The 70,705-nt window shown below is 45.4% G+C and overlaps 2 protein-coding genes and 1 long non-coding RNA gene across 7 annotated transcripts; 1 reads left to right on the forward strand and 2 right to left on the reverse strand.

Moving 5' to 3' along the window:
- Positions 1–2,282: 2,282 nt before the first annotated feature.
- Positions 2,283–23,125, reverse strand: TOM1 (target of myb1 membrane trafficking protein). Of its 5 annotated transcripts, XM_053977346.1 has the most exons (17): positions 21,975–22,483; positions 16,727–16,907; positions 15,680–15,764; positions 13,848–13,926; positions 13,533–13,682; positions 13,286–13,420; positions 12,899–13,045; positions 11,830–11,946; positions 11,219–11,352; positions 10,552–10,585; positions 9,907–10,015; positions 8,805–8,925; positions 6,356–6,431; positions 5,893–5,946; positions 4,154–4,213; positions 3,790–3,826; positions 2,283–3,685 (listed from the first exon to the last, which is right to left on the reverse strand). In XM_053977346.1, the coding sequence occupies exons 3-17, from the start codon at positions 15,715–15,717 to the stop codon at positions 3,537–3,539; spliced, it is 1,440 nt and encodes a 479-aa protein (XP_053833321.1). In that variant the 5' UTR covers positions 15,718–15,764; positions 16,727–16,907; positions 21,975–22,483; the 3' UTR covers positions 2,283–3,536. The 5 variants fall into 5 exon arrangements, with proteins under 5 accessions (XP_053833321.1, XP_053833318.1, XP_053833323.1 ...); XM_053977343.1 differs by lacking the exons at positions 16,727–16,907; positions 21,975–22,483 and adding an exon at positions 22,995–23,125; XM_053977348.1 differs by lacking the exons at positions 16,727–16,907; positions 21,975–22,483 and adding an exon at positions 22,727–22,743.
- A 1,011-nt stretch (positions 23,126–24,136) lies between these two features.
- On the reverse strand, positions 24,137–38,718 carry HMGXB4 (HMG-box containing 4). Its single transcript, XM_053977342.1, has 11 exons — positions 38,589–38,718; positions 36,439–36,544; positions 35,722–35,837; positions 34,332–34,407; positions 32,233–33,386; positions 30,975–31,056; positions 30,420–30,484; positions 30,009–30,114; positions 29,305–29,474; positions 28,000–28,122; positions 24,137–26,433 (listed from the first exon to the last, which is right to left on the reverse strand). The coding sequence occupies exons 2-11, from the start codon at positions 36,467–36,469 to the stop codon at positions 26,389–26,391; spliced, it is 1,968 nt and encodes a 655-aa protein (XP_053833317.1). The 5' UTR covers positions 36,470–36,544; positions 38,589–38,718; the 3' UTR covers positions 24,137–26,388.
- Positions 38,719–44,217: 5,499 nt separating this feature from the next.
- Positions 44,218–45,271, forward strand: LOC128808084 (uncharacterized). The gene is made up of 2 exons (XR_008437364.1): positions 44,218–44,433; positions 45,018–45,271. It is a non-coding gene; the product is annotated as an uncharacterized LOC128808084 (long non-coding RNA).
- The last annotated feature ends 25,434 nt before the right edge of the window (positions 45,272–70,705 follow it).

Consider the following 70,705-nt stretch of genomic DNA (forward strand, 5'->3'; position numbering starts at 1 on the left):
ATTCTCATTTTGTGAAGGGAGAGAGAATTTTGTTATTCAAAATAAACTTTGAGGAAGTTTTGATACAGCAAAGCAACATGAAAGTCCTGTGGAATGGAGAACAGCCCTCCCAGTGTACTGGCTTGGGACCGTTCTGTGCTGACTTTGTGAGACAATGCTGTGGGAAATCAGGACATATTTTTGTTACCACCCTTTAAAAAAAAAATCATGTACTATTTGGAAGTTAGTAGTTGGTAAAAGATAAACATGTAATTTTTTGCCTGTATGAATGTGGTGCTGGCATGCTCAGTATCACGCTACCCAAACATCATGGAAATTCTCATTAACTTTTAGTGTATATTTAGTTTTTAGAGATGTCAAGCAGCTCCGACCCAGTACAAGGAAGTTATGTCTTTCTTCATCTGGCATAGCAACAGCTGTTCTGGGTCATGCAAAATATCTGTCCAGGTCAGGATCCTGTTCCCAGTGTGGTTATTAATGGATGCCTAGGCAGAGCACAAGCAACCCTTCCCATCCTCTGTACAGTCACAACGTGTGGATGAATGCATGTTTTGGAGTGGTCGCTGTGCGGAGCTGCACAAGGCTGATGGTTGCAGCATAATACTAGACTACGGAAAGAAAACTCTGTTTTGTTTCTGTCCCCGGAGGTGGCAGAGCCTTCTAAGCAGGTCACTGCCAAGGCAGGGGCTGTCCTCTGCAATCGGGAAGCCCGGGCTGGGTGTGCGAGGGACCACAGCCATCTGGTGGTCAGAGCGAGCAGCGCTGTTCTTTCTAAAGCATCAGAAAACTTAAAAAGGGAAAGGCATCTAAAAGAATCCCTTATAGTGCTGTCTTTTTTTTCTTTCTTTTTTCCAATCATGAAGCAGTTTTTGCCAATGCGAAGAGCCCAGCCTGTAATTAAAATGATCCCTTGCAGAACTAGCAGGTTTTTTTTTCCCCCCAAGTTCCTTCTCAAAAGAAGCCTTGCAAAATTATTCAAGCTATTACTTAACAAGTATGACAGTACTAATTTGGAATCTTTCCATGCCTTCATCCCCATTCTTCATATTTTCAGTTACTTGAAAAAGAGATACCTTGTCACCGTTGGATAAATCTCAGTGAAAAGCACTGAGCACCATGGCTGGCTGCACAGTCGAGAGGGGACAGGCTGGGAGCCACAAGCAGCACTCTGAATTTTCACCTGTTGGCCATCGATTCAAACTGACCTCACTTGGCAGACACCAAAAATGCTTTCCATCTGTTTGTCCCTTGATGAAAATAGCAGCAACCCATTTCTGCTGTACTCAAGTCTTCCTTGGGGACAGCTCCCTCTTGTCTTTGCCAGGTCCTGTGCTGGCTGCTTGGGGAATTAAAAACAGTGTGAGGGTGAAGATGGGGTCTTTATCCTGAGGTGGGCTCAGGGCATCCCAGAGGCGGTAAGGAGGAGTTTGAACTCCCCATACTCAGGATATTCATTCACTCAGGATGTCTTTGTTTCTCCTTTCAGGGAATTTGCAGGCAGTGCTCTGAGGGGGCTGGAGGCACTGAGAACTTTAAGTGCCAGCTGAGGCATGAACCAGTGTTAAAGCATCACCAGTGTGAACAGGCTGGTGCCGTCCATAAATGCTGATGGGGCACCAGAAGCCTTTCCTTCCCAGCTGAGGCAGGCAGCCCAAGGCCAGGAACTGGCCAGAGGGCTTGGCCTTGCTTGTTCTGGAGGCCCTTCTGGCCCCACAGTTACAAAACCAGCCTGTGTTCCATCATGACCCTGCTCTTGCTTCCTCTCCTGCACGTGCTCCAGCAGGGGAAGCTCAGCCACTTGGCCCTTTTGCCTTTCTTTAGATGACATTTTCAAATCCACTCAGTCTCATTCTAAGAATGCCTCCCACAGCTCCCACTCGGCTGGACTCTGGAGAGATGGTATAGGGACAACTGAGGATGTCCTGTGGATACCAGAGAGCCCTTTAGTAGCAACTGTATTTCTTGCATGTCTTTGTAAGTGGCTTATGGGCTGCAAGGTGGGTATTCAGATCTGGTCACAAAGACAGAGAGGGAAAGGAGAGGAGGTAGCTCACCCTCTTGCTATTTTAAGATGGCCTGTAATCACCTCCCCAACAAGACTGTAGTAAAAAGCAGGGAGCACCTGCCTTGGCTCCCAGCATCCTCAGCCCCCATGCTCTCCTCCTCTCAGCACCAGTGCCTTTGCCTTTTTATGGAGAGCAAATGTGGTTGCATGTTTCATCCCTCTTCTCCCCACAGCATCCTCCCCTCCCCACACCAGCACTGACAGTACACACCATATCTTCAAGGGAGGCTCAAGTCTTTGCTCCTTTAATGTGCAGTAAAAAAGGACAACTCTCCCACACTCAAGAAATCCCACAAACAGGAGCTCTGAGCTTGGCACCCTCCTCCCTGGCTTTCATTTACAAGTGGGCAGCGTGTGCAGTTTGCTCTGAAGCGTTTTTCTCCCCATGTGCAGAGGAGCTTCTGGCTGCTGCAAGGCTGTTCTACTGGCATGAGATGACTGATGTCTTGCTTCCCCTCTGTGCTCACCAGCTGAACAAGCTTCTGCAGCAAAAGCATGTTCCCACTGGTGTAAGAGTGCTGATGGAAGGGCCTCCTATTTAGGGGGATGCACTCTGTGACCCCGGCGCACACAGCCAGCCTGAGGGAGTCTGTAGCATTGGCCTGGCTCTGAGAGACTCCCCACACCACGGCACGATGCGGTGGAAGGCATCAGTGGGAGAGGGAGGTAGGATCACACTGGGAGAAAAGTAGGATAATGGAAAATTAAATTAACTGCAAATAGTTTGCTGAAGGCACATCCTACCCTGTGGGAGACAGCCCCTTCAGCCTGGGGTACCGCTTGCAGTCCTGTGTGCTGCCAAGGGTTTGGATGACTGGCTGTCATGCAATGGAAACATCTGGGCTGTGGGTAGGATTCTGGATAAACTGATGGGGAAAGGGAGGTGAGGAAGAGAAGGGGTTGTGAGTGGGAAGGTGTTACATACCACAAACACTTGTGCAAGAGAGGTTAGAGCAACAGGGTCTCTCTACCATTAGTGTTCCTCCTTGGCCACCAGTAATGCTTCACATCCCCATGCTTTCCAGTCTAACACTGGCAGGCAGAGGGCTGGAGATACATTCTAGGGGAGGGGTGAGGAAAGAGGCAGGCAGGAATGATTTCAGCAGCAGACTGCAGCCTCTCCTGTTTCTTGGGCAAGATCTCTAACACCCCACTGGAAAGTAGGATGGGGGAGCTTCTTCCGGAGCTTCTTCTGCTTTGCCCACACTGTACCATAAAAAGAAAAGCCCACTGAACTCCAACATTCTCTAGCAGCTTTGAAACCCCCTTTACAAGTCTATTGTATGATATTGCTAAACACAACAAAGATTATCTGAAGTCTGAAAGCAGCTTAAAAATAAAAACAACTCAAAGGTAAAACAGGAAGAGAATGGAGGAAGGGGACAGAGTCCTTCCTCTGCTGGCCCCTGGTTGGAGGCAAGCAAAACAGCACACACAGCCTCTTGCTCCACAGCACACCAGTCCATAGCATTCACAAGGCAAACATAGCATCATCTTCCTTTGCTTGCTTCCGATGATGGCTGGCAGCAGGAGGGGACAGAGATGTCCCTGCTGAGGAGCTGGACAAAGTGGGGAGGCGGTCCGCAACTTTTGCTCGCTCTTCCAGAAATTTGTCAAACTCTGAGGGCAAGAGAAGACAGAGCATTAGCAAAGAGGGAGGTTTGTGGAAGAGCCAAGGTGCTGCCAGGAACAGTTAAAGACAAGAGCTGGCTGGCACATCTCACCTTCACTGGTGACACCTTTTGGATCCTCTGATTCTCCCTAGCAAAGAAAGAGAAGGGCATGGTTAGAAGGAAGGTAGGTAAAGGCATCTCACAGATGGGATTCTTTGCACACAAAAACAGGACAGTGTTCCCCGCACTTCCACAGTACAGACATGTTGGAGGGGCCCTGAACCTCAGTTCATTAGTTATGGCTCCCAGAAGGCTGATGATACTGTTGTGGTATCCCAAAGCCTGTGTCCCTGGCTTTTCCTTCCCTGGTCCCTCCCAGCAGTCTGTGCCAGCGCTGTTATACACTGCCTGAAGTCCAGCCCCACAGACAACTCCAGCAGGACTGCTGGCTCCAAGAAGGCAGCCCCTCACTTACCACGTCAGTGGAGAGCCACTTTTCTATGTCTTCCATGAAATTGGCTTGAGGAACTGGTACCTGGGACAGAAAAAAATGGGCAGTGAGGCCAAGAAAATAGAGGATGTTCCAGTAAATCCACTATGCAAAAAGAAAGTCCAACTCAGAAGCTCAGCCTCTCGCTCCACTGTTCAGTCAGCTCAGGCCCGTCCAAATCCAGCCAGTGCCACTGCAAAGCTCTCCCAGCTACCAGTACCATTGCTTACCTGCTTCCTCTGTCCCATCCATGCCCAGACACACAATTTTCAGGATACATGCCATTAAAAGCATCTGTGGTTTGGTGGCTGGCTTTGGGATATTAGGACTGGACCAGACTTTGCTTTTTGGTGAGGACCCACTAGGTGGAAGTTGGCTGCTTGTGTAGGCAGCCAGAGAGCAAGAGATGTGCATTTCTCTACACTTTCTCCCTCTACAAACCAGTGACAGCCTGCAGTGCTGAAGATATTGGAGGTGCCAGGTCTGACAGCACATTAAGGGGGAAAGACACCTGCCAAGAACTGATTCCTCGGTATAATCATGGAGCACAGCAGGATTTGATATCACACCAAACTACTGAAACAGACCCATCAAAGAGGAAGTCATCTACAATTAAACTTTACTTAGGGATGAGGCTAGCTCAGAAGAATTCATGGTCCTGATCAATTTAAACAGCAAAGAGACATATTCCTAGTGGACAGAGGTAACCTTGAAAGAAACAAAAGTCTGATTCAAAACCCCAGATCCTTTTCTCCAGTCATGAGCTCCTGAACAAAGCTGAGCAAGAAGCAGCCCTTGCTAGAGGCTCCCCAAGCAGAAGAATGAGAGAGTATTTGTGGGAACTTATTTATTAGTTTTCTAATATATATAGCTCCCTTGCCCTCAGGAAAACACCAAGACCAAGAAAAAGAGCAACACCTTCGTACCAAAGACAGGCAGATTTCCTCAAACGAGGGAGCAAGCACAGATAGTTATCACAGCTGTCAGATGGATGAATGGGAATGGAAGAGGATGTGTGAGATTAGGGAAGTCTCAAAGCAAACTGGCTTTGCCTGCCCAGAGATGATCTTTCTGGGGTAGAAGTGCATTCAAGCCAACTGTACAGCATGTGGGGAAACTTCCTAGAGCAGACATCAGCCTGGGCTGTGCCCATTACAGGAAGACAGGCTAACAAGCTTCAGACCCAGGAGCTTGTCAAAGCCTCTGTGTGCCTGAGGGAATGTAATTGCAGAAATTCCTGCTACCAAAAGACCAAATTCAAATGCCTGAAAGCTCAATCACTAGCTACAGGAGGAGGCCCTCAATAGGGTTAAATTCAGAATGTGTTTTCCTTCAAACATGCACCTCATGTTAAGGTGGAGAGACTGCAAGGAGAATAAATGGCAGCACCTGCCCTCATGATGCCACCAGCTATTGCCTCTTGTCTCAGACACCCACCCCAAAACAGGCCATCCTCTAGCTCAGAGTGGCACATGCTCTCTTGGCCTCAGAGGTCCTAGGATTTTTTCCTACTCATATGTTTACTTGAGGAAAGACTGGCACACTGCCTGCTTCCTTCCCAAGCCTGGTCTCCACTACTGGCCCAGCCCAGGGTTGCTCCATTTCAGTTAGCAGTATCTGCTGATGTCTGCTGTGCATCCTCATGTGCTGTGCCAGTGACACTTCTGTTTCAGCAGCCCCAGCCTCCTCCCTCCCTGCTGGCCCTCCATGACCTCAGATCTCACCATTCCTTGACGCATCATCCACTTTGTCAGCTGGGCTCCATCACCAGACTCCCCCTGGATGACAGAGAGTCTGCATTGCAGTGTGAGGGAGAGGGGAGGCAGCGGGGTTAAGGTGAGGGAAAGAATATACTAATACTGGTGGCCTACTTCTCTGATTGCAGAGAGAAGGTGACTGGACTTGCAAATTTGCTGAAGAAGAACAAAACATACATTTCCAGATGGAAATTTCCCTGGAGAGGGACATCCTTCCACTGTCTGAGGCAACCCCAGACTTTTCACAGCTCCTCAGCTCAGGGCTTTAAAGAATGAGGTATGCAGGCCAGCTAGGAAATGCAGGTTGGTGGAGACTAGGAGTTATCATCACTTGACTTTTTCCCAACAGACAGCACCCTTACTGCCTTGGTGAGCCAGGAGGTTATTCCCATTCCATACTGGTGATGCAGTAAAAGCTGTGGCCACTTACTGCTCCTGTGTTCTGCTGCCGGGCATCCAGGGCACCAGCAAGGCCTTTGGTGGCTTGGGGGTCTTCATATTTTACCCTGGAAGGAGAAAGAGAGACAACAGGCTGATGAGATGCCTGAGAGTGAAGAGCAGGAACTCCTAAACACATGTTCAGTTCTTCTGACTGCACAATTTTTCATACCTTGTCATTCTGCTACCAAGAGCTTCTAGAAAGGTGTGCATAGCCCTTATTAAAGGTGTAGCCCACCACCAAACAGACTAATCTACTCACTGGAACATTGTGGGATGCAACAGGACAGCCCTGGCACAGTGATGGAAGGATGACAAGGACTTGTATGAAAACTAAGACACAGACTTACAGAGCTAGGTGCATTAACCACAACACTCACCTTATTTGGGGTGGACTATAAAGAGAGAAAACTAACACAGACTGACCAGAATATTACAGATATTTTAGAAAGGATTTGAGCAACAAGCCCTCACCTACATACTCACCTATCTTCACAGACACAAACAGCTCAAAAACATCTCTTTAACTAATACCACACAAGAAGTGATGGCGGCAGAGGCTCACTGGCCTATGCTGGCCATAGGTGAGACTGGATGATCAGAAGAGCCTAGTGTCACTTCCAGGTTTCCAAATGCAACCTCTTTCCACACACAGACATGTCTCACCCATAATTTCCCTCATCCCAATCCTGTGTCCCCTCTAGGCTGCTACCACAGATGATAATGCCACACGTCACCATTTGATCCATGCTGAGTGGGGAAAACTCTCCATGCTAGGAAAATGAAGCCTTTCATAGAAACTCTCCACAAGTTTTCTCTCCAGCTGCTCCCAGGCCCAATCCCACAGATCCAGCAGACCATCAAGTGGAGCTGTTTTTGTTGGGGGCCAGGGGCTTGGGCCACCGCTGCTCAAACTTCTCAAAGAAGTGCTCATCGGTGAAGGGGCCGCTGTGGACAATGGCATCCAGGATGAAGTACAGCGCTGCTATCATGCCACTGATGAGGAAGAATGGCAGGAAAGGCTTGAAGTGCCTTAAGCACTGCCTCACCGAGACACACATGAAGCATGGGGGTCAGGAACAAACCCCAGAGGCTCTACCAGCACGTCCTGTTTGGGAGCTGTAGAGCAATGAGTCTGTTCAAGTGGAGGGAGACAACGAGAGTAGAGGCTCTCAGTGAAATATGAAGCCTGAGCCACTAGAGGTTACCTGGCAGGAGTGCAAGTGCAGGCAGACGAAGGGCAGTGAGGAATAAATAGAAGATGTCTTGTTACTGTGCAGTGATCATAAGCCTCAGCCTGTTAAGGACTGTGCTACAGCAGAGAGGATACAAATCCACCTCTGTCCAGAACTCCAGGACTGAGCACATACCAGTGGCTCTGGTTTCAGCCCCAGATTGGGTGCTGTTGATACAACTGTTTTTGTGCTGGACTGCCTCTGTCCTCAGGCAGCACAACCCATACTAAAAGCAGTGGGGAAACCCAGGGACAAAATACATGAAGTCATGTGTAGGCCATGGGTTTCCCCACCACATTTACCAGAAACAGTCTGAGGCAGAGGAACAGAAGGAAACATTGTTAGGAGACCTTAACTTGACATGTATACCTTAACTTGCTACTGGCCACCTGCAGAACAAGGCACTCCAGTGGCTGCAGGAGTGCAGGAACACAGGCCTTAAAGGGCTCGAGGCAGTGATGGGCCTGTGGGCTCTACTGCTTGGGACTCTATGGAGAGCAGCGAATGGCTCTGTCAGGCAAAACAGCATGAGATCAGCAACAGTCTCTAAACCCAGGGGATCTGGTCAGCACAGCTCTTGCCAGCTCCTCCAGAAAAAGGATTCAGGAATCCACTCTGCAGTGGAGAAGGCCTCTTCAGTTCAGCCAGTACAATGGAGACCCAGCTCTTAGTGCTTTACACCAGGAGGTCTCAACTGCACCATGGAGGAAGAAACATCGGTCCCACTTGGCAACAGGGAAGCTGAGGCACAGAGCAGTGCCCTCTTGCAAGCCACAACTGACTGCACTCTTCTGCACTCTTCCTGCACTCCAGCTCAATACTCTCTCTGTTAGGCTGAATGAGGACTCAGCAATACCCAAATTCAACATCACCCCAGTCAGGACACATGAGTTCACAGGCAGACAAGAAAACTGAGCCAGTCCCACTTCACACCTTCATCCCCAGACACTGAATCTCCCAGAACATAAGAGAGACCAATTCCTTCTCCCCATACCCAGAGGATGCCATGAAGGGGAGATGATGGCAGCAGGAAGAAGGACTGGGAGCACAGAGCTCAGCCTACAAACACTGTGTGTGAAGAGTGCAGTTCTGTTTCATCCTGCTGTCTCCCAGGAACTGCTACTGGTTGGGGGGTGGCTCCATTTTCCCTAAGCCCTCGTCCTTTGAAAGAAGGCAGAACAGGACAGAGTGAGCTGCTTCACTCACCCTTTGCGCTGCTCAGCCAACGAGCTGCCACGGGTCAGGGCAAACATGTCAAAGTCTTCTTCCAGCTTGCCAGAAGTGTCGAGGGAGTGCAGCCCCGCACTTACACTGCTTGAGTCCAGGTCTGTGGGAGAGAGAACAGGGTGAGCAGGCAGCACAGAACAGTAAATGGAGGACTGTGGGCTTGGAGAGTGCTGGATGGAAAACAGTCATGAGAACAGGCTAAACTACTCTAGGCCCACCCCTCCATCCTGCTTCTCAGCTGCAGCACAGTCTATGCATGTGTGCAGTCGTGGGTGAAGTAACAGAAGCTGTTTCTTTGCCCACTCAGTAGATATTTTTGGCTCAGTTTCAACAGAAGCAGCATCATCAATTTACTGATGCTGAAGGCTAGATGTTCCTGACCATTTTAGACAACTCTGGAGGGAATTGCTCCATAACTCTTGAAGAAAATAACCTGTGCTTCTGGGAAAGTACCTCTGAAACAGATGAGTGGATTTTCATGACTCAGGCATCATCTGAAAAACACCTGACTTGAAAAATATCTCAGCTGGCTTGTCTGTAAAAACAGTCTGGTGCCAATTTTCTGCAACTGCATCCAGGCAGTGCTGCGTAGGCTGTTGGTATGTCTTGAAGAACTCCCAGGACCCCTCAGGTGTAAAATCCTGGGTCCTGGGCCCAAGATGCTCATGGCTGCCTTTGCAGCATAGCTTCAGCTGCTCTGCTTCTCCCAGACCTCACTGGTGAGCCTGACATCACACAGCAAGAAAGGCAAGTAGGCATGCTACCAGGCATTGCAGAGGGAGCAACTTTATCCCCAGTCCTGCTGGAAGGCCAGGTCCTTAGCCACAGACTAATGCTGAGGTCCTTCTTAAGTCATGGCCACCTCCTGCACTATGTAAGGTGAGGATTCCAAGACATATGCTTGAGTGCCTTGGGGCATATACAAGTTTCTTCATGAGTTTATTAGTTGAAAACACATGGTATTTCTCTAGGTTACTCTAGGAACCCGACTAAATAATTCTGGGAGGTGATTCAAGGGCAGGAAAGGATTTTCAAAGCAGCACAGGAAAAAGACTGAGGGGAAAACCGCATAGCAACACACTCATTCCAGCCAGCTGAGAGGAAAGGTTGCTGGTGACTTCAGGCTGTTTCAGTGCTGAAGGAGTATTGGGTTCCAGGTCAATCAAGCTGTTCTCTGCCTCATTTGGTGCCTTTGGAAAAAGAAAAAAGAAGATGGTGGAGAGTTTCTGAAGCTTGGATACCCTGACCCTACAATTCTAGCTCATTGATACTGGAGAGGAAAGCCCTTCTGTACCCATTGAAAGGTATCAGCTGTGAAGAGGGAGAAGAGGGGCAGTGTTCAGAGAACTGGCTGGCAATAGTGTCCCAGGGCAGCATATGCCTGGGTAGCCAGCCTCCCAGCTCTGCTGGATGTCACTAAGTAGGGTAGATGCTGGTTCAGAGGACAGGGAGGTGCTCAGAGCAGGCTCATATGGGAATTGGAATCTCGCTATTCAATAACCATAACTGCTGCTGCTCTGCTCTTGCTCTTTAGGCAGGGCAGGAGAGGTTTGCAGTGGGAAATGGGGCGTCCCATGTACCAGATGCTCTGGTGCAGCTTGGCTGGGACAGCAAAGCCCACCATTTCTAAATGGGGCAGACTGAGCCTCCCTCCAAGCCAGCAGGGCACTGCTGGACCTGCAGGATGCAAACCAAGCTGCACAGAGGGGCAGTTGCTCTGAGTTACCTTAACAGGCTGTCCTGTCCGAAGTCGCTCGAACCTGTAAGGTAAGTGACAGGATGCATTTCAGTAGTGTGGGCTCATTCATCCACAGCCCAAGAGATTTTTTTATAAGACTTGGCACAGTCTGCCCTTTCCTACCCACTAGGAAAGGGGAACTATGGCTCAGGGCCCAATTTCCCCTCAAGATATCCCAGCAAGAGCCATAGAAGTGATGTCTCCTGAGAGCTGGTGTGAGAAAGCTTCTTAGGATCTTCCACAGTTACTTGTAACCAACAGCTCTCCTTACAGTTCATCTGGGGATGAGCTAGCAAAGATGTGTTTGTTGAAATGGAAGGAAAAAAAAGCAGTGCTGATCCCATCTGGGCAATTTCTTTCTGTCCTCATCTGCCTCAGAGGTAGAAACCAGTTCTTTCCATGCAGTTGCCTCCTTCTTTTGGGTTATGCCACAGGGACATCTTTAGACCCCATCAGGAACTTACACAGCAGCTTTGAAGGGACAGGAATTAGTCAGCAAAAACTGAGAACAGGCTTTGTTCTCAAAGATGGATGATACAGACTGATACATCTCAAGTATTATACTCTTGGGCAGATCAAAAGGGTGGGACAGGCAGCCTTCAAGGGTAGTAAAGTCTTGTGGGAGAGCAGGGAAGAGAGGGGAGGAGAGAGGTACCTTTCATGGCGCAGAAACACGTTATTGAGGTTGTCATTGATGAGGAGCAGCTCCTCGGTGAGTTGCTCATGGAGGACACGGGGAATCAGCTCCAGGACTCGCTGCTGCATGGCTCTGCATGTCCGATTCAGCTCCTGTTCAAAGCAGGGCAAGTCACAGGTGGGGAAGGTCACGTAGTGTGACCCACAAAGGTCACATTATGGCTGAGCACTCACAAATGTGGAATTCTGACTGGAACACAGGTTCCAGAGCCTACTGGGATCTATCAGGAACTGCTGATGGGCAACAAATATTGGTGTGAGAGGTAAATTGAGTCTGAGCTTTACATGGAATAATTGTATGCTTTTTGTGTAACACATCACCCACAAAGAAAGGCACTTGGGGACTACAAGTTCCCTTGTGAGATAATTCCAGCCTCAGCAATGTGATTTTCATCCACCATTGAAACTCTACCTTCCTTGTGTCTCCCTTATCCCTTCACTCCCTGATAATCCCCACACTAAACTGTCCAGTCATTCCCCACACCTGGCATACATTGGGCCTCAGTCCATCAAGTCATTGCTAAATTGTGCTGCATGTGCCAGCCCTCTACCCTGCCCAGTGTTCCTTACTTGCAGCAGCTCCAGGTCAGAAGGCTCGGCCTGGGACGGCACCAGCTCCGTCAACATCTCCGACATCACCTTTGTGTTCCCATTCACCACTTCCAGCTCACTGCGCAGCTTCCCGATCTGCAAAAGCCAAGTGAAGCGACAACTCTGCCAGGGGAGGGTGGGGACACAGCTGAGGTAGCTCTGAATGGCAGGTAATGGCACCACATGTGCATGCCTGTTCACAGAGCTGGAGGGAACAGCCACTGGAGAGTTCATTTGTCACCACTCATTTTAGCTCTCAGGAGCTCCCAGCAGGAAACCCCTCCATTACTGACCATCAAATTAATTTGCTGGTAGCAGATGCCAGGCCCTCACCTGGGATCTTGGCCACTAGTCTAGCCTTGATTTTTAATAGCCAGCACAGGCTGCTGATATGATTCAAATCTCTCCTCAGCTAACAGATCCCATGTGGTAGCCACTTACATTGTTTAATTTCCAAAATGGTGTAAGAGAGGGGAAAACAATTTATTCCCATTCAACAGGAGAGCCTCAGCTAAGCTGCAGTTGAGGCTTTAGTCCTCTGGTTTACAAGCTGCTAATGAGCCTCTTTAGAACAGTTTCTACCCTCTGTTTTGCAATGCAAAATACTGACAGCTAGGGGTTTGGTGCTGAACATGGTGTCATAGGAAGTCAGGGTGAGGAAGGAGAAAAGAGGATGGGGAAACAAATGAGGAAGCCCTAGCCTTTGGAAACCACATAGCCAGACAGGGTTGATTCATATAAAGTAAGCAGTGAGGCAAGATAAACAAAGATGATAAGGAGGCATCGTGCCTCAGCTCCCCACTTCCCTCTACCTGCAAGCAGCCCTGTTTTAGGGAAACATAACCACTGCAAGGTTGCAGTATCCCAGTTCATTACTGTGACCACAAGGGAGCTCTGGGGAGTTCTTGAAGGACTGTGCTTTAGAGGAACAGCTCCTAGAAGACAGAGGCTGGGGCAGGACCAGTACTGCAGTCCCAGAACAGTGTTTGTGAAATAGCTTCAAACACAGGAAGAGTCGGCAACATCCTGAGACTTGTATCCAACTCACCTGCTCTGGTGTGGGTGTGATGGGTGCATTGCTGGACGTGCCCCTCCCAGGGGACAGGGTGACAGGGTGGAGGATGGACTCCATCTGCTGAGGGGAGTTGACTGCAGGTGAGTTCTGTCCAGACTGAGAGTTGGAGCTATACACAGTCTACAAAGGTGGGGAAAGTGACAGAGCGAAGGAGATGTTAGATGCACACACTTGACAGGGCAGTGCAACTAGAGGAGAAATGTTGATGGCAGCTCCCCATCTGGTTCCAACAGTTCTTGGCTATCCTGGAGCTTCTCACCACCCAAAACCCTCTAAATTCAAGGCAGAGTTCCTGAAATCCCTTCATTGCTCCAGAATGGCAGCTGCCCAACATTCTTCTCTTCAGCAATGCTCACGTACCCTCTGTGGTGTGTGGATAGGTGACAGCATGTCCAGATCAGTCATGGGGAACTCCAAACCCTTCCGTCTCAGGTCTTCATAGACAGCAACGACACCAGTCAAGTCTGGAGAGCTGCGGAAGGCGTCCGCCCAGGACTGGGGAGAAGGAGACAGTACAGCCCATCACCACTTACAACAGCCTTCTGTACAAACAGCTAAAGACACACACTGTCTGGACTGGTGCAGATGCTTACACTTCTCGGCTCACCTGGATGAGGGTCAGCACCTTGTCATGCACTATGGCAGGTGGATTGTTCTTTGGCAGGATTGTTCTCACCAGGACACCTTCTACAAAGTCCTGGCTAGACACAAGGACGTGGAAGCGATGGCCGCAGTTCTTGACGCAGGTCTCCAGGACCTTCAAAGGCAATAAAGCAATAGCTGTAGCCTTCTCTGCCCTCATATGTTAGCCTTGTTGGCTTTAGGTACATGTGTCTGTTCAGCATGTGTGCTAAAACTTGTGTTCAGCACACAGCTTTACAGCAGGGTATCACAGAGCAGAGAAAGAGCCTTGACAACTCACCGTCAAAGCCAGCATAACTTCATGGAAGTTCTTATTCCCTACAATTCTCTTCTTAATGGCTCGGAATGCATCTTTGGGCCTGAAGGAGAAATGAGATGAAGAAAGATTAGAAGGTTGAGGCAAAGCAAAACAGCCACAGGTTCTGGATACCTCATACTCAGTGGGTGTCCCTCCTCACCATGTTTTCAGGATGGCTTGAAGCAGTGACTGGTAAAGCAGCTTTTGCTTGTGGTTCTGCAAGAGGAGTGGGGTTGGCTGATCATAGAACCATTTAGGTTGGAAAAGACCTTTTAGGGTCATTGAGTCCAACCATAAACCTAACACTGTGAAGTCCACCATTAAGCCATGTCCCTGAGTGCTGTTACTGAAATTAGAGGCCTCTGTGCTGATGTCTGCAACAGCTCAAGGTGTTGCAGACATCACCTTGAGAACAGAGTAAAAACCAATGCTAGAAACACACTCCTGGGGGGTAGAGCAAAATCCCATGGCAGAGAGACTGAAGAGGTGGAGATCACAGAAAAGCCTGGCACAGGTTAGAAACAGGAAGAAGACACCAAGTTGCAGCAATTCCTGTGTTACTCAAAGAGGAGCTGTTTAACATTTCCCCGGAGAGAAGGAGGCTCAAAAGCTGCAGGGGAGACACACTGGCAAAATCCTGCTTGTATGGGGAAGGTGGGTAAGAGACCAATGGCATAGCAGGGCCTCATTAACCATTCTCAAAGGGAGAAACACCATGGTCTCAGACCACTGTGGTCTTAAGAGGGCACAAATGAATGAGATGCAGAGCACAGGAGGAGAAGCTGAGCTGTAAGAGCAGTGATGCTGGAGGAGAAAAGTGGGGTGGAGACACTGAGGCAGTGAGGAGGGCAGAAGTGTATTGGCCTGTGGGGCAGCATGGTGTCAATGGATGGGCATTAGCAGGGCAATGGGAGAGCCTGTCCAGCTGTGTTATCAGGTGTCCAGACCTGAAAGAAGGGGCCACAGCTCTGGCCTGAGAACTGTGGAGAGAGACAAGTGTATTTGCACTGTGGAGATAGTGGAAAAAGGAGTGGTGACAGATCTGTAAGTAGAGGTGTATGACTTTGTTTCCATACAACTGTGAAGCTGAAAACTGGGCTTGCTAATCATCTGTCAACATCACTGTGGGGTAGGACAGCAGGAATGAAACCTGCATGTTTTATTCCATGTAGCACCTTCTTTTTTACATGCTGCTCTTGACATCTCCACTGTGAGGAGCATTCTCCCTTGAATTCACTGGCAAATCCCCAGCTCCTGAGTTAACAAGTCTGGCAGATTGATGAACATCTACCTGTGGGGAGAGGGAGACAAGAGCTCCCCCACCCACTTTGTGTGTTTTTGAGTGACTGTACATGAAAATACCTGAGAAGAAACCCAAGAAAGACTGGCACAGTAAGAGGACTGAATAGCAGCCTGAGATTTTCCCCTCTTCTCAGTCACCAGCCTTTAGATTTTTACTTTCCCAGAGGAGAGAGAGAAGAGTATGAAGGGGGAATAAATCAAAGTGGAAGAAATGCAAATATGCCTTCTGGAGATGGGAGGCAGCCTGGCTTGAACAGAGGGTTGTCTGGGGACCCTGAAGGCCTGTTTGAATGGCTCCTAGCGCTCACCAAGATTATAGAGAAGCATCTAATAAATGCTCTGACAGCTTTGCTATGTCTCTAAGTCTCCTAGCAGAGTCTTGTCTCAGGGATTGCTGAGAAGCCTAGCTTATTACCTCTACCAGTACATGCTACTACTGCAACCTAGGGATGTGGTGTTACAGGGAATACAGGGACCTGCCATGGGATGTGGGCCCTTGCCAACTCCCTTACCCTTCTTCAGTCTCGTTAATGATGTCACAGATCTCCATGTTGAGAGCCCAGTCCTCACTCCGCAGGGACCCATCGGTAGCTCTCTCTGGAAAACAGGAACAAAGTTAAGAGCAGCCCTGGCACTCTTAAGTCAACCTCTCACAAGACCCCAGACTGCTTCTCCCTGGCTGCCACTACCACATGCAAGGAGGCAAATCCATATGCAAATTCCGGGTCACCAAGTGTTCCCCACTAGGTGTCACCATGGCAGAGCACACTGCTGGGATAGTGAGAGCCCAGCTTCACCCATGCCACCAATGCTACTGACACACAAAGACACTCTGTGATCTCTGGTGTCCTGCACAAAAAGAGAAGGGGCTCAGCATGACTTCAGCTCCACAGCTAAGGAAAAGGGGGCTTATTTGCTTTGTTACTGCAAGGCCAGAAACCGCGAGTTCAGCCTGCTCACACTGATACGGACCTAATGCCAACAGTTCCAATTCTTGGTTTGTACCACATAAGGAGACAAAATAATCAATCCCCCCTTTTTTTTGTACAACCAGCTCTATAAAAACAAACAAACAAACATAGAAAACCAAAGCAGGGATTCTCTTGTGTAACATTTACACCTCTCCCCTGAACTTCTGGCCTCTAGGGAGTGTGGGCAGAAGCAAACTGCAGGCTGAAGTCGAAGCAATATTGTTCCAGCTTTGATTGTGTCCCCTTTAATTAGGAATCCCTCAGTCAGCCTTGATGTTATTTATTCAAGGCAGAGATTTGGGAAATGAGCAGCTATTACTGGGAGCACCAGTGTCTCCACCCTGTAATCATCCATGTCTCAGTCCTAGCCGTGCCATTGACTGATGCCTTCAGGGACACAGCCAGGAGAGAATGGCCAGTGGGGCCAGAAGGACTCAGGCACTCCTGAGACCACAGGGAAACATAGAGACACAGCAAATGGCAAGCAGAGGACAAGAACCATCGTTTCCAAGTCTCTCATCCTACAAAACCCTTGACTTAGCACCGGGGCAAGAGAATTAAAACTGGCCAGACCTGTTTAGCACTTACCAGGTGCACTTCAGGAGAGCTCAGTCCCAGCAAGGTACTTAGAAATGCCTGAATTTTCAAAACTGCTGTCCCTGCAAAATCTGTGGCTCTCCCTTGCTGCTATGGGTCCTCTACACCTTTTGAGAGGTCCTTCCTCTGCAGAGCTGACTTTTTCTGCTTTTGACCCAGCAGTTAATGATCCCTGTGTAGGAATAAAATTAAATGCCCATTCACACAGTAATGAGATAAGGCCTAACACAGGAAGAAGAAGATTTTTTAACTCCTGCCTGGGTAAGCACATCCATCATGTCCTGTTTAGGGTCAGGCACAGAGCTATTCACACCACTGTGCAATGCAGCATTTTATACACGTGTCCCTCCCACAGATTGCACACCACAGTGTGAAGCTATCTGCATCTTATCACAATCCAGCCACCACCTTTTCTGTTGGCTACAGAATGCATTGATTACACAGTGATTATGCTGATGACATTGTGGCCACAGCCATATGGAAGAGGGCAAACAGGGAAGGAGAGTGGCAGACTGTTCTTGATGCTCTTCCACCTTTCTAAAGGTCTGGCTATTACTGGAATAACCTTAAGGCTCCTTGATTCAGGTAAATTTTTGTCACTTTGAGTATTAACTTTACATAGGGATCCTGATCTTTGGCAGATCCAAGCTTCCTCAGTGAGGCACAGGAGGAAGGATTGCAGTGGGTGATGTGGTAGAGAATACATCCAGGGCAATAGGCATGTCTGGTGCACCAGGGCATGTACCAGTAAATGGGAAAACTGTGGTAACACATAAGGGAAAATGTTTTCCATTGGGGCTCCTTTGGGATCAGGACACAGTACAGAGCTCCAGGTTTCCTCCTGCCCTGGGACACTAGCCATGCTGGCAGGCAGGTTGCAGCTCAGGTCAGTCTGATGGGTTTGGCTCACGTGGTCACAAAGCCCCCCTCACTTGCACTCTCCTCCGGGATCCCCTGCTCATGACACATCATGAACAAGCCAGAAGTTTCCCTGCACTGTTTGCTGCCACTGGCAATGAATCACAGAAATCCACTACACAGGAGTTGCTCTTCTCAAAGTGAAGTCTACACCCACTCTTCTCACTGCACATGGAAGGAAAAATCCACAACTTGGGAAGAGGGCTGAGCCTGCTTGGAAGCTCTGAGCTACAGAAGAAACAAAGGACAAAATAAAACCTGCATTCAACCATCAATCCTTGCTGTTCAAATCTCCCCAACCTTCCTTTGCATTGTACACAAACATGAATTGAATCTGCAAACACCCTTTCCTCCCTTCCCAATGTTTGGTGGCACGCTGTAACCTGCTCCCCACCACTCTTTCCCTTCAACTGCACCAATCTTGCCAAGGTCGAGCAGTAGGTTTGCTTTTCAGAAAGGAATGTAAATAAACCATGCATGCTCCTTCACCTGGCTGGCCATTTAGGGGAAAACTGGGCTTCCTCAGAAGTGACACACCCTGCCCCTGTTAGCCCACAATATGGTGGCCATCCTGCTACCATCAGTTCATACACTCATCAAGGGAAAGCTGCAGGAAAGCAACAAGCCTGCCATAAACACAGCACAAAGTTACAAAATCCAAAGCTGGAAGAGCAGTATTAGAGCATATGGAAAACAGGAATTTGACCCTGAGGCAATTCCAAAGACCAAAGGCTTGAATTTACCCAGTACAAAGTAAGGCCTGGCCTAGCTGGCATTGGGAAAGCTGGAGCTAATGCCCTTCTAATCCTTCTTGCTCTCTTCCAAGCTGTAAGGGACTGTCCATGCCTAGCAAGATATGGAATTTTTTTCCAAAATCCTGAACTTCGCCCTTCTGTAAAGCCTGCAGAAGGGAAGGAAACAAAGTCTAATTAGTCACATGAAGGATCAGGGTGGTTGGCCCCATTTCATGAGCTGTAATTAGCACATGAGCTGTCTGCTCTGCACGAAATCTGAGCCCGGGATGGCTGGGGACAGCGACAAGTCCCTAAAAAGAGCAAGCACAGGAGGCAGGGCACTGCCACACGCCCAACACTCTGCCTGGTGGGACTCATCAGGCAGCATCTACTTGTGTGTGCTACCAGCTGAGCCTGACCTGCAGCAGAGAATTCCCCTGGCAGAGGTTATCACGAGCCTGCGAATGCCATCCTCCTCCAAGCCCCAAACCAACCGGCTGCTGAAATGTACAGGAGGCCCTTCATGGGGCTGCTCCAAAGCCACATTGTTTTGGCAGCCAGTCCAGCTCCCCGGGTGTGACAGCATTGGGGTTTGTCTGATTCCAGTCTGCTGCCTCACAAATTGCTCAGATCGACCCAGAACTGCGCAGGACTGTGGTACGGGTTAAACCAGAGCATCGGCTCTTTTCCTGCATGGCACTGCATATGCTCCTGCTGACTGCAGCTAGGTGATGAAAGTTATTTGGAAGCAGCAGATAACAAAGAACTCCAAACACTTGGCATAACTAGCGCAAAGGAGCTGTACATTGCTTTGTGCTATGAGTACATTTCACAAGTTTGCTTCTTTTCAAGGTTATTGTCTCTGACCTGGTGGCAGGGGAGAGTGCACAGTGCAGCTGGGGATCCCACTCAGCTGTCCCTGCAGCAGCACACCAGCACTGCAGTCAGAAGTGTGGGGAAGTACAGGAGCCAGGGACAGCAGTTGCTGTGTCCCCTTTGCTCTGCACTGCAGTCAGAAGTGTGGGGAAGTACAGGAGCCAGGGACAGCAGTTGCTGTGTCCCCTTTGCTCCCCACCCCGAACCTGAAACACCCACAAGCAGCCAGATGCTGCTCAGAAATCCTTTGTCTGTGATATGCTCTGCCCCTTCTCCAAGTGAAGCCTTCAAACAGTGCTCCCTGCAGTGCTTCTTGCTGGCTCTAAGTTCCTCAGCAAAGCATCAAGCACCTTCTCACCCATTTCAACAGGTGTTTGAGGATACCAGCAGTTCATTGCATGAGACAACTTAGGTTCAGCAGAAAGCAATGCAAGATGTCCCTTCTCCCAACTTTCCTTCAGTTCACAAACTCACAGGCCCAAATCAGCATCCTGTACAAACCTCATGCTTTTATTTCTCTTGAGGGAACTTCAGCACCAGCTCTGTCAGGACTTCACCATTTAGCTGTATCTTTCACTTAAGCCTGAGAGGACAGCGTGCATTCTAGAGAGACCAGATATACGGCTCCAAACCTAATGGTTTGGACACAGACTCTGCTGACATAGTGGTGTGGGCATGCGTGTCTCTGAACTCCTGCTCCTTTTCTGTGAATCAGCTCAAATTCTCAGGGATCAAGTGACTCTTCAACTGCTGCCTTTGCCCTTTTCCCTCCAGACATAGGAGACACAGAAGACAAAGCAATGCATTTTTGAGAAGCACAACCTTGCAGGGACCCACAGAGCCCACAGAGGGGTGCAGGAACACCTGCAAGGTGGGATCCAAAAGGTTGTGGGGATTTTTCTGGTATATTGTTTTGCATCTGCCTCTCTTCCTCACTCAGGAGCCTTTCCTACTTGCTCTCTCTTTACAGTCTCAACTTTTCCTGGTCCTCATGCTTAAAATAACCCCCATCCATAAAAAACATCTGTGTCATCTCTCTGCTACACCGTTACTTCTATCCCTTGCCTACCCTCACTCACTGAAATAACCTGCCTCTGTCCCTTTTGGTATTGCTATAATTACTAGTTATTTTAGACTTCCAGGGTGAGGAGAGAACATTGGTGGTTTCTTCTCCATTCTCTCCCTCAGAGACAATTGACCTCCTTGGAATTAGATTTTCCATTTTGAAAATGGAAAAAAGCTTCTCTTAGCTCCTAGATGGAGGCATAGTGGATTTCCCTTTCCAGAGGGGAATCTGAACTATGCTGCTTTATCACTTTTTGGAAATTTTCCCACTGGTGTTTAAAAAAACCCACCACACAACAGAAACAAATACAAAAAAACCCAAACAAGCAAGTCTGTATTCTTCTTACTTGGGAAGAGACATCATGGTGCAAAAACAGGAGAGGCAACTTTTGTGACTAAATCTCAGAACTGTGAGTAAGAAACTAGAAAACCTACTCCTCTGCAACTGACTCATTCTGTGACAGATCACTGAGATTATCTGAGCATTGCTTTCCTAGTCAGCAAAATAAATGGCTCTTACTAGATTAACATTAATGAAGGAATTTGAGAACCTTACTGCAGTGGCCACAGAGGACTCTTTTTTTTTCCTTAGCCTTCATCTAAAGCTATTTTAGACTTCAAAAGCTGTATCAAGCATGCATGACTTTGCCCAAATAATTTACAAGGACGCAGCATTATCTTTCTGCAGACAGCCCAGGGCAGCAGCACTGTGCAGGTTTGGTGATCAGGCTCAAGGGTTGGACACACAGCTGCCACAGACCTACCAAACGAGTTTGGGGGAGTCATGTTTGTGTCACAAATTAAGCAGGGAAGATAGCATTTATCCACATCCCCAGGATGTTGACAGGCAATGTTCAAAAGGAGAAGATATTAATATTTTCAATCACCACCCCTTTCAAGTCCTCCACAGAGTTCCTTTCTCATATGCTGTAATTCCTCCACCTCTTTGGACTCCCATAACCCAGTCAACCCCCCGTCAGTAAGATCTCCTAGTATCACACCTCTGCTTCTCAGCTCCTCTCGGACAACATTTTTGAAATATCTTTTCTTTTTTCCTCTTATTTGCTGTTGGTTTGTTGCTTGGGAATCCCTTATTTAATTGAAACAAAGCCTAGAGGTATAACCCACTTACAGTCTGGTTACTAAACTGACCACAAGATCTGTGAGGCAACCTTCAGATTGCCTCTACCCAAACACAAGGACGTATCTGATACACTCACTGAGGGAACAAAGAGCATTCATTCAGGAAAGAGCAGATGTCTTCTCCTGGAACGTGTGATGAAACATGTGATGTTCTTCTGGGAGTATGTTGAAGATCATCTGGAGGATTTTGATAACACTAAGTTTTCCCTGATGATCCTTCTACCACCTGGCTGTAATGCATCTCACCTATCAGTCCCAACAGCAGAGTGGCACATCACAATGCCCCTGACACACTTTGGGACAGTGTTAGGGTAGCCTCTAAAATCATTATAATAAAAGCATTACTTAAAGCAGCTGCTTGCTCTCTTTCCATCCCAGGCACAGCCTCCTATTCACCCATGCAAGGACACCAAAAAGACTGAATGTGGGACCAGATGATCACAGCAAATAGCAAAGGTCTGACAAGCAATGAACAGCAAGAATGAGCAAGTGCATAAACTTACAAGTGGAGAGTTTAAATGGGCATCAACCTTCCAAGCACAACTTCAAGGCCCTCAGGCAACACAACATGAGAACAGAGAGTCTTCATTCTAAGCATTTTAAGACCTGTGGCCCTGTTCTGACACCAGTGCGGCTGTTGATGGTCTTCTTCTCTCTAAGTGCGGCATCTCTCCTCCACTTTCTCAGGCCACATCCTTCTCTCATGTTCCCCAAGCTGCCCTGAGCACAGGGACTGCAGGACACCACGTGCCCATGGGCCTGCCAGGGCACAGGGTGGGTGCTGTGATCATTGTCTGAGCTGGTGCTCCATGCTGTGAGCCAGCTTGTGCTGCAGGAGCCAGGCCATGGCCCTGCCAGGCACCGCTTGTCCCACAGCTCAGTGCGGGGAGGCTCAGGGCGGGCAAACACCCCCAGCCGCCCAGTGCTTGAGTCCTCCAGGCAGGGGACACTGGTCCGACTGGGTGAACTGTGTACCCCAGGGCCAGCCCAGCCTGCGGCTGCTGTCCCCGCAGCCCCGCTGTCCCCGCAGCCCCGGGGTCTCGTGGTCGCCCCTCGTGCCCCCGCAGGTCACGCGCCCCGTTCCCGCCGGGACGCGATTGGCTGCCCTGGCTGGAGCCCAGCCAATCAGCAGCTCCCCGAAGCCCCCGAAGAGGCGCTGGCGGGAATGGCCCCAAGCCAATCACGGGGCTCGGCGGTGCCGGGGGGCGTGGCGGGGACCACCGGCCTGCGGCCCCTTTAAGTGCGCAAACTTCACCTCGCCATCCCGAGACCCTCTCGCGCCCGGATTGGCTGGCGGGGCCCCCGACGGAGCAGCCTCGGGCTGCGCGCCCGCTATTGGCCAGCAGCACCCGTCAGTCAGAGCAGAACTCTCTTCTGATTGGCCAGCGCGCCGCTGGTCCCGCCGCGGGGGTGGGGGCCGGCGTTTCCCCGAGGAAGGGTCCGGCGGACGCCCCCGGGGGCGCGGGGCCGAACGGGCGAGCGGGGCCGCGGGTAGGGTCGGGGGGCGCGGGTGCGGTTCTCACCGATGCGCTGCCCCACGGGGGAGCTGAAGGGGTTCCCGAGCAGAAAGTCCATCGCCGCCGCCGCGCCGCGATCAGCTGACGCTGCCGCCGCCGCCGCTCACGTGATCCGCGCGCCGGCCGGGGCGGGCCCCGCCGGGCCCCGCTGTGACGCCAGCGGCCGCCGCCCGGACCGGCCCCGCTGTGCCACGGGCTGAGCGAGGCGTGGAGCGGCCGCGGCTGCCGGGTAGGGCGGTGTGCAAGCCGACGGGTCCCTGGTCCTGCTGGCCCTTAGCTCCGGCCGTAGGAACCGAGGGATTCCCGCCGCCGAGAGCCTCCGCTGCTTTCTGCAACCACGCCGAGCTCGTGCAGAACACCCGCGAGCCTGAGCGATGCCCAAGCCCTGGAAAGCCCATGGCGATGAGTTTTTAGTTTTCCATAGCCCAGTGTGAGTAGGAAGGTCTCCAGATACTCCCGGTAGGAGTTAGGAAGAAATTCTTTACTGTGACCCTCACAGTGGTGAGGCACTGGGACAGGTTGCCGAGAGTTGTGGATGTACCATCCTTAGAAGTCTTCCAGGCCAGGTTGGGTGGGGCTTTGAGCAAATTTTTTGTGGAAGGTGTCTTTGTGGCAGGGGTGTTGGAAACGATCTAAGCTCCCTTCCAACCCAAACCATCCTGTGACTCTACACAGGGTGGTTGACACGTTCTGGGGTGTGCTCCCGGCCTAAGCAATTGCCCTGCCCAAGCTGAGGCTGCAATCAACCAACACCCATACCTGGAAAATGGGGACGTGTTAATAACCAGTACAAATCCCACTCTAACGCTGCCACGCCTGACTTCCCGCGTCACACTCGAGTCCTGTGTACTGGTGTCACCTGAATGCCACAAAGCTGAACTGAGGTGAGGCAGCAGGGAAGACAAATGCCTGGTGTTACCTGCAGTGCTCCATGCTACATCTCCCTTCTGGGGGATCCCAAGCAGTCAGGAACCCGAGCGATAATCTGGGTGACCGGTGCTATTAGAAACAGTACAGCTTGCATGCCAAGTGAGTGAGTTTAGGAGGGTTAGGATTGGATGTGTTTTGCTGAGAAACACTAAATACAAGTAGTAACAAGAGCTGCAGAAAACAGCACATGCCAGAAATGAACGACAATACTCCAGAAGTTAAAAAAAAAAAATTATATTGTAAGTACAGTACAAAAAAGTCTGTGTATAATTGTAATGTAATCTGGACCAAACAGCAAAGAAATAACAAAAATATAAAAACTGCTAAGTCTTGACAAAGTTTCCCTATAGTACCAAATACCACAAGATACAGATTATACAAAGTGTACAAATTTTAATAAAAATACAATACACCAGGGTCGTGTGTGTTTTTCACTCTTCAAGAGTTTTCAGTTGTACAGAGGACAAAGCTAAAGTTAATCCCCTTCTGTTTCTTCAAAAGCAGATCTACCCCTTCACCACAATGCTCTCAACAGTGAAGGGCTGGAAAGAGCCAGTTATTTTGTGCTGCTCACAACAGCAGATGCTTTAGTATGGGCCAGGATCTGAAGCAGGATTGGACTGCCTCCCTCCTGGGCCCTTCCTATTTCCAGGCCCATTGGGATTTGTCCTAAGCTGTTAAAACGTGTTCTGGCCTGGTGGTCTGAGAATCTTCTGCTGAGAAAACCCCTCACTGCACTGAGAAAAGATCTGTAAGAGACAGACTACCTTGTACAGGCACATCTGGGGAATACATGGCAAAAAGGCATGGGGAGAAGAACCCTCCACATCCCAGGATTTAATTTACTTCTGATTTGGGGCTCAGCCACAATGAGGGACAGCTCACTTTCAACTGTCCTAAAAAACAGAAGCTAGACTTACTTGGAAGTAAAAAATGCCTCTTCTCTAATTTTAAAACTTTGCTGTTTCAGAGCTGATAAGGCCTGAGTCAAATAATATTTCAGTTGTTCTGCCCACCTTCACAAGATAGCCTGTGTCTACAAACTCTTAGAATCTTCCTGGTGTTTCTTTACACAATGCCCATGCTTACTACTATACATAGAGTTGATTCCTGCAGGAAGTGAGCTGAGAAAAACTTGATTCACATTTTCACACACTGTTGGCTGAGGGAGGAATTTTTGCTTTTAAATTATGTATATATAAAAATATATACACACACAGAGAGAAATATACAGGATAAATTAAAATCTGTTACAGATATTGGTAAAAGTTAAATACATGTGATATGAACACCACATACACATACATACACACAGACAAAAGCCTAAACAGGAATCAAGTGTTCTCCTGCTGCTCCTCTTCCAGAGGAGCAGAAAACCAAACTCCAAGTACGTGGCTGGAAGGAAGGGAAACCGGTCCAATCAACCCACATGTGCCTTACTTGGCTGTAACTGCTTCAAACTGGCCACTGGTTACTGCCTTGCAGCAGCACCACAGCTCCTGCAATAGCACTGGTGAGAGAGATGGGGGACGAGCCATTTCACAAAACAGCGGCAAGACAGGCAGAAGCAATCCAAGTTTTTCCCATCTGCTTCTCTACTCCTTTCCATCAAAGCACGCTGAGCATGCCATGGAAAAATCAGCAGGAGGTTCATTCTCTCAAGCCAATGCAATGGGTTGATACATTGTGCTAATGATGATTTGAGTATGAGTCCATAAGGAAAAATTAAACTTCTTGTCGTCTACTTCACTTGAAATACCAGCTACCAGACCAGCCAGCTGACAATGACAACTTTCAGTTATTACTGACTGAGGAGTAGGGGTTGGAGAAAGTGACCAAGACGCAAAAAGCCATCCAGCTTTCCCCTCAAGAAGTGTGTTTTAAACAGAAAGAGTTACAAATAGGGCTGGTGAAGAATTCAGTTCTATTTCCTGGTCCAAAATGTATCATCTCTACCTGCCCACAGAATATCAGAATACTTTAGTTTAGGCAGGGATATCAGGAGATCATCTGGTCCATCTCCCTTCTTAAAGCAAGTCCAACAAGAGCAGGCTGCTTGTTCAGTTTTTGAATATCATGAAGGAAGAAGAGTCAAGAACCCCTCTGGGCCACCTGTTTCAATGACCCCTCTCATGGTGACAGCTTTCTTGTTTATGTTGAGAAGTCCATTCTCTGTTTGCTTCCCCCACTGAATCTGAATTTAAGGCAAATATCTCAAAAGCTTTCTGAACTCTTCATAAAAAATACTTTCAGATTGGAGGACATTTCAGCCACCAACACAAAAGGGTTTTCTCAGCTTAAATTCACAACTTTTCATAAAATAGAAGTCAAATAGTTACAATCCTATGTATACACTATACATATATAAAACTTTAAAAGCTTCCACATGGAGCCCTTCAGGACCGCCAGCATAGTGCAGGTACACAAGTCAGTTACAAAGAGGCTGAGTACATCCCAGGATCCTTTCCCATCAAAGTCCAGGCATGATGTAGGCAATGTTGTCTAGTGTGTTTGACTGGGAAAAGAAATTTGGTGTTTTTTAGCATCAGGTAATAACTTGAAATCCTTAAAAAATGGCACAGGTGGGGGTACTAAGCACAGTTACTTGGGTTACAAGTTATCATAGAATGAGCCAAGCAAAGCTGCCTATTGATCACCTCTAATAGATGGCAAAAAGACGTGCCCTTCAGTTTTTCTTGGAAAACGTAACAGAATTCTGAGAGTAGGAATCCTTCTCGTGCCCATCAGAAAAAAGACCCAGCTGTACGTTTTTCAGATGCAGTGTTTCAGTAAGCTCAAGCCCGTGGCTGGATAGCTGAAGGAGGCCTTAGGAGCAGCACCTTTAACTGAGAGATGGAGGAGGTGGATCTGCACCAGTTGTGATTCTAGAATTTACAATGCCACCTACTGTCTCAAATATAAATTGAAACACAATCATGTCTCAGAACACCCACTGTCGTTATGTACCTGACTGTGAAAGTCAGATTTATTATCAGCTCCTGAACAGGGGTTTCCAGAAGTGAAGCGTAGCTGCCATAATTCACCTAAAGCTCTATTGCTCCTTATAACAATAACTTGATTGAGTTTCTAATAAACACCACTGATCGCGTGGCGTCACTGCTCTGAATAAACTTGGCAAGCAGGAAGGAAAAAAAACATCAGTTTTTCCATGGCTTAAGATGGGAACACCCCACTGACTCAGCTTTTGTGCAGAGAGCCAGTTTGTGGGTGTTCACAGACTAAATTGTCAACTCTGTTCCAGTTGTTGACAGTCCATTCTCGTAATGAATAAACGTTTGGGCTGCCCTATTATGACATGTCAATTCATATCTCATTTTTGTTGCCCCCTCTGCTGGATTTGTTTTTAGTCTCTTAACTTTTGCGGACCGTATTTTTTTATTTTTGCTCCTCTCCTTTGCTGCTTTATTCATGTCTCTCGTAGGAAGTATGACTCCTGATGGCTGCTGCCATCTTAATCTATGTCCACATCAGGATACACAGATGCCATGAGCTGCTGCTAAATCAGGGCTCAATATTAAGAGTAGCTTGAAGCGGAAAAGAAACTGTAGTTATGCAGCTCCTTAAGACAGAGACTATTTTTCTTTGCTCAGAGAAGATTTCAGTCACTTGTAAAAGGTCCTACACCATCACATGAGGAATCCTGAGATCACAAACTGGTTTTTATGCTACTGAATGAAAAACAGCTTGTGTGATAAAGAGCAGCTAGAAGGTGGGTTTTATCTTTATGGAAAATTAGGACTTTTGAAAATACTAGTTTACTTTTATTTGATTCACATTGATTGACTCTATTATGACTAAAACAGGACCTACCCACACTGCAATGAATGCTACAAATATTAGGTCAGTTGCCAGTGAAAGAAAAAAAGGTTACGCAATATAGTACAACGGTAATATCTGTAAGAATTTCAATAAATATTCCTCTATAAAAGCCCATGACCAAGACAAATTCTCTTACTGCATTGGAATTATAATTATATTACAATGATTAATCAAAAAAAGCTCTATTTGGACTCTACTGAAATTAACAGTGCTAGAAAGAAAATAACCACAAAGAACTCACCAAAACATGCTTTGGGCAGCCATTCAACTCAGGCAGTTGTGTGGTCAGACATGCCAATGGACCCAAAGCACAGATGATTGAATCTAGGAGTACTGACAAACTTCCTGAAACAGCCACCATTCCCTGGTCGTGAGGGAAGAAAAAAATTGGATAGGGATGAGTAGTGAAAATTGTGCTTCTTTCTCAACTGTATCCACTCTCAAGCAGATACTGTATCTTCAGCTCCTCCAGTCCACTTTCACTATCTACACAGTAACAAAACTGTGCCTTGTGCTTCACAAAGAGACTGCTGGCTCAAAAAATTTAAGAGTTCAAGAGGCAATGAACTGGTGCAAGATAAAAGCAGGAATCAACAGAAAACACCAGAAAGTTGTCAGTTGCATAAAACACTGATTCCACAAATTTTTGTAATATATTTTCTGTGCCATTTTGTACCATCAACTTTGTTAACTACGTGAGTCTGATGACAATAGTAGTTCTATTTTTGAAGTTAAAGAAATGCTAAGCCTCTAACAAATGCTTTAGTCATTGATATACTTTCAGGAAAGGGAATTTGTCTGTGTGCTTTTCTGGGCTCTGGTTGTTCCTCTCATGATGTCAAATCAGTCATACCAAAACCAAAATGCAAGAACATTTATTTTACTGTTGATAAAATAAGCAAGCATAGTGGGGTGAGATTATCATGCTACTCATAAAACTCAGTGATATTATTTGAGACAAATATGTTTTTTCCTAAGAGGCTGGGCTGAGTTCTCAGGGCGTACAGGTGTGAATGTGCATTCACAGAGTCACTGTCATATAACAGTAGGAAACCATTAAAATGTGACATTATTTTACCAGGTAAACTGAAACAATTGTAGCCTCTATCCAAAGCACTGGCAATATGATACTGCCAGAAAAGCAGAGGACATGCAAAAAACCTCTTGGAAAAGGCTAATAGTTTTCTAAAAAGTAGAACAGTAACAGAAACTGACCAGAGACTGACAAAATAGCAAGGAAGATTCACCAAAAACCAGGTGAACATACAGCAAGAAAAGACTGAAGAGTTTGCTGAACTACAAATTGGTTTCAAGGACCTAGAACTGCAAAGCACCTGTCTTTCTTTGATGCCTACTGTTTACTGAGGACTTTTATTTCACTGAAAATAAAGAGAGATGTATCAAAGAAACAGGGCATTACACCTCTAGTTTCTCTTCCTAACAGAAAACCACTAGTTAAACTTTTAAGAAAATAAAATAATCATCTCCCTGAATGCATTGTGTAGATTACAGGACATCACTGTGCTATTGCTGGTTACAAGCTCACCTCTGTTTCCTGCAGTCTGTGTCCAATGAGGCTCAGAGATTCACCCAGTAACTGTAAATGTGCAGCTACATCAATGGGATCTGTCTCAGGGGCTTTGGCTGGTGAGGAAGGCACCACCACGGTGCTGGTGGGGGATTTTTTGTGAGGAGAAACCACTCCTGTTGGAGAAGCTGAAAAACACACAAATTAAAATTTCATATTCCTTGCTTTCACTCTTTTACTCACAAGCCTATTTAGTTACTAAAGTTCAAATCTCATAGGCATGATGCTTAAATAGTTCTGTTGGCCCAGTCCCATAGTCTTTGGAGTTGAAGCTTTTCTTTTACATGTACAGAACATCTACCTCAGCTGAATGCAGTTGGGGAGATTTGGTATCAGAGATGCTAAACCAAGAATAACCCATCTTCCCTCTAGCAGCAAACCAGTCCCAATAGAACCTCCTTTCTGCCTCTTTTACATTTCAATCCCTAAACTGCCAAAACCAATACCATTCTATGAATCAGATAAGGAAATCTTTATGAAAAATACTGACATCGTTCTCACTCTCACAGAAAAGTTGATTTGAATAGTGATTTAAATGTCATGCTTTGTGAGAAAGCAGGTAGGGAGGTGAAGCAGGTAAGGACCTTTGCTTTTTATTCCACAGGCAACACTACCTTCCCTGTCCAAGAAAAGAGATGAGACAAATAAAGTGCAACAATTACCTTTCATTTTTGGTGCACCATCTGAAGATGATGCCTTTCTCTTCACAGTGGTGGCCTCTGCTTTATTCTGCTTGTGTTGGAGATACTGAGCTTTCTGTTTCCAGATCTGTAGTTACCATGGTAAGAAAAGAAATATTCATAACATTAGGTAATTCTGTTACCTGATGCCAGCACCTGGAGGCAGAATGATGTTACATAGCTAGGAGGCAGCTAGGAGGAAGCAATCCCATGAGAACAAAATGAATGGTTTTATGTTTGCAAGGGCAAGATTTCCATACTTTCCACCTTTACATGCTTTAAGTATATAGGTAACATATTTCAAGGCATTGTGGCAATGCTGCCACCACATTCTGATCTAAGCACCTAGTTCACAGAAATTGTTTTACAAAAACATCTCACACAAACACTCACCAGTTTATCCTTCTCAGGTAGCTGCTTCCACACTTCCGCCAGTTTTTTACTTAGCTCTCCAAAATCTGGCAGAAGGAAAGAAAGAAGAAAAATGTTTAAAAAAAATTTGACCATAAAATCCTGGAGAGAACATAGGAAATTTACCGGCCCATCCATACACATTTAGGAAGCAAGCCATTCTACAACTGGAACTCTCCACAATGTTCTGAAAATGTGCATTCCTGTCACTCTTTAAAATTAAAATAAAAGCTGATAGCAGAAAGATGAAGTCATTGTGTATTTACAGGAAAGTGACAACAATGAAGGTAACTCTTTAAGTAAAGAAAAAGCTAGCAAGTTCTTTACCTACATTCACAACTTGGTTAAAATAAAATTATAATACGACCATGAAATCCACTCCCCTCCCCTTTGCCATCGCTTATTCTAAATAACATTGGCAGATTCTTTGCATTATGTCAAAATTAAGAAGTTGGTCTGAAAGAGAGATAATATGTTCTGCTAATTGATCTGACTGGTGTAAAATCAAGAGAAGAGAAGGCTGGATTATTCCCTTACCTATTCCAGGATGCTCAGACACAATAGTTGTACGATATTCCTTACAGAACACTTGATAAGCAGACATGTTTTTCTTCTTTGGCTAGTCAGAAGAAGAAAGGAAACAAAGATTTTTAATTATGACGAGACCTTCTCCAATTTAATAAGAATTTGGCATTTATTAAAGACTTAAAGAAAGATATGGTACTTTATCAGGATCAGGAACCTTAAAAAGCAATTCTTTACATATTCTGGCTGAATTTAGTCTTTATGAAAGCACAGGAATCAGCCAGGAACAGTCTTAGTACAAGGCTTATCATGCAAAACTCAACAAGCTGCTATTCTAAATTCAGGATCAACATACAACTTTGTTAATGCATTTCAGTTTTAAAACCTATAATAAAACCCAGTATCTGTTATACTATTCACACTACCTATTACAGATCTGTCAAAACAATTAAGTCCTCATGATAATGTTTTGTTCCATTCCTTGCATCCTTACATAGTATTTCCAGTTGGCAGGAAAAGAGACTGTACAGTACATTGACAGCAAAGGTATTGCAATTGCTGAGCTATGAGCAGGGAAAATTTCCCAAACAGAATAGGATAATGGCTGAAGAGATTTGAGCTCTGTCTGTCCAATTCCTCATACAAAGCATTATTTCTCTATCTAAACATGCATCTGAACTGCTTTCCCCCATTTACTCAGACAGTTACAGTTACCTCATTTGTAAACTTGTTCATATGCTAGCTACCATTTCTGCTACTCATATCTTTATGCAGTAACCATGGAAAACTGAATGTGTAAGTACAGGACAAAACTGGGAACATGGTAGTCTATTAGAATTAGAATTTCATTTGAATACAGGCGCAAATGGGTAAATATCTTCAATTTTCAGGTAACAGCTTGATTTCTTTTTACAGAAACTTTGACCACTAGTCCAAAAGTCTGCCTGGGAATACCTAGAGCCAGTCACATTAGAAAAAGATGCAGATGTGCTTGGTACATGACCCACACCAAGCAAAATTAAGTATAACTTTCCCGGAGAACCTCTAATGTCTAAAGACTGTCTGTGCCACAAAGCCAGAAGAACATATATTCCTTCTGCTACAAACAGAAATCACAGTGGCTGACATATTTTCCAAACACGCTTCAGTTACACCATTGATAATTGGTATCAGTTAACCGTTGTTTCAATTTAACATGCCTTTGTAATGGAGTACCTAATTCACCATTACCCTCCACCCAATTTCTATTTTCCCTTCAAATTTTCCTTACTTTGTCTCTTTCTCTTTCCTTTTCTCTTTCCTTTTCTTTTTCTCTTTCTTTTTCCTTTTCTTTTTCTCTTTCCTTTTCTTTTTCTCTTTCCTTCTCCTTCTCTCTTTCCTTTTCTTTTTCTCTTTCCTTCTCCTTCTCTCTTTCCTTTTCTTTTTCTCTTTCCTTCTCCTTCTCTCTTTCCTTTTCTCTTTCCTTTTCTCTTTCCTTTTCCTTTTCCCATTTCTCAGCCTTGTCCTTCTCCTTGTCTTCCTTTTTCCTCCTCTTCTCACCTTGACCATCTGAGTGAAAAACAGCAGGAGGAGGTGGAGGGACAACATAGGGAGTACTGGCAGGTGGTGGTGACACTCTTACTTCTGCTACTGCCACAGGAGAGTGCCCAGAACTCTTTTTAGACTTGGAATGCTTCTTCTCTCTGTGTTTCTCCTTGTCCTTTTTTTTCTTACTTTTTTTGGACTTCTTCTTCTTCTTGATTTCCCGGTAGGAGTCATCTATCACCAGCTCTCCAGCCTCCAACTCTCCACCAGAAGAAGAACCAGATTCTGGTGGTGCCTCCATACCTGAAACCTCGTACTCGCTTCCATGGCCCTCTGCATGAAGGGAGGTGTCAGCACCGATACTCTCAGAAGGTGGATGTGAGTCTAGAGGTGGTTTGTGCTTTTTCCGGGATGACTTCAGGAAGCTCTGCAGATCGTGCCCCAGCAGGAATGAGCCTTGCTCATCTCGAGCTGATTTCTTTGAAGATTTCTTTACAGCTGCTGGTGCTGAAGAGTAGGATAAAGAATCATCATCTGCTGCACTACTTTTCTCTTTTGGTGAAAGGATGAGCTTCATCTTCAAGCCGTCAGGTTCACGAAGAGTAAGTGTCTCTGTGTTCACGTAAAGAGGTTTCATTTTTTTAGATTTGTGGGAGCTGCTGTCATCCACTGAGTGCTCCCCACTGCTCCCACTCAGCTTCTTCTTGGGATGCTCCTTTCTGCTTTCAGAATGGCCAGAGGAAGAATGAGATGATTTTTCAGAGGTCCTCTTTGAAGACTTTGAGCTTGTGGCCAAAGGTGAGTTGATAGCTTTAAGTAAATCCACGGTTGTATCAGCTGAGGATGGGCTAGAAGCTGCTTTTTTCTTCTTCTTTGATGGTAGATCCAAAGGCGAGACACCTGAAAAAGATCAAAAGAAATGTACATTGAGATGATTCATTAAAGACGGCGAAGAAGGGAAGTGAGAATCCTGTGAGCCTTCCAATTACAGGTGACAGATTTACATCCTGGCTTAAACAGAACCACAGCACCAAAAACATCCACCTCAGCATCCACCTCAGCACAGCCTTACTGAAACAATTCAGAGGCTGTGACACCTGAGCTGATCAAATAATTTAAGGAAGGGAGAGACAGTAGGAAAGTTCTTGAAGCTTTGTGAAACTCCATTTGTGACTTGTGAAATAAAATGCTTTGATGAAAATACATCTAACTGAAATTACACCTCAAGTGCAAGGTTTTTGTAACATTATTAACCAAGGTGAAACCAATGAGTTGAAAATACGAGCTTTTTCATTCTGTAGACAGATTTTGAGGAAAGATGAAATTTCAGCTTGGCTTTCTCCTTCTATTGGACCAATAATAAATCCTGAATGTGTTAAGCTTCTATGAGCCGAATTGTCATTTTCTGGACAACTTATTAATTGTGAGAATAACTGAACAGAAAGCATTTATTTTTCAACCTCAGATATTTTATTTTTATAAATTCAGAGAAAGTTCTTTACCTGTAAGTATAATTAGTTTTTAATGCAATTGGTAAACAAGAAAAGCAAATGTCAAATGTGAAGGCATGAGTTAGAAAACTACAACTTGTCAGTGAAAAGGGGATGGAAGATCTCTACCCCCTACAATGATAATTTGTTAAGACAGACTGAAAATATAATTCCCTAATCTACTCCTGTCCGATGCTGATCAGTGTCAGGTCTCTGATCAGTTGTTCTAAGGCAGGTTGATGTACTCTACTCCTATAAAATGCTAACCACAAAGCTTGATGACACTGGTTTACGAGCGTCCTTTCCTTGAAGTCATGATCTGTTAGCCCCTTCTCCTGCTTGATTACTTCCTTACCTCTGTAGCAGAACTCATCAGAGGAATGCTTTCTCTTCTTTTTGTGAGCTTCTGTCCCTGGAAAAAACTCACTGTCCTGGAATAAGAAGAAGAAATTTGCTGTCAAAAAGGCAGGAAATAATATGAGAGTCACATAGACTATTAACAGATAGAAAATTATAGGAGGTATCAAGGGTTACTTGTACTACTCTAACACCAAGAATCTGTAGGTATGAAACAGGACCATCTTCCTAGGTGCTAAAAGAGAACTTACTGTGTCCCCCAGAGCACACAGTGTAGGTTTAAAGGAAGATGAAACACATGTTACAGATAGGTGGGAGAGTACAAAACATATCATTAGTCTGGATTGGTTTCAGCACAACTGTCACCTAACTGACATCGAGCTTTCTGTAGGCACAGCAACACAACAGGGCTCCAAGGAAACTGAAAGGCAGATCTCTGCAGGGAGACCCCCAAGTGAGAGGAGCAACAAAAAAGAAAAAGCACATTTGCAAAGTGTTGAGATATGGGCAATGCAAGCCATCACTTGGAGATCAGCTGATAAGCTGATAAAAGACAGACATCTACCCTTTAAAAAAGCTAAGAAATAACTTCAGATGCATAGACTGTCAAGCCTTGAAAACAAAGCAGTTCATGCTTACTATGCTGAAAAAGTAACAGGAGGTACAAAGAGGTGACAACTAGAATGATGGAACAAAAATATGTTCTTAATATTCTATGTCACATAATAATTATCTGTGTTTTGATCAATTTATGAATCTGAAACTGAAGCTCCTCTAAAGAATTCCAACCACATGGTAGAAGATTTTAAACAAGAACTTGCTTTTGAGATGAAAAAACACCCCAAATCACTAGATAGCCACCTCTGAGCTAACAGCAGAAATTGCAGCTCAAAGAGGAAAGCTTTGAAGAAACTGAAGTTGCCACTATGTGATTTCAAGAATTAAGGCCCCAAAGAGACAAACAGGGCAAGTTCATTCTTCTCAAGAGCTATCGTTTCAGGCTGTCTGCAGAATCAGGAAAACAGTGCATCAGTTAATATTCTATCCATCCTTTGCTGGCTATTTATACAACTGTAAATGCTATCTTTTAGAAATGTGTGTAAGAAGTTATTCATAGCATTTTCTTACTTGCAAAGTTCTACATCAACACTGGGACAATACTCCTACTACCTCATTTCCTGAGGCCAGAAAAATCAGAATCAGGGCTTGATCCCCTCCTTTTCCCCAGGAGAGTTACTGAACAATATAGGACATGATTAGCTGCTCTTGCTGTCTTCTACATGCATTTCTAAACAAAAAATCAAAAAAATGAGAAGAAACCCATTCCATCCCATCACTACCTTTATGCATATCCTTACACCTTGAACCTTTCCTCTGAGGGTTTCTACCTGAGTTGCTATCTCATCTTCCTCTTGCAGAAGATCCTTGTATGAGCGCTTTTTCTCCCGCTGTATCCTGCCAGGTGCCAGCCCATCATCAACACTTCGGTGACTCTCTAGGGACTCTGTGATTTATGTGAAATGGGAAAAAAAGGAAGAAATTAAATACCACATTAAGGAATGACAGACAAGTGGACCACTCATAAAATAAACTAACAGAGGATATTGGCACAGAGTGATGCACAAAACCCAACAAGCACAGAGGCCTGAAAGGTAACAAACAGTCTGTACTCTCTGACCAGAGGTATGGGTCTCAGTGCTCTAACAGAATCATTCCAGATTTAATCTCTAATGTCTGTATGTTCCTTCCTAAAGGCAAGTGGACCTAGAAATGTTACCATGACTAAATGTATCTTATCCTTCATCCCCTGTCCCATTGACTTGGTAAGGAGAAGAAAGGCTGCAGTGGCAGAGTTCTCAATCAGGGTGCCTGCAGTAGGAAATACCACCCATTTCTCTCAAGTTCTAACCCCAGTACCTTACACCTGGAAGTCAAGGGCCTGGGATCCTCCAGTAATTTGGCCAGGTTAAATTTAAGGGCTCCACAGCACCCTAACTTCTTTCCCACTCTGCATGGCCTGGAAAGGGCTGCAAAGGGCACCCTTTTAAAAATTTTATTTGTTTATTCTTTTTGCAAATCCCTCTGAGATTATGAAGCAGTCATACCTTCTTTCTTCTTGGTGCCATCATAAGCCATGGTGGTCCTGCAGGAGCCTGTGAATGAGTTGCCACGTCTGGGCTCCTTCCCCCGTTCCCATCTATAGGAAAAGGTCTGAGAAACAGAGAATGAAAATAACCCTCCCATAAAGAAGAATCACTATGTAAATGGGGAAACTTTCTCTGAACCAAATAAGGATTCTTTGGAAGACAGTGGGAAAGGAAATGAGTAGTCACTCTTCAGGCTTGATAGATTTGGGTTTTTTAATCAAAATGGATATTGTATTATTTTAAATATAGAAAATACCATCCTTTCTTATAAAATATCTGAATCACTGAACTAATTTATTTACAAAAATAGAAAGAGGGTGAGAAGACAACTGAATTCAATTTTCATGACACACAAAACTGCACCCTGTGTCAAAGCCATTTTTTGTCAGGAGCCACTGTAGCAAAGAGTGGGATGTTTAAAGAGATTTCAAACCCTTGAGTCTCAGATGAAGTGAAGGAAAAAGAAGGGACCAGGCAGAAGGAATTAAATGACAAAAGAATTTTTTTTTTTTTAACTAGAGGATCACACATTTTGTATTAGAGGTGTGTATCCTTCTGATGTGTTCCCCAGTGCTACCACTGCAGCCATTCTGAATGCCAGCCTGGGAGAGGGGATGGAAGAGAGCACTCCTATTAGCCAGGAGTGCTCCTGCAGCAACCCAACCTCTGCCCCCAGGTTTCAGGCTCCTTCCTCTAAGTGAGCCACTGTGCCAGCTAGGGGCATACAGCAGGACAGAGCTGCTGTGGAATATCCACACTCTGGTTCTCTCAGAGCAAACAGCTTTTGTTCCTCAGCCAGTGACCAGCTCAGCAAGATCGATGTTCTGCTCCTATGGGATCAATCCAATCGCTGCCAGCTGCCTCTGTGTGTTTGCGTGTACGTGCACATGTGTAAACACCCAGCCACAAACACAATGCAGCCTGCTCATCCCAGCTGTCATGGCAATCCCTCCACACTGAAGCTGCATGGGAATACTTTGGGAGCAGGGAACCTGTGCTTGTACATCCCCCATGCAACTCGATTTTATAAACTGGTTGAAGCTGACAATGTACAACTCATTCATCCTATAGTGGTTACTTAACTGATACAGCAAAGTCACAACTAAATCAGGCTTGTGGGTACACAGGAGATGTTTCTGTTTGAACTCATAGGAATACATGCTGTTTCTTCAGGTTTTGGGAAAACACCCACTGCAAAATGTCAAGACAGCGTTCTGACCATTATATATTGCTGGTAACAAACACAAGGATTCCATCTATACACAAGAGCACTGCATATGTACATGCAGAGAGCACTGCACTCCGCAATAAAAAAGAGCATCTTGCCACTTGTGGGCTAGTGATCTTAAACCAGACGTTGTCAACATTTTGTGATGTTTGTTTGTCATACAGACTTCAGTGAGAGGACACACAACACCTTGCTCAAGACAGAAAGGGACTAATACAGATGCTGATCAGCAAAACAAAGTGGAGACAGTCATTCATGAATGGATGACTTGGAGAGCCTAAGATTTCTTTGTACCTACATGCATACCTTTTAGTCTCTTTTTAAATCTTATCTGCCTGGCAAGGACAAAGGTTGGTAGATACTGCCCAAAGGTGCTCACAGCCCAGACCTCCAATCCGGCAAGTACAAAACATATCCTTAACTACTCTCATGTTGTAAACCTCAATTAGGCTCCTCTGCTTCAAATTCCCGGGTTTCAGCAGCGATGGCACAGGCTCAGTGGGGAGGCTCTCCCCGCACTTCTGCCGTTCCTCCGCGCACATGCCTGCGGGTTCAAGGCCCAGCCTTGCTCCTCTGCAGCCCCGGGGCTCCGCACAGACCCCGCTCGCCGGTTCCGCTGCCGACTGGCCGCGGAGCTGCTCCCTTAGCCCACGTGCCGCCAGCGCTCCCAGCCGGGGCCGTGAGGGCGGCCGGCACCGCCGGGAATTCCGCGCGCAGCCGAGGGCGCGAACCCCGGCACCGGCCCCTCCGCGGGCACGGACCGGCGGCCGGCCCGGCTTGCGCATGCGCCCCGACACCTCCCGGAGCCCAGGTCCCGCCGCCGCCTCCGTTCAAAGCGGGCTCGTCCGCCCCGCTCCCGCCCGCCCGCGCGTCCCCTCACCCGAGCGGGCTCCAGCCTCACGCCAGCCCGCGGCTCCGCCCCTGCAGCAGGCCCGGGCGTGCCCCGACTGCGGGGCCGCCCAGCGGCGACAAGGCCCGTCGGCGCCGAGCCGCGGCCGCAGGGTGGGGACGGGCCGCGGCCGCCTCACTCGGCCCCGCCGCTTCCCGCCGCGCCGCCGCCCGCGGCCGCCATCTTGGACAACGAGACAAGGGACCCGCGCCAGCGCCGGCCAGCCGAGCGCCGAGCGCCTCCAACGCGGCACCCGCGGGGCGGGGCGCCGGCTTGCCGAGCGCATCGATGTCCGGCGCGGCGGCCCGGGAGCGGCGTGTCCCCGCGGAGCCGTGCCACGCACGGGGGACACACACACGGGACATCTGTGCCCGGCCCCGGCTCCCACCCCACCACCACCAGTGGAGGGGTGCCCACGTTCGCCCTAGCTTGGCACAGCGTCCTCTTGGTGTGTGCGGGTGCTGCGCGGTCCCGGCAGAGCTTCGCCTCTCTTGTCCGTGTCCGTAAGAGACTGAGCCGGCTGGGCTCGCAGCCCGGGCTCGTTGTCGGCCGCTTGTTGCTGCCGCGGTGGGTCAGTGGGAAAGGGTGAAATCCCGTTATTAAACAGTTAAAAAGCCAGCACTTCCGTGAGATTAGTCACACACGCACATGAATGGGCACATCTCCCTCGATACTGATTCCCCGAGGAACTGCGTGGATGCACTGCACAGGTGGGATTCGGTGCCAGCTGGGGCAGCGATAAGCACGACTGAACAGCCCACTCGGGACTACTGCCCCTGAAGGCATCACGCAACCCTCGCACCCATTCTTACCGATTGTCCAAAGGTGGCAGCCAAGAGAAAAACAAATTGCCCCCAGCATCTTCTAAAGGGCTCATTCATTATTGCAAAGGCTTCAAGACAGAGATTTTAAAAAAGCCCAGGAAACAGCCAGGTCGGAAAAGGTCAGAAATCCCTTTTCCCACTACGTTAGCCCTTCTTCACTCTGACCTGTTGAGAGGTTCAACAAACCTCATTTCACTCTCACCTTAAATCTCATAATCTCCACTGATGCAAGGGCTGCCGTTTTATTTAGGTGCCGGCAGACGCCCCCGTGACTCTTTGGCAGAGGCTGCTCACAGTCGCACGCTGTCTGCAGGCTGCTGTTCCCAGCCGTGCCCGCGGTTAGACCCGACCCATCACACACAGGCCATTCCCAGCCCCTGCAGATCCGCCTTCTGGTCCTGCTGATGCTTTTGTGTCCGGACGAGTACAGAATGATGACGGTAATTATTTGCAGCCCAGTAGGGCCTAGAGGAATTGGAAGAGAATAGAGGCCTATGCCTGTTATGCTGTGTGAAAGTGTAGTTTGATTCGAAGTGAGGGGTACAGCTTGTACACCCAGATCAGTGTCTGCAAGTGCCTCAGCTGTGACACAACAGGGCCAGCCCCCAGGCTGAGCACAAAGCCTGTGCTGATGTTCTCATGCATGTACACGGTGCTACTGGCAAAGCCAAAATCACTCCTTGCCCTCCAAACTGTAACCGAGGGAGGAATCACCAAGGTGGACGACTGCCTTTGCCAATTTATGACCAGGATCTTGCCAGAGCTGAACCTGATGTGACCTCCTCCTTTACTTCTGCTTATTGGTGATGATTCTAAGGGTCCCAGTGGTGGATTCATACCCCATTTGACTGTGCACAGCACAACAAAATCACAGGGTTTTTTTACAGTCTTTTTTTTTTTATAGTGTTTTTATACTCTGATGCTTTCTTGCTCATATTACAAGCTGTACAAAAACATCTGTGGACATAACAGAAACATCAGTCAGCTCCTGGGAGCTCTTGGCCTATGGGTCAGGTGGAGGCAGAATGGGAGCAAGTCAGAAGAAGCCATGAGCATGGTTGGGAGAGGCTACGTGCAGCCAAAAGAAACAGGGATTCAGATTGCTTTGAAAATTGAAAGCTTAAATTATCCTGGTATTTGATGAGAGCAAGCATTTGGTAATGATAGCTAGTAAATGCGTGGGGATGGTGTGTTTAATATTCTGCACCCTAGAAAGAGAAAGCATTTGAGCTCCCCTGCAGTTTAATGTTTTAAGTGCTGGATGGTTCATAGGTATTCGATTGTGTCAGGGACTGTGTGTGTATGAGAGAGAATTAATTTGCAGGTGAATTTGCAAAAATGAACATCTAGCAGGATACTTGCACATAAAGCCACTGAAGTAGCAATCATTTAGACTTCTCTTGCTGAGATCCATCCAAGTTTCTTTCCTCCCACAGAACAAACATAATAGTAATAATAATAGGAATTGTAATAGTAACAACAATAACATATAGTCCCTTCTACTTCACTTTTCATCAGCGAAGAAATGCTCAGAAAAATTCATTTCAATCATTCCCATTCTTCAGAGCTCATAAAGGGAACCAGCCAGCACAAAACATTGGCATTTATTGTGTGCTTTCAGACACCTTAGCCTTTTGCTTTTCTAGAAAATCCAGGAATCTCTTTAGAGTATACACCTAGATTAAACAGGTTGGGTGGCGAAAATGTCAGAATGCTGATAGCAAATTTGAGAGTCACAACCCCTTCAAATTCTTAACACTTGACAGAATTGTTTCTTTGTACTCTGGAATATAGGAGGTCATAGCGAGGGAATCAGAAAATCAAACAGTCCCTATAGCTTTTAAGACCTGAAGTGCAACTTCAGTCAGTCTCAGACTGTTGTGAGAATATTGCTTATTCCTTTTGCTCAGAGCATCTTGCATTCTTTTGCCTACATCCCTGGGAAAGAAATGGCAAAAGGGTGCATGGTATGTTCCCTCAGGTGTACTCTTGGCTGTGAGTTACATAATATATAAAATGCTCTTGGCAGTGCAGAACATTTTAGGATGTGTGTATCATTCCCTATGCTTAATGCAAGATTAGTTATGTACTAAGGACTTACTGCCCATGAAGCCACCCAATCTGGCCTTGCTTTCCCCACTTTATTTCCACCATGCTTCTTTGTCTGCTTATTTTCTCCTGACTGAACAACAGTCCAAGCTGCTAGATTTACTAGCCCTCTTTTGTTTCATTGGGTTTTAGTACTTAGTTTTGTGGTGTCTCAAGTGAAATGAGTGTAAGAGGAATGAATAATAACATGAGCATGAGCTTACAACCAAGTTATGCACTGAATTAAATTCAGCACTCAGCTGTGTGAACAATTATCAATTTTACCTGTCATAGTTTTGCAACTCATAAATCTCTTTTCACTCCTTTCAGTTTCTCATATTTTTTCCCTAGATTCTGAGATGTTTTGGCATTAACTGGAATGGGACCTCATTTAAAACCTGTTCTCTTCGCCTAGAAGAAAAGCAGCACACAGGCAGTGCTACTCTTGTGGCACTTATTAGTCTTGCTGCTTGTTTTGCACAGTCAGTGTTACTCTTCTCTGTGCACATTTACAGCACTTGTGTTTTGTAGCTGTTACCAGCCACCAAGCTGCCCTTAAACAGGAAACTGGAGGAAGTGACCACGATGTCACAGTGACTTTAGGTCTAATGAACCTTGCTTGCTTGCTTGCCAATTGCCTCACCCATATAATTTCCTTAGTCTTATTTATAAGCAATGCTGTTGACTCCTCTTTGAATACAAGGACATGCTTCCTTAGAGAATCAAGACTTCAAAATATTTGTTATGTGCATTGTTTCGGTGTTGGGGCTTTATTTAAATTAGTTCCCATTTGTCTTTGCTTTTTTGCAGGATGCATTCATTTTCATGCCTCTTCATCTTTCAGTACAGTCATTAATGAAACCACAAAGGTGCGTTCATTCATTTGTAATGTCAATACAGCAGCCTGAATGTTCCCTGGAGCCACAGCATCTGTCACAATGGACACACCTCCTCCCCTGCTCCTTGTGCTGCACCCTCTGTATTCATGCTGAGAGAGCTAAGGTGAGATGGGAGGTCAGTGTCCATCTGGAAGGGAAGAAGTACAGTGAACTGCAGTAGGATTTGTGGGGTCTGGAGAGGAAGAGCCTGTTCCTGCAAGTGGTTAAGGAAAGGGGAAAGGGCTATACTGGGCTGATACACAAAAGGGAAAGGCTAAATGCAGGCAATCTGTCAGCATTGAATTTGCCTCTTTTGCCTGATTTTGCTGTCTCCCTTCTCATCACCTACCAGAGAAGTAGAATTGGTTTAATCTGAGTTTCACAGAGCCATTCAATGCTTACTGCATTGCTTTCAGCACTGAGGTTGTCCTCCCTGCCTGTTCCCTGGACATCTTGCTGGTGTCTGCTCACAGCCCAGGCATTCAGCTCTATCTGTATTCTTGGTTTGCATTTTCATTTTTTTCCCTTGAATCTGTTAATTTATTTAAATTCCTCCTCTCATACCTTGATTCCATTATAGCCCTCTTCTGTACAGGTCAGACTGACCTGCTCTTCTCTTTTTAGACACTGTAGCATGATCCTTCACCTTTAGGGAAAAAAGCCTGTAACTCTGGGGCGCTTCATTCCTGTAGCTTTCTGTTTATGACAGATCAAGAGCGTTGACATCTGTCCTATATTGGGTAGCAGAAATTACCATATTACTAATATTTCTCTCCAGATAATGTAGATGGCTCATGGCAATTTCTGTGGACCAATCCTGCATATTGCCTCTGCTTCTGGCTACAGATGCCATTGCTGGAGATCAGAACTTTTGGGAAAAGCAGGAGATTTCACCGTTACCTGAACAGCTCGAAAGTGGCAGTGGAGTTTGCAGAGGCTGGCGACAGGACAGTGCTGCCTGCAAAATTCCTGAGATGCCAGCTGAGTTAATGCCAAGCTTGTGACTGTAGTGTGCCATAGTCTATGGAGCTGCTGCAAAAATATGGGCAAGAGACAACATGTGAAAAAGGCTCCAGTCTCACCAAGGCTGGAGTCACAATAAAGGCAAGGAAATGTACTGATGTGATGAGAGCTGAGGAATAACAAAAAATTATGAATTGCAGAGTGGTACGTGTTGGGAGAAGTTGGGGGTGTTGCAGGACATTTTATGTGTTTTACATAACAGGTAATTTTCAATGCTTTCAGGGTCACTGGATAAGACAACATGATCTGAGTCATCAAGTGCTGTCCTCTGCTATTGTAGGCCCACTGTCATTCAATCCCTTATTGTAAACTGATCAATCTTTAAAGTAATCAAGTCTCATTCCCCCACAATTCTCATTGGGAGACAGAGTCTCTTTTGTCTGATGGTTAGGAACCATCTCCTAATTACCAGGTTAAATGTATACATGGTTAGCTTGCATTCATTTGTCTTTGTGCCAACATCTTATTTTAGCTAATATAATTATTGTCTTTTGTTGCTGTTTTTGCTCAGAAGTATTTATAGAGAGCTGTCGTACCTGCACTCATTCTCATTTTGCAAATGGAATATGTCACTCAAAGGAAAGAAAAACTGTTCTGCATGGAGACATCAACCCCTCTTTCCCCAGATATGTAAAAGCAGTTAGCCCTTGGTATGGAGGTAAATATAGCTGGTCAGGCATATAGTGACTGTTTCTTGTGATTGCACTATTGTTTGTTTGCAGACTTGCTTAAAGAAGCCTCACCTCTCACTACGACACAATCTGAAATAAAATTAAATCAAGCTCACTTTTCTGGGTTACAGGAGAACCTAAAAATAATGACCTGTGGCATCACAACCTGATACAAGAGAACTACCTAATGGGCAATTCTGCAGTCTAGGCTGTGGCTGAGCTCATGCTGGGAAAGACAGAGGAATGAAAGGCCTCTATAAAATGAATTTTAGCTGTGCTTTGCACCAAGCATCTAGAAGAGTCATAAAGCTGAGCTTAAAATTTTTGTGTGAAGACAGTATTGGTCTGAAGTGTAAGTACAAACATGGGATAAACTTGAAATGAGAACATTTTCTTTGTAATGCACATCAGAAACCTTCAGAAGAAGTTAAGGTGCTTCAAGATGAATCAGCATGGAAGCTCCTTCAGCTCGTTGCTCGCTGCACCGTGTAACAACATTTTGAAATTTCTTCTTTTCTTTCATCAATTGTTCTCCAGATGGAGGCTGAGGATCTTCAGTATTGTCTGGGGATGCTGAAGCTGTGACAGTCTGAGAAGCAGTTTTGACCAGCCTCCCAGTGATTCTCAAATCCTTATCATGTGCCTGGGCTGTGTACTGATCACTTGTACACAAGGGGGATAAATTGTTCTCCTAAGAAGTGCTGGTCCTAAATAAGGCACATGGGCCTGTGTGCCCTTCATTTATTTTGGTGAGAGATCTAGGGAAGAGTTTGGTGGGTTTCAGTCATGATTTCAGAATGGGGGAATGTAAAAAAAACACAACACAAAACCTGTTGTTTGTTCCTATGCAGGATGTAACAGTGTACTTACATAGAGAGAAGTAGAGAGATTACATCAGTGTATATCCCAATCATAACTCATTTCTTTTCTTAACAGTACCAGCCAGGGAAGGCTATTGAGTATTGGTGAAGCACTTGGAGCACAGAAAGAATGGGATGTTTTACAGTCCTGGATTCAATTCACAGTTAAATGTCTCAGGTAATTTACCTGAAGTGTTTACCACATCACTCAAGAGCATTCTGTTGTCTGCTAGATTTCATAAGCAAGGAGTTTTCTTTTTTATTTATTTGAGCTGCTTGCTTTTTCTGAACAAATAAATGACCAAATAAAAACCAAATCTGAAAACCTTCCCCACTGAGTCTATTTCAGTTGTTGCTGTTTTCTTTAGATTTTCCTCCTTGAAATGCATTAGTTTCCAGTTGAAGGAATCTGAAGAAAAGATGATTATTACCAAGAAATTTGCAAATTAGCACAGCTCAAAACACCCCCACAGCAGTGTTCTAGTAAAATAAGTGAGGCTGGGCCAAGACCACTATATATTTATTTGGATCATTCTATATTTGGATTTAGTAATCCTATTACTGAGCTAAAATTTAGGACTCTTTAGACACATTTGTCCTGGAAACAACACTGGTAAATTACAAGCTCTGATAGGTGGGAGGATGAGGACACTGTCTAAGATCTAAGAAGGAGAAAAGTAACAGACATTCTTCCATTTCTATTAAGTGCATTTGCATATTTTCAGCACATTCAACAAATGAATAGTTCTGTGCTTGGACAAAATTGGTGGCTAAAGAGAAGCAAAATGCACCAAGTATGGTGTGTGGGATATTGCAGTGCTATTATGCAAATTGCTATGTCTTCAGCGGGAATTTTCAGTTCAATTTAGATCCACTCCAAAGGAGGAGAAGAGTGTGTTTTAGTCAGACCGCTGGGATGGGACTATGCATGGAAAAACTCCCATATAAAGAGAGATTGAAACATCAGTGAAAAGATGGAGAAGGGATGGAAAAATACACCATGTAAGGTAGAGTGCAGAAGATGTGACCACTAATCACTGAGGATTTTTTGTGAAACGAGGAGAAAGGACAGCTTAGTGGAGAGGGAAATGACTGGTAAAATGAAGCTTTGTGCTATGACAAAAGGAGGCAGCGGAAATCCCTGCTTTCAGGTTCCTTGGAGTACAGGAGCACAATTTTAAATAAGGCTGGAAATTTCTGTGTTAATTCTAGTGTAATTATTGTAGTTGAAAATACACTTTTTATTTAAACTCTCCCATTTTGGTAAGCAGAGCCCTGCCATATTCCAGAACAGAAGGCGAATTTGAATTCTGAGAACCTGTCAAGAAATGCTTATGGGAGACAAATGATCACATAAATGTCAAATGCATCATTTCTTAAAAATTCCTGCTCTGGTCACTACTAGCAGTCATGTCTCAGCACTATCTTTTGGGCTGAACGTGGATCTACACAACCTTATGTTCATTATGTGCTGAAGACATCCAGCACTGTATTTTTCACTGTGTTCCTCTCTTTACTGCAGGTAAGTTCACAGTTTATGTCTGTATTATTCTGCACTGCTAAGCTAGTGCTGCCTGCCAAGATTTACAGCATCTTCCCTCAAGCTCAAACGGTTACAAAATCACTAGATGGCAGCAGTGCCATTTCTGGGCTCCTATTGCCCTGAACTCCTGGTCTCAGCTTGTGCTCTGGGGTGCTCCTTGTACCCAGTTCTCAGCTTTGCAGGGCATATGCAAGGGCAGCTATACCTACTGAGAAAATACTTGCCTCTTCCTCAGCAAGAGATTTGTGTTCTCCATTTGGTGCCTTCACAAAGGCTGGGTTTTAATGGGTGATTCCCTATTTTTTCTTTAGATTCCTTGTTTTTCTCTGAAATTGCCCCAATTTGTAGCTTGCAGGCACTGGTATATACACATGCTCATGGCTGTGTTGTTATGATATGTTATATGCTTCCAAGGTAGTGCAGGGTAACTAACTTAGCTTTGGCTGTGAGCAGGGAATATCCCTGGAACCAACAGAGGTTCACTCCATGGCTCAGGTATGAAACTGGATAACAGGAATTTGTTCATGGCACTGTTTGTTGTTGTGCTGCTGCAGTTGGCTTTGTTCAACAAAATGCTAAAAGCAAACTGCTAAGAGGAGAGAAATACACTGGAGAATTAAAAATCAGAATAATTTTGGTTTTAAACAATCCTCAAGTTTCCTAATTCAGGAATTTCCTGGGAAAATGAATAATTCCAGTCAATTCCCCAGCTACAACCACTAGACTCTGAGGCTCCATAGCAGTGTGATGAATGGGTACACAGCCTGCCTGGTGGTGTCAGTGTTGTTTTGCTTGCTTTCCAAAGAAATCTTACCAAACTTAAGCAGTCTCTAGGATCCGTTCAGATGTTAATGTCAAAACCAGGAGAAAGTTCCCTCTGGTGGTCACAATCTGGTCTTTGTGGGTACAGTAGCTCCTTCCCTGTCTGCTTCAATGACAAGCTGAACTCCAGGGCAGTGGCTAGAAGACAAGGTTATTGTGATTCTTCTGGCTTGTTTAACAGATCCTCCCCCACTCCCCTCCCCCAACCAAAAACCAACCCACACTTTTATTCCTCATAAAAAAGCTATTTTCAATGGAGTTTTAGGTCTGGAAATGGACCAAGGCAACTGTGTTCAAATTTACTGGGAAGGACATGGCTCTTGGCTATCGTCACAGATTTTAAGACCACCTTCACCAAATCCTCACAAAATCAAAAAAGTGCTGCTGTGCTCTGCAAAAAGGCAGATGGGGGTTTCAAAACTGAGGTCATCAAACATAATTCTGGATAGAGATTCTTCCAAGGTCACCTCCTCTGTAATTTATGAAAGTACTGATTTCTTTTCTTAAATTGATACTGGGGCCTGGTGCATCTGGAAACTCTCACAAGGTTAAGAGCTTAATTCTTATTCCCATAAGTGTGAGTTCCTATTACAATTTGGTGGTAGAAAGAATCCTCCAAACTGGTGCTAATCCATGCATTTTTGAGGCCTTCTTTACACAGCCAGAGTTGTGGAAAGGTAAGTAGAAAAGAAAAGGAGACCGTTTTATGTGTATGCACACCCAAATACACATTTTCGACTACACATTTTTACTTTCTCATTCTCCCTCCTACTTCACTTGCTCCATGCTGTCCTTCAGTAGGGGTTGGAATTTTGAAATGGATTTAAAACAAAAATACTTGCTCTGTTTTATTATGAATATATTTCAAGGGGAAAATGGATTGTATTTTTATTGGACTGAATCTATTCAATTGCAGCAACTTTTATTATTTTGAAGCAAAGTTTTGTTATTCAAACAAAAGCCTAAGTGGTACCTACTATGCCAACCCTAAGCATTTTTCTACAGCTCATTTTTAAATTAGCCTTTAGGATTTACTTGACTAAATCAAGCCTCAGGAAAGAGAAGCTTGCAGGGGGGAAATCACTGCATTAGAGGTGATAAAATGAGAAATGAGAGAGACGAACATCAGTGCAAACTCATCAGCATTAGAATAAACTCAGAAATAGACATTCTACATTTCCATAATGCTGTCAGCTGCCACTACAGAGACAGGGATCTATTACTTCTGTTTATACTGCTGCTAACTTAATTTATAGCAATTTATTGTATAAAAGTAGACAGTAACTTGACTGGCTGGGAAAAAATCCCCTTTGTGCTGAAAATAAAAATGATAATGCACATAATAGATTTCTGAAAGTAATTTGAATGGCCGGTTGAAACACAAGGTGAGTTAGATATATTTTTAGTAAATCTCAGCACGAATTCCCTACTTTCATATGCACATTTGCAGATGGATCGATAAAGGGCAGACATGGGACATTTACTTTGTAAGATTGGATGGGCCCAGGTTATTCACCACTTGCAGGCTTCTTTATTTTGCTGTGGCTGCATGGGGGGGATGAAGCAAGAGCAGAAATGGGCACAATGCCCCCAGGGCTGAAATCAGGTGCCTATTCATGATCAGCTTTGTGAGAAATGAATCTGACACAGCCTTGTCCCAGAAAAAGCCAGGCAGCTCGTGTCATTTCTGTCCAGATGATGGAGAGGATAAGACACACCAAGCTTTCCACAGCTTTCAATCTAAGGAAGTATCCACAAGATATTTTTCAGGCAGACACATGTACGCCCTGATTTTGCTCCAAACCAGCTGACACAAGCCCCAAACTGGAGACTTTTGTTAATGCCTGTGCCTCATCTCAGTGTCTCAGCTCGGACTCAGCCCTGTGCTCACCACCACTGCTCCATGTTCAGTCTGGAGCTGATGGCATCCTGTCAGATTGGCGGCAGAGCAAGTTGACATTGGTTTGCAAGATCCCATGAAGACATGCCTAGAGGTGGTGGCATCTCAGCCCTTTGTTAAAGCCCATGGCCTGACCCTGTCAGACCTGTCCTGCTCTCAAGCAGTTGTCCTTGGTCTCTTCATTCCCTGAGCAGGAGTCTGGGCCTTCTCTGTAGCAAACAAGCCTCCTGATGAGAAGCTTGCTCTTCTTAAGTACCTTTCAGGCCCCCTTAGAAGTAGTTCATGAGTCTCTGGGGGTGCATAAACCAGAGACAGAAAAGCATGGCTCTGGCAAGTCTAAGGGATATAATCATCAGCCTGCAGGTAAACATGTGCTTAAATGTTTTGCTGATCAGAGACAAACTGCTGAACTGGGGCCTTGGGAGCTGCCTTGCAACCACAGTCACTCCCTTTATGACAAGAAGTTGATCTTCAAACTGTGGTGGAATGCTTTTCTCTTGCAGCATAACCTGGTTTTGCAGGGAAAAGGAAAAGAAGGATAGGACTGGCAGTAGTTTGTGGCAATTTGTGCTCAGAATTAAAATATATGGGAGCAAAATTAGAAGTACTGTCACTGCTGTGCAGATATGACCAGGTTTGAATAAAACAGGGGATGAGGTAGCTGAGAACTGAGTTGCATGGACCAAGCCACAAAAGGAGAAGCGTAACACAGAAACAGCCAGGTCTGGCACATCTGATAAGGACTTTGGGTGGAAAGAGGCATGAGGAGTTTGAACAATGTCAGCTTTCTGTCTCTAGAGAGTGCTGGTCCAGAAGAATCTCACATCTCAGAACATTGTCATGAGCAAAAAAAGAAGCCTCTATCACATTTGGCACCACAGTGATCCCGCTGTCTCAGTGGAATTCCCAGTGGCATCCCCAGCGTTTCCTGGATTAACAAGTGTGTTTGCCCTCATGTGGATGTCACTTCAGAACTGCAAGGACTCCAGTGATAACCTGTGTTTCCCAGCCCAGCTCTGTCCATGCCTCCCACAATTTGGAGGCCTCCAATGTGCTTTCCCCGGAGCAGCTGCAGGTTGTCACCACATCCTCACCTCCCACAGCTGTGGAAATTTCTGGGGTTTGTGCTACTGTGCAGGACCAGTTTGGGAGAGGACTGGCAGAGTCCCCTCACAAACAGCCTTTTCATGGACTCCCTCCAGCACAGCAACTCACCTGGCATACACAGAGCACCAAGGGGAGTCCCATGTGAAAGGCCAAGTTCTCAGTCTGGGACCTCCTGCTTTGCCTGTCAGTGCCTCAGGATAAAACCAGTGGTTGAACTTTGTTGATCCCTGTGCTGCTTCAGTTATGAGCTTTGTACAAATAGTTGTTGATAAAACAAGGCTGGATTATGTTCAAAAGTCAAAATAGTTCTCTCTGCTCCAGGCCCTGGACTCCTTAATTTGTGGCTAGTGGAGGCTTATCCAGCTGCTAGCCACAAACACTTCCTGCTGCAGGACTATGCTGTATTTTATGTCCCTGCTCCACTCAAAGGAAAACAGTAGCCAAGGGAAGTGCTGAATTTAGAATGGCTTTTGATTTAATGTTTCAAAGCTTCACAAAATACTCAGGCAGGGGTCTGTGTTGACTCCTCATTCTAACTGAAAATTTAGGTTAAGAAAAACAAGCTGTTGATTCATTGACTCAGGTCTTTAGTTCTGCAAACCAGCAGGGAATTGATTTATAAAAGGTGAGAGTCTAGGACAGTCTGGAAGCCCACATCATGAGTAAGCATACAAAAAGATTTATAAGAGTGCAAAAGGATAATGCTTCTGGTCCTTATTGGTTTTTAGCTGCTTAAATACCACAGTAGGTGTCAGAGGATTAATAACTTTGAGGATCTGCCATCTTGCACATAATTGAAAACCTCCTAATGGGGTTAAAAGAGCACAGACAAATTTTCTGAAGTTTGGCGTATGTCAGCACCTGTTACAGTCTCTCCAAATTCATACAGTCAAGCAGACAATACTGGCATGGGCAAAAGCATTGTGGGAAGGAAGGGAGATGTCACAATGTGTGGAAAAAGGTGACAGGTCTAAGACATGGTGCCATATGAAGCAGGATACCAGGTTTGTTTTTGGAACAGGGAACTAGACAGAGGGTGTGGAGTGACACTGAAGTAGTGAGCGTTGAAGTGCGAAGCCACACACGCGTCAAGCTGAAATCTTCTCACTGTACAGGATGTACCAACACAAAAAGAAACATTGCCTATGATTTCAAGCCTGCTCCTTGAGGGTCTCAGCATAACAGTTTATTATTGATGTGAAAGCAAGAGCTTCCTAGTTAATTAAAGATTTGAACTTTAAAAGCTTTGATCATAGGGATGATTTGTGCTTACTTCAGCCCAACTTACTTAACATATAGAATAGCTCATGACAGCATTTTTGATAGTAAACATTTACAAATCATTTTCTGACCACTCATCAGAAAGAAGTTAAGAGTCAGTTAGCAGTGCAATGTAATGCATTCAAACGCAACACATACCACACTACTCAGCCACTCTGCAGATTATAAACAACAGCACACATTAAATTTGAATAGCTGCACTGTCAGGTCTGCAGACTCCATGAGGTTTGCCTTCAAGTGCCATCCTGCTCTGAAAAGCAGACTCTAAAAAGCTCATTTTGTGGCTCTGTGTTTATTCAATTGTTCTAATCCTTATGAGATCATAGTGCTTAAAAGAAGATCATAGAATTGTAGTGGTTTGTGTTAGAAGGGGCCTTAAAGCTCATCTCATTCCAACCTCCCTGCCACAGGCAGGGACACCTTCCGCTAGACCAGGTTGCCCAGAACCTCATCCAACCTGGCCTTGAACACCTCCAGGGATGGAGCAGCCACTATTTCTCTGGACAGCCTGTTCCACTGCCTCACCACCCTCAAAGTAATTTATTCCTAGAATCTAATCTATTTGTATCCTCTTTCAATTTAAAGACATTAGCCCTTGTCCTACCACTACATGACCTTGTAAAAAGTCCCTCTTCAGCTCTCTTGTAGCCCCCTCTAAGTACTTACAAGTATGACAAGGTCTCCCCAGAAACTTTTCTTCTCCACATTGAACAACCCCAACTCTGTCAGCCCGTCTTCATAAGACCAGTGCTCCATCCCTCTGATCACCTTTGGCCTTCTCTGGACTTGCTCCAACAGGTGCATGTTCCTTCTTACATTGGAGCTGTATGCAGCACTCCAGGTGGGATGTCACCAGAGCAGAACAGTGGGGCAGAATCCCCTCCCTTGCCCTGCTGCCACACTGCTCTTGATGTGGCCCAGGATAAGGTTGGCTTCCTTGGCCTGCAAGTGCACATTGTAATGGAAGGATGCTTCCTTCTATTCAAGGAAGATGTCTTTTTCCTTCTGTTTCTCAGCTCAAGATGGGTTCAGAGAAGAAAGATAGATTGTCCTTCCATGTCATCTCAAAGAGGATAACTAATACATGACAGATTTCATCTCATGTTTTCCACCATGTTTGGGCAGCCCTTGTTTTCTCACCTGATGGCACCTGCTCCTGCAGCATTCAGCACAGCATTTGTTTTTTACAGAAACCAGCTTTACCTTCCCTGCCCAGTGTCATTTAGGCTGAGTTGCATTTTAAGGTAAGGCAGCTCATGGGTCAACTGTGGTGTGGCCTCCTTCTTTTGGTGTCTGTTCTCAAAAGTCTGTCCAGCCTTAGACTCCTGGGGATGGATAAAAAGCACCATCAGACACCAAAGGGTGCACATCTGCTGTGTGTGCACGAATCAACATCCCTGGCTAAAAGATGAGAGGGAAGCCAAATGAAGTGAGACGTGGGGTATTGAACACATCTGTCAGAAACATCTGTCAGAAAAGCTGAGCACAGTTTCACTGCTGTGCAATGCTCATTCCTTTTCAGTAGTTACTGACTGGGTCTTATTTAGCTCTCCTAGATAGCTGACTCTTACCTGTCCTCCTTTCTTTCCCCTCCTTTTGTGGAGGTTTTCCTCTTGTTTCAGCAGGCAGGCACAGATGGACACATGCTGAGACTTTGGCCCTGTTGTCAAAAGAGGGCTTTCCAGGAGGCAGGGGACAGAAGGGACCTGGCAGGAGGAAAGGTGCTGTGAGCTGCAAGCTCCAACACAGCACAGTGTCCTTTTGGTGCTTTTTGGGGTGATAAGTTCCACCTCAAGGTCTTATGGTTGGGTATACTCAGTGTCTCTTCCTTATGAATCCTCTAATCTCTGTGAGTGCTGAGCTCACTCTTGAATGATTTTTTTTTCAGCTGTGCTAGTCAAGTATTCACCACTCAGACAGCTTTTGTTCATTGACTTGTTGCAACGTTAAAGTCTCTGACCCTCTTTGTCCAGCCTGGCTGAACTCACAATCAGCCTCTTCAGAAGCCACTCATGAGAAGGGAGAAGGACTGGAACTTGATAGTTTTATTAGATTGTTTTAAATTAACTTTGTTTCTGTGGGAAAGCAAGGTAATAAGTACACATCCACTAAGTTTCACAGAATCACAGAATCACAGAATAGTGAGGTTGGAAAAGACCTCTAAGATCATCAAGTCCAACCTATGCCTTAACACCTCAACTAGACTATAGCACCAAGTGCCATGTCCAGTCTTTTTTTAAACACATCCAGAGATGGTGATTCTACCACCTCCCTGGGAAGACAATTCCAGTACTTTATTATTCTTTCAGTGAAATTTTTTTTCCTAATATCTAACCTATACCTCCCCTGATGTAGCTTGAGACTGTGTCCCCTTGTTCTGTCAGTTGCTGCCTGGTGGAAGAGACCGGCCCCCGCCTGTCTACAGCCTCCCTTCAGGAAGTTGTAGAGAGCAATAAGGTCACCCCTAAGCCTCCTCTTCTCCAGGCTGAATAACTCCAGCTCCTTCAAACGTTCCTCACAGGGCTTGTGTTCCAAGCCCCTCACCAGCCTCATTGCCCTCCTCTGGATGCGCTCAAGTATCTCAATGTCCTTCCTAAACCGAGGGACCCAGAACTGGACACAGTACTCAAGATGTGGTCTCACCAGCGCCGAGTACAGGGGAAGAATGACCTCTCTGCTCCTGCTGGTCACACAATTCCTAATGCAGACCAGGATGCCATTGGCCTTCTTGGGCACCAGGGCACACTGCTGGCTCATATCCAACCATCTGTCAACCAGCACCCACAGGTCCCTTTCTGCCTGAACACTGTCCAGCCACACTGTCCCCAGCCTGTAACGCTGTAGGGGATTTTTGTGGCCAATATGTAGAACTCGGCACTTAGACTTATTAAACTTCATGCTGTTGGACTCTGCCCATCCATCCAACCGATCTAAGTCTCTCTGCAGGCCCTCCTTCCTTCCAATAGATCAACACAAGCTCCCAGCTTAGTGTCGTCTGCAAATTTACTAATTAAGGACTCGATACCCTCATCCATGTTGTCTATAAAAATATATTCCCACCATCTAAGAAGATGACTTCTAATATTTATGCATCTGGTTTCTTCTGACATGCTTGTGAGTCTCATGATCTGCTCCAACAGTCTTCTAGGAAATGCTGATAATGAGCAATCTTTGCTTTTCCCAACATGCTTGTTTGTTTTCTTCCTAATCCACTCTACAGCAAGGACAAGATCTCATGTGGGGTCCTATCTACACTATCTTAACAGAAACAATTAGACTTCCTGCTTTAATTAACAGTGAGCTTGACTTTCCTTTCTAAAATCAGAGGATGAATTTTCCTTACCTGTAGCTGTGCAGCTTTCTCTGACTTGGAGATCAGACAGGTGCAGGACAGGAACACCCAGCTTCTTTCAGGGTTCCCACAGGTATCACCATGGGGAGAGATTCTCCCTTGCTTTTTCTGAGAATAAACTGCTCAAATCCTTCCATAACCTCTAAGGGAGAGGAATTAACTCAGACATAAACAGTGCCTTCAGATACAAGCTGCTTATCTGAGAGCTGAGCAGGACTTTGTACAGGAACCCCTTACGAGGCACTCCACCACAGGCTTCCCTTCCAAAGCAAGCAGTCAAATGGTGAGCCCCCCAGCAGGAGACAGTGATACAGCTTAAACTACCCTACGTAGCCACCCCAGCAGCCTTAAGGAGGTTCCCCAGGCTGTTGGCACTGCTCTGACACAGGAAGTCCCTGACCTTGCTGTGCTGCCTCACACCCACAGGCTGGATAGTCAGGTGGGGCTGGAGGACTGCTGCCTTTCCCAGCATCCCCAGCTGCATGTGCTTCAGTTTTGGTAGTGGTGCTCCCCAGCCCCCGCCCTGGCTGTGCAATCCATCAATGGAAATGGCCCTTGATGACCTCCATCGCTGTCCTTGGGCCCTAACAAGGTCTCATCCCCATGAGTGGCTGTAGATTAGCAGATTAGTAGTAACATAGGAAGAGGGAAATCACCTGGGAAGTAATAGTCATAAAGCAAAATAGTTATCCTCTCACTCAAGGGTACTTTAGAGGAAGGTGAGAACAAAAGATAGTTTCTTCCTATTATTTCATTGCAAGAGAAACAGGGAAAACAGAGCCTCTGTTCTGCCTAAGCATCCAGAGGGACAAATGGATGTTGGAGGAGCAGAGTTGGAAATTCTGTCCTCCATCCCTATTCACTGTTAAGAATGGAAAAGAGGGAGGGGATTCAGTGCCTGTAGAGGAGACTGCTGGTGGCCCAAAAGGTACAGAAAACCTGCTGGGAGCCTGTAAGAGGCACAAGAGGAAAGGAGTGAAGAGTTGATGACAAGTGGAACTAATGAGATCTGGGTCAAGCCATTCCAACTGAAACATTTTCCTGAGGTTGGGGCATTTAAGAGGTTTCCTATCCATATGAACTGTCTTGAGTCTAATGAGCTGTGAGTTCAGCCAGCAGACTTTCCACAATTTAGGACATGGAGACTATGTCCTCTACACAGACATCCTCTTTTTTTCTATGAAACCTTTAATTTATGCCTGTTATTCCAGTTAAAATCAGCTAAAATTGCCCAGTGAGTTCAGGGGAGTGAGGAAAAGAAAGGCAGACAACTGAACAGACAGACACATGTGCATTAACTCATCTGCACAAAGCATAATTGTTTGAATCCCATTTATGTAGAAAATATCTGATTTTTTAGCAGGTGGAAGACCATGAGAGCCTTGGGGATGTGAAGGACTGTGCAAATGGGATGCTCAGTTTTTATTGTCCAACTTCCACCACTGTTCTAGAGGCGGAGAAATGGCCCCATATGATGCCTGAAATCTTCAGCCAGAATCTACCTGTCTTCTCCCTTGCAATTCTCTTCTATAGGGAAGAAAATGGTTTCTCTGCTCTCAACCTCTAACTCATGCTTTCTTCTTCTTCACCTTTTTTTTCCACCATAAATGTCATGAAATCATTATTTGAAAGGAGGGAAAGAGGGAGAGATTAATTAAGAAGCTTGTATTCCTGTTTGAGGCTTTCACTGGTAATCAGAAACTGCTTGAGTTGTGCTTTCAGGGGTTCGTAATATGAACGAAATCTCTGGATAAGGAGACAGGCTGTAATTAATTTCTGTCTTCAGGGCAATTACAGATATAAATAGTAAAACAAAGACAGACAAACATCAGCAGAGCTGCCCACATTGCATGTACTCCATTGTAATGTGGCTTAGCAGCAGATTATTTTCTACTCAAGGTCAGTGATTCACAGCATGAAAAGGATATGGCACAGGATTTCTAGGATTTCTAGCCTTTGCTAGCACACACATGATAATCATCACTTCTGCCACTTTTCCAAGTGGAAAAGAAACCAAGCATAGGAAAGAAACCCAGCATAGAAAATAAATGTTTTCTTCTCATCCCATCCCTCCTGTCCTCTGGAGAGCTGGCAGCAGAAACCAGTTAAGCTGGGGTAGTTTGAGCATGAGTGCAATAATATTGTGGGCAGCAGGAAGCCTTAGCAAGGAGATGAAAGGGAAAGATTGGCAGAAGCCTCTAGCTGCTTTTCAGCAACTCAGGTTTCATGGAAAAAAAAATAAGAGCCCGGCTGCCAGGGCTCTGCAGCAAATCTGGAGAGAAAGAACTGGCCTAGTGATGCAGCACTGAAGAAGTTTGCAGAGAGCTGCAGGAGCAGCTGTGGTGTGTGAATGGCATTGGTTTATTTTGGTTTGTTTCCTCACAGCCATCGCTGACACTTGCAGTGTCTTCAGCGTGGAATGTTTTGTTGCTGCCCAAAGAAGCCTGGGGAGAAGAAGGAGAAAGCTGGGCTCACAGAGGTTCATGTGTTCTTCTCAGGCAAGCCAGTGGCCTGGGCAATGTTTTGGGCTGTAAGACAGCAGTGGGTAGGGCTGGGGGAGACCATGTTCTTGCTTTGATATCCTGTGAGGATGGGGAGACGGAATGTTTTGGAGGAGGGGCCCTTTGCACAGGCCAGTCCAAAACCAAGGGAAATTACTGATTAGGATAACAGCCAGCCCTTTCCTAGAGCTCTTCATTAGCAGCCATCAATGTTCTTGCAAAGCAGGTCCACAGCATCACTGAATGTTTTACAGAGAGGGACAAAGAGGCATGAGAGTACACAGACCAATGCACTCACAGTTTCTGCTAGCAGCAGACACTGTGTTTTCCAAGACCCATCTTGAGCCCTACTCCAAAACTACAGCTTATTTTAAGGGCAAAAAAGCCCCAAAGAGCTAAACGATGAGCAGCTTCTAAAGCAAGTCGATGCCACAGCAATAAAAACTGCTTCTTGTTGTTCTCTCCAGGCTTGTCAACAGCAATATCCAGCTCTGTGTGTGTGTTAGGAGTGGAAATGAGGGGATAACTCACTTTGAAAGCTTTCTTCTGAGGTTTGGGTAAAGATTTTATCAACTTGGTCTTTCACTGACAATCTGCCTAAAATGAAGGACTTGGCTTTGAAAACAGGGACTCCAGTACCTACTTTTAAATCAGCAGAAAGCAAGCAATAGTCAGGGACTGGCTGAATAATGCAACAGGCTGCCTTTCAGAGGACAACAGGAAGGATCAAGCTGATGAGAGGTCAGAAATCATTGTTTGTCAGGTGAAGAAAAATGTAGGAGATATTGAAAGGTCCAGAGAAGGTCAGTGAAGATACAAGTGTCATTGAATTTACAGATGATGAGAGATTGCAGGAACTCTTAGCCAGAAATGATGACTAGTTGTAGGGAGCCTTGTCTGAGACATTCACAATGATTAAAGATGGAAAGTGAAATTGATTGCTTCTTCCTTTCTCTCCTTTCTTTTTCTTTAAACTCTGTCCTGCAACACAGGAACAAGGGGTCATTCACTGAAATTAAAGGGCAGCAGCTTTAGAGTGATTTTCTTTTTTTTTTGAATGCTGCATGTAGTTTATCCATGGACTGTATTGCCCCTCTCCTTGAGGTCATGGATGCAAAGGCTGTGTCTGGATTTTAAAGAGGCTGGACTATTTTCACAACCCTTTACAACATACCTGAGGCAAGGCAAAAAGAGCAGGTATTGGATCACATGCATTGGGGTAAAACCTGAAAAATCCTGCTCCTGAGGCAAGATGGACATCTCTTTGTCAGAGCATGGCAGACAGTTGAAATGAGCTTAAACATGCTCACCCCTGTGCCACACTCTTTTGTGAGGGGTTTCTGCGTCCCTCTGGAAGTATTTGAAGGGAACATGAGGCTCAACTCAACTTCTCTCATTCCCAGGATGGAATCTTAACAAAGATTCACCTTCGCAGCTGCTGTAAGCCATGAACAGTGCACCCCAAGCCTCAGTCCCACCACAGGAGGCTGCAGATGCAGAGCAGCAATTCTGCAGCCAAGGAAGAGTCACTGTAGGATGGGAAGTACCTCAAGGCACGGATGGGAGGGATGTTAATGATGCACATGCTGCTTTGAGAAGCACTTGTGAGAATCAAACCTTATTGCCAGAGTGACAAGATAAGCTTTCTGTCAAAGAAATAAATATATGCCAAGCCTAGTGCATGGCTTTTGAGTATTCTCCAGAGTAACTGAGTTCAGAGCTGAAGGACAGATTCAACTCTCATGCTCATTTGGCCTTGTCTTTTCTTGAGGAAGATACCAACCATCATATTTAGTACTTTGGAAAGAGATGGTTTCCAAAGAGATGATTATTCATCAACCATGAAACTCCATGTGCTGGGGAACAAAGGACAGATAAAGCTGCAAATCTGCTCTGACGCGAGTCCCAAGGTGATTCTGCCAAGGATGAAAGACTCTCCATTTAACCACCTGGGCCCTACAGGTAAAATCAGAGCCTTCTAAAGTGCTGTAGATGGCTCACACAGAGGAAATAATGGGGGGGATATCTTTGGGGGCTGGGATACAGTTTTGATTGCCATTCTGTTTTCAAGGGAAGATGGTGATGAACATACATGTTTGTTTGAAAGAGAGGTGCCCTCTGGCAAAACACAGATTAGGATTTATTAGCATTTATTAGTAGATCCTTCTCTGGAAATATCAGTGCTCATGTTCCTGTGTCCTGGAGAGCCATCAAACATTTCTAGTGTTAAGGGAAACACAGGGCTATTAATGCCCTTTCCCAGAATTTTCTGAAGTAGGAATTACATGTCAGTTCTCCTTGGCCCTTTTCATGCTAGTGATTTTCTTTTTTTTTCTTTCCCATCAGGAGCCATGACTAATAGATGAGGTTCTTTATTACTCTGCTGTGCCACCAGACACAGTTTTCCCACTTCACCAGTTAAAACAGGATATTGTCATCCTATTGACAATGCTGTCAGCTCACTAAAATGTTGCATGATGCCCTCCTAGTGAGGTCTTTAGCCAGGCAAAGCTGTTATCTTCATGGTTTCCTGCAGAGTTTTGGGGTGAAATCCCCTTTCACCTGCACACTCTTCACACTCTGATCTTATCAGGATAACTTCCTGATTAGTTCCATTAAAATAAGTAAACCCTTCTTCTCTTCCCTGTCACTTCACCTGTATCCTGCATGGCCAGCTGGAGAGGATGCTTTAACTAGTGATGGACTGTTTCTCAAACTGACATAGAAGAACAGACTTCTTGTGAATTTTTTCCAAATCCCCACATGGTGCCCTCCACTGAGATTGCTGTTGATCAGGTGGAGCTCTTTTCCATCTGGGCTACAAACATGCACATATACACAGAGGAAGGATTATTAATAATGCAGCAGTGATTGTGATGAACCATGATAGGTGGTGACAGAAACTGGGAGATGAATACATTCAAATCAGCGTGCTTGGCAGGTATGTGAAATATTATTGTGTTAGAGAGAAGACCTTTAGCACTATCATGCCAATACCTCAGGCAAGAGATCCAGAACTGAGGCTGTCAGTCAAATTTGATTTTTTCCTAGGTTCCTCTCACCCATCAGTGTGGTGTAGGAGTTCCTTTTATCAAGGAATATCAGTGGCGTCTGTCACTGGTTCTTTCCTCTTTCCTCCCTTTTTGGCTCCAGGAGAAAGAGAGCAAAGTTAAGCAAATAGAGAGGAGGAGAACTGGTGCATCGGTGGGATCTGTGTTACAAAGAGGACTGAATGACACTACAGGCCATTTAATAGCTCTACCCAGGCTCCCAGTGCTAAAGCAATTATCAGATGTGAAATCAGTGAGAAAGATATTCCACTGCAAAGAGGAACATCCTCATGTATGCAAATGCAATTACTTTTTGAGACCATGAAGAGAAAATGTGATGTTTTCCAAACAGTCCATTGATCAGGCTTATGCCTTTCTTGATACTTTAGACAGGAAAGGATGAAAATACTTCTAAATTTGAACCCTGCCTTCATTGTCTGAATTTTATCTCACAGAAAAGCAAAATGTTCTGCTAGTTTTCTTCTCTGATCCTTCTTGCAGGAATGTTTCCCCTTTTTCAGCCCTAAGAATCAAGGCTGAAAAGAATGGGGTGGTTGACCGTACCACAGTCATATGCAGTGACACACTTGGCAGTATGTGAATGTTGAACTCTTGAGTGAAGGTCACACCAAATGATTTGTAGATGATCCATGTGCAGTTAAACATGTTTGCACATATTGCTCATCAAATAATTTTGAATAATGAGGTGCAGGTGCAAAAGTCTTGATGTGTTTGCAGGCATTTTATGATCAGAAATAAGAGTTTAAAATTTGCCATCTTAAGTTGCTCCTGACAGAATAATCAGCATGCTCTGATGTGCCCTGCAGTTGCACCCTCTGTTCTCTGCCTGAATTACAGATAGAGGAGATGCTCTTAGCCCTCCCCATCTAAATGTTTTAACAAACCAGTTTTCCCAGTCTGCAAAGCAAGAAATCTCAAAAGCAGACTCACTGAAAGGTAGGTTGGGTCTGAGGAATTCAGAATGAAAACCAAAACTGACTTGGATTCAGAGGAGACTGGAGGTGACCAAGGTTTATGAAATGAGGCCACTGCTGTTGGTAGTCAATCTTGTCAGCCCTTGGGTCTTTGTTTCCTCATTTTACACACAGCATTCATACTCCATCCAGCTCTGTTCTGAAGAGAGATGACTTGCCCAGCGAGCTGTGCTGGTTCATATCCCTAAAGGCCACATCCAGATGTGTGTGAAGGAGAGGAACCCGTGACCTGGGTGAGGTGTGCACTGCTCCTCATCACAGGCTGGGCTAATCCGATCTCTGCGATCCATAAACCTCTGTGTTTGGGGTCAGTGCTTTATTAACTCTTCAGTCACGGCAAGAAACACTCACATCTCATGTCAGAGCAGATTGGACACTGTGGCTAAGAGCTAGGCAGGACTGCTGCCTGGGCAATCCCTTGCCTCCAAGGGACTTTATTCTTTAGGAATACTTCAGACCACTTAATACTACCTATGGTATAGATGTGTCCAGCTTTCCTGATCCTACAAAATCATGTCAACAACTTTTGACAGCCAAGGATCAGCAGACATCATGTGCTTCCTGGAGCCAAGGCTGGGAGAATTTTTGGGAGAGATTTACAGGCAGAAATTGACAAAGCCTGGCCAGAAATCCTTTTTCTTCATGGTGAGAGGGGACTGCGACTGCAAGAAAAGCTAGTTGGGTCTTTGAATTTGTTCTCCCACTCACACACACCTTTCTCTGATGGCAATGTGTCCTAAGATAAGAGCCAGGTGGGTATTGCAGGAGGTACTCTCTGGTTGCTTGCATAATTATTGCATTCCATTGGTGGGGCAGTTGAGATGGTTTCACTTGACTTGCTGCGCACTGTCTTACAGCAGGGCATAAAATACTGCTGGAGACTGGGACAACTTGGCAAATTGGTCTCCCAAAGTCGCAGCCTGCAGGGTCCATGCAGTCTAAATGCAGGGAACACTGACTTTTGGACAGATGATTAAAAAGCACTAATATCTGGTCAAATAGAGAGATAAAATCCTAAAATAGGTAATAGGTGCTTTGTTGTTTTGTATTTGGGAATTCTGCAGGGCCAAAGACTGTAAACATGTACATTTCTAGTCAAATCTGCTTATAACCCTTTAAACTGTTGACCAAATTGGACACTAAGTGCACCTAGCTGCACCTAGACTCAACAGGATGGAGCATGACCTGATAATACTGTAATTAAGCCATTGTAATAGATTATAAACCTGTTGTTTAGATACTGCATTGGCAATATTTAGATATTGTATTAGTAATAAATCTCATCATAATCTTCCATATAATCACTGTGTCATACTTCTCACACCCAGCTGAGAGCCTTCTCTCCATTACTCTGCCACAGGGATTGGTTTGACTCAGACATAAGGATGGGACTATGAAGTTTAATCCATTTCCCATCACAGCTGGGGAACTGGATTACCTGCAGCTCCTGCACTGCCATGCCTCTGTCATGGTACAGATCCTACATTTGAGCTGGGCTTGAACTGTTTCTGAGTCTTGACTCAGAACCACAGGCTGGTGGCTCCTGATTAAAGGTCAGAGGTACAGACATGGGGATAGAGGTCTTTGTTTGGATTGCTCTAGTGCCTGTACCAGTGCTGGTCAGTAACTACACAATGATCTAGAGTAGCTGCATCTCTGATGGACAGGATGAGGCCCCCTGAGAGGAGCAGCGGCTGTTCTCTGGATTTAATCTGTTTTGTTTATAAAGAGAGGAGAGTGATCTTTAGGGCTGTTGGCTTCGCATATTACAGGAGTCCTATATGTTAATGTAATTCTACATATGAAAATCCCCTAAGAAAAATCCAAATAATTCTTAAATTGGCACAGAGACTATACTGTTAAAGGTGGTCAGCCTGCTGGCTGTTGTATTTCAATTACCTTTATGTTCATTTGGTGCCACTGAAGTGAAGCCTTTTTCACTGATTAGTGCCAAGAACTGACAGATATGGTATTCCTTTTTGTTTTCTCTTTTTCAAAATTGTTTTTAGTGCTGGTGAGCAGTGCCAAAATTACAGCTCTGCAGGCTGTAGTGTTTTATTCAGCCAGGGAACTAATTCTAGCACAGTATGAGCAAAAGATGCTTTGCTCAGGAATGGAGGCACTGAGAAAGCAGGAATCAGTCAGCTGCATCTCCTCTTTTAGCTGTGTGGTGCATACTCCCAGCGCTGGGGATGGAGTGGCAGCTTTGTGAATTTTCACAGCCCTAAATCAGCTACATGAGGCCCATTTTGACTTTCCTTAAAAGGCATAATTTTTGGACTAGAGGGAGTAGGTGGAAGGGGATCCTACACTTGTACAGTGCTCAGACACTTGTTTAGTGCCTGACTGTGGTAATGGGGTGTGCATACAGGGAGCAGCAGAGTGAAGAGAGTCAGTCTTCTTCTCTCAGAGGCAGCATTTAGTTGAGCTCCCTATATCCATGTAGCACATTTCCACGGGGGTAAGGTCGTGGAAGTGCTGCAGCCCAATTAGCAAGGGTCTGTGCCTGCCTGGGTAAGGGCTGCTCCGTGTGCCTCGGGCACATTTAGGTTGGAAAAGATCCTTAAGATCATTGAGTCCAACAATTAACTTAACATTACCAAACCTGCCACTAAACCATGCCCTTACTGCTTGGATAGGAATTGTTGGTGCTGAATTTTTGGTGTCTCCTTGGTGTACTCTCATGGACCAGGTGGATGAGCCCTCTTGTACCCCTGCTGAAGGGACTGGCAAAAATCAGGTTGCACAAACCACAACGCAAAAGGTGGGATAACAGTGGTGTCCAGCCACCTCTCATGCACCTGGGCACTGACACACACAGCTAGGCTATGGTCCTTTCTGTGCCCTAGTAGGCAGGGGAAAACAGTCACATCAAGTCTGGGCTGGGCTTCTTGGTTTGCTTAAAGCACAACCAAGCAATGCAGGGTCTTCAGGACAGGCCAAATGTTTCCATGAGGAAAAAGAAATTAACTCCCAGTGCCTTTATACAACATCACTTCCCATTTCCTGGAGCCCTAAGTAAAAAGAGGAGAAAGGTGGATATTTATGAGCGTGACAGGGATAAACAAATGGCAGGTGTGCTTGAAGCCATACTTCTCCTCTGACATTTTATCATAATTATTATTTCAGTTGTCTTTGAAGGATAATCAACAGTTGTCTCCCCATGAATGTGCATAGTAAAAATGTCTCAAATGCACAAGAAAATCCATTTATTGCTTCTGTGTTGCAGGAAGCTGAAATTACTGCTTAAATAACCTCTCAGTTCAAGTGAGGGTAAATCAATGCCGACCATGGAGAACAAAGAGTGCAGATTTTATTCTTGCGACCCAAAGCTGCACATGATCTCAATTCATCTGGTCTTCCCATCTTGCCAAATGAAATTGGAGGTGAATTATGTTTTTCCAGCTGGTATCCCAATGATGTGGACAGGAGCTGCATTATTACAATAGTTTAAGGGATTTTTTCTCTTCAGTTGTCTGCTTGTACATTAAAAAGGGAATAGAAAAAACCATGATGCTGTCCTGTTTAATGTGCTTGTGTATATTGTCTCTTGCTTAAGGTTTTCTCTAATGAGTAATTTAAAATCTTATTAAGCATCTGCTTTCTCTGTTAAATATTTCACATGATTATGGACTGAATATTGCTTTCAGCCTTGCCTGAGCCATCTTCCTAGAGTCTAAGAGGTACGCAGTGAGAAATAAGGTCAAGTCCTTGTCTTCTCAGCTGTCCAGATATATGATTGCTTGTATTGCATCTTTATGGCCAACAAAGTGCTAGTGCCTATCAAATTAGTTTTGGCAGAAATTGGTCTGAGATGCTGCATTTTCTGGATGCCATTTTTCTACAGTCATGTTCACCTGATATTTACCTTCTTATGCTCTTTGGGGTCCCTGGATTTTTGAACCATTTGTCCAGCCATGCAACTTGGCAGACATTTAGCCATGAGTTTCACTGTTAAAGCTGGAACTGTAAAGAAAGACTTTTCTCCATTTCTGAAAATTTAGTGAGTAGCAGGACTTCCATCACAGTTATTCTGCCAGTTTGATTCCTACAGCAAGTCCAGAACAACAGTGAAAAGCAAGTGTAGACAAGATGCCTACATGTTCCAGGGATATTGCAGTACCCTGGGATTGTCTGTGAATACATCTCACTTCCAGCTGTTTGCTTTAGCTTCATAAGGCTTTCAGACCTTTAGAAGATCCTTCAAAATGCTAAAGAGTCCTTGAATTTGTTAATGGGATGATGAGCCGAGGAACCTTATCTTCCAGACAAGGACCTTTTCTAGAACAGGCATTTTAATTCTACTGCATATTGGTGCAAGAAGTGGAGGGTGAAATTTATGATCTGTCATGTGCACGAGTGAGATTAGTGGACTATAATGATGTCTTCTCTGACTTTAAATTCAATTTCCCTTTTATTTTTAATTAAAGTTGTGTTTCAATGATTTTAGTACTCACTTAAGCAAGGAGTTGAAAATGTGGAATATGGTCATGTGGAGAGGGTCTTGGGAAAAGCCCTGGAAAAGCTGTTAAATGAGCAAAAATTCCTTGGTGTGATGCAGGCACTAAGAACTCACTTGTTTGTGACCAAAGAAGGAGTCACAGAAGGGTTCCCAAGTCTTTGGAATATCCTGTCTCTGGTCACCACTGCTCTGACAGCAGAGCTATAGGCAAAGGAAAATTTACAGGACAGAGAGAGCTTTCCAATTGCCACCTCCACTTCAACAGAAAGAGAAAAATCAGTTTCCGTGGATACCATCTACATACCTAGACCTTCCCATGCATTTTGAATTAGTAAAACCTATCTCCAGACTGTTGGATGATCTTAATTAAACTAAATTAATTATTTATTCAAATAAAATAAGACATGCCAAGACTCTCCAGGGAGGCTGTAAGGACAATAATGCCTCTTATTAGAAAAACATGTCAGTACCTCACACAACCCGAGTCCATTTTATTTGCATGGGATTCTGTTTTCTGAAATTCTTCAGGACTCAAAAAAATGAATTGCCATTTGCATAAGGTAGGACCCCTCCACCCCTCTCTTGCCATTATCCTCTTCCTACTGTGTGAAGATGCAAATACAGACAGGCATCTCTTTTCCTAGGAAGCTTCTGGCAGACTTCACACAAACTTTTAGAATCATTTATACAGAGAAGAGCCTAGCAATGCCAAGAAGATATTTCTTTTCCATGACACATTGTGAGTGATTCTTGCAAAATATTGCCAAAGCACTTGACAAAGTCATAATCACAAACTAATGATCCATAAGGCGATTGCTGTAATTAGTAGCATTATTGATATTACCTTACTAGAGTAATTGGACTCACTTAACCTTTGTTTGTAGCAAGAGAAATTGGGATATTGATGCTGACAAGGACTGGCATCAAGTGGACAATAAACAGTCTGTACAGCAGTTATTTGCTAACATGCCTGCAGCCTGGTCTCTGCTGCTCATCACGGCTGTGTGGTTGGCTTGTTGCTACAGGAATTTGGAGCAGTGCAGAGCCTTTTTTTCACTTGAGCCTACTCTGTCAAGCCCAGACTGAAAGGTTAGGAGTGGTATAAGTCCCATGATCAGTGGATTAAGCCTTATGTGTCCATATTCTTCATGGAAAGAGTCAGTTTGAGGTATCTGCTGGTGTGCTTGGACCCCTGCACAGAGGTGACTGGGGTGATGCATCCCTGCAGTGGTCTGGACCTAGAGGTACATCTGCAGGGGATGAGGGCATGCTCCACATGCTGTGCCATCTTCTGTGTTCTGCCAAAAGCTGGGGAGCCCAGTGGTGAGATGTGCTTGTTTTCCTCCAGCATGGAACCAAGCTAAGACAAACCCCCCATCAGATGGCGAGAGCTCTGGCTGCTGAGAGGCTGGGCTGGATTCAGTGTGTTGTCATGGAGCAAAAGGCTGGCTCAGACTTCACTGGGAAAGCAGCAGCCAGAACGATGAGTTTGCTCAGACAGCTTGGCTCCAGTGAGGGGTGAAATGACAGATGACAGATGATGGTCATGTGGCACAAGGTGCCAGCTACTTTGAGCTGAAGTCCTGTAGTAAAGCCTTTGGGGAAATCAACTCTTTCTCTTCTTAATGACTGCGATATATTATATTGTCTTCTCCCTGTTTGTTTTAATAGGAAACATCCACCAAACCTGTCCATCTGTGCACAGGCCTCCTCCCTGAAGGCTGGTGATGAGGAGGAACACCACCTCTATTCCCACTGCCCATCTCAGGCAGGCTGGGTAATGATGATGTTCCTCTTGGCTTTGTACCTGTGCAATTTATGGCAATAATAATAACGACGATGACGACGATGATGATATCTGGAGAAAGAAACCATGTCTATATGGAACTCTTACTTTCCAGCCTGAGCCCCATTTTGAAGGACACAGTGGGGACAAAGGCAGAAGTGTAGAGAGGGGTTCTTCGTGAAGAGCTGTCTTTCATCTTAGCAAAGCCATCCCTCCTACCAGCTCACCCCAGGGCATGGGCAGGAGCCTCTCTGGCTGCATGGCTGCATCCAATCTTCCAGAGCCTCACAGGGTTGGGTGAGGGCCAGCCTGATGGCTCTGTTTTCCATGTTGGGCCAGCTACCTTAGTGCCATTCCAAAGTTATGTCCTAATTAACCTTGACACAAGCCTTACCTTTTCAAAAGTCTGCTGGACCTCAGAAAATTTCATTTTTTTCACTTATGAGATAAATTCAGATAGTTACAGTGTATCAGGGCCAACAAACAATCTCAGTCCCCTAAGTGTACAGGTGGATGCTTAACTATACTTGCCTCTTCATCACAAGGAAAACCTGCTACATGCCCAAAACTTAATTTGCTGATCTTTATAAAATCTATTTATTAAAAAAAAAAAAAAAGCAAAAAAAAAACACCACAAAAAACCAAACTACAAAAGGGAAATTAGATTGAAAACTGATTCCAGATACCACTTAGTAAGAATTATATCATGCCGCTATATGTTAAATTCAATATCTATTCCACTCATGCAGTGTAGTTTATTAAAATGAACAGCATCTCAAATATGCATTTCTGCATTCAGTTACTTCAGCCTAGTCATGATGGATCTATTACTGCTGAAAGATACAAATTTCTGTCAACTGTGAGAGAGTTCACAGCCATTTGATGGTGAGAAAAAGGGGGGGAAAGTTGAAGGCATAAAGTGCCTCAGCCTAAAAATAGCAGTAAGAACTAACCTGCAGGAGACCCACTTCAGAGCAATATATAGGCTGTCTATGGCCTTTCTGGTGACAGAGCCTGACTGCCACATTACTGCTAACATATGATTTACTATGCACATTTTCCATGGGAAGGCGGCATTTTTCCAGGGCTATCTCAGGAGGCGCTGGTGCTGAGGTGCTCTCAGCAGCCTTCAAAAGCATCCTAGGTCATGGGGGTTTGGTTTTGTTTGAGCCAACAGATGCGGTTCCTCCCCAAACCCCACCACATCTTTATGTTCCCAGCCCTGTACCAGCTGTGACCCTGGAACCCATCAGCAGGCACCTCTCCACCCCATCCCTGACAGCACCTCTGGCTGGGTCTGCTCCTCCCCTCCCAAAACAAAGCTGTCCCCACTACTCATCCTGACCTCCATGCACCTGTGCAGCACCAGGCACCTGTGCATCCAACTTTTTGTTTCCCACACCGTCTGGCTGTTTAAAATGTTCCTGTCCCAGGGACAAAATTCAGTGTACAATGCACTCCCAAGGGGCAGCTGTTGTAAAATTCTGCAGGAGTAAACAAAATCCAGAGGGTCCAAGACAGCAAATGAAAAAGAGCTAGGTGTGCTGACTGATTTAAATGGGTGATCTTGGCTTCTCTGTCTGCACACATTTTCACTTTTCTAAATTTCTTGCCTCCACCTCAGATGTTTTGCTATATTTAGCTTGATGACTAACTGCATTTCCAGTAGCCTGGCAAAGAATTTTGAGCTAAATGCACATCGAAGATCTTACCAGAAATAATAGTATGATGTGATTTTGTGTTACACATAGGCATTTGCCTTCCTGGGGTGAAAAAACTTAGAACACACATGTGCTTGGTGGTTTTAGAGTGCTGCTTGAGTGCTATTTACATGTGTGAGCTAAATACTTCCATTAGCTTTAAAGTGGAGGGAAAGATGAGGCTGATGGAGGAAGAGACCTGCTAAAAAAAGTCAGCAGAGTCTCCATGGCAAAGCAGAGGTTGAAAACATGGACACTGGTGCGTGTTAAGTCTGATAAGTCAAAGCTCTCAGCAGTGCCTGCCCTAATGGTTAGAGACCTTGCACCCACCCTTTCTGGTACATACAGAACCCCTGACTCCCAAAAATCAAGTGCTTCTCCATGGGTAATAAAAACAAATGTACTCCAAACCATTAACCATCATGAGAAAAGCAGGGAAGGGATGGCTCTGGGGTGTTCTGTTACAGCTGGGTAGTGGTACCTGACATCTGCTGCAGCCAGGTGTGCTGTGTGCTGGAACACACCTCTGTGAATTGACTCACTGAGGCAGCTGGAGCTGTATCCCCATAAATTAGGACTTCCACAAAATGCTGGGTAGGGGCATAAATCAGTGGGTCACTCCTGCACCAGAGATGTATTTAAAATGGATCAATTTTCTCCAGTGTTAAATCTTCCCAATCAGAGGCAGCCATTTGGAGCCTGGCTTTGTCATTCAAGACTAATTGACAAACCTCTGTGCTCTAATATTATCCCTGTCACCCCACTGAAACGCAATAGTAACACTGGCTTCTATAAATCAGGCAGATCTTAAAAAGGAGAGGTAAATGAGCATCACATTATAAACCACAAAGCACATTCATCACTCTGCTACAAACCATAAATATGACAAGTACATCCATCAATTCAGCACCTTTCTTTCAGGTCTGACTGCACGGACGTTAGTGACTTAATGGCTCCAGAAAGCTTTCCCTTCCTAAACACACTGTGGAGCCTGGTCTTTCATTTACTGCAGCTACCAGAAGTGGAGCTCAACTGTCTACAGTCATGTTGTTGTGCTGGGAGCTCCTGCAAGGGAAAATCTTTGGAGGCTGCACCTAGCGTGACTCCCTTGGAAACTCATGCTGGTGCTTTCACTGGGCAAACTGAGTAAAACAAGGATGTCAGTCTGCTATGGACATGGAGCTACACAAACTAGAGAATAGTCCAATGGAAAAAGGATAAACAGATCTAGAGATAAGTTTTCAATTATTTGTTGTCAGACTGTA

Source organism: Vidua macroura, chromosome 5, assembly GCF_024509145.1.
Source record: "Vidua macroura isolate BioBank_ID:100142 chromosome 5, ASM2450914v1, whole genome shotgun sequence".
In the NCBI taxonomy this organism is placed as follows: domain Eukaryota; kingdom Metazoa; phylum Chordata; class Aves; order Passeriformes; family Viduidae; genus Vidua; species Vidua macroura.

What these genes read in the sequence shown, in the direction of transcription:
- TOM1 (XM_053977343.1), bottom strand. Translation starts at nt 23,046, where the DNA reads ATGGACTTTCTGCTCGGGAACCCCTTCAGCTCCCCCGTGGGGCAGCGC. An exon ending in CTGACCTGGAGCTGCTGCAA is followed by an intron (nt 11,353 to 11,829) that starts GTAAGGAACACT and finishes TGCTTTGAACAG; the next exon opens with GAGCTGAATCGGACATGCAG. An exon ending in CTCTCAGCTGGCTGGAATGA is followed by an intron (nt 8,926 to 9,906) that starts GTGTGTTGCTAT and finishes TCTCTCCCACAG; the next exon opens with ACCTGGACTCAAGCAGTGTA.
- HMGXB4 (XM_053977342.1), bottom strand. Translation starts at nt 36,469, where the DNA reads ATGGCTTATGATGGCACCAAGAAGAAAGAAG. An exon ending in TGATGAGTTCTGCTACAGAG is followed by an intron (nt 33,387 to 34,331) that starts GTAAGGAAGTAA and finishes GATCTTTTTCAG; the next exon opens with GTGTCTCGCCTTTGGATCTA. An exon ending in TGGTGCACCAAAAATGAAAG is followed by an intron (nt 29,475 to 30,008) that starts GTAATTGTTGCA and finishes TGTGTTTTTCAG; the next exon opens with CTTCTCCAACAGGAGTGGTT.